The sequence below is a fragment of the Trichosurus vulpecula genome, chromosome 6, assembly GCF_011100635.1.
Source record: "Trichosurus vulpecula isolate mTriVul1 chromosome 6, mTriVul1.pri, whole genome shotgun sequence".
NCBI classification, from domain to species: domain Eukaryota; kingdom Metazoa; phylum Chordata; class Mammalia; order Diprotodontia; family Phalangeridae; genus Trichosurus; species Trichosurus vulpecula.
In genome coordinates, this window is record NC_050578.1 from 282,691,862 (window position 1) to 282,756,226 (window position 64,365).

Below are 64,365 nucleotides of genomic sequence, written 5' to 3' on the forward strand. Positions count from 1 at the left end.
CTCCCCGCCAGAGCCAGGACCTCCTCCCTACCCCCATGAGCTGAGCCAGACAGTGCCCAAGGCCTCTGCCCAAACCCAGCCCCCAGAGGCCAACTTTCTTCTCCTGCCTTAGGAGCTCTAGGGGCGTCTGAGATAATAAGGAGTGCCCCACCTCGCCAAACCCTTTCAGGTGGGCAGGGGGCTTCCCTTGAACACCCTGGTAAAGACAGAGCATCCATGAATTGTTCTGTCCATTGAGGAAACTGAGAGAGAGAAGGGATGCACCACCTCCGGGAGTCTGACGGTATCAGACCCTGGAGCTGGGAGGCCTGGGGGCTCAGGCTGGCCCAGGCAGGCCACACATACCAGACTCCAGGAGGCTTTCTGGTTCTGGAGGACATTTATCAAATCACTGACATCTTAGTGGCATGGGAGGGACACCCAGGGCTCATGAGTCCAAAGCCCAGGCAGTTCTAAACCGTGCCCCCCACCTTCCAGGGCTGAGCCCAGGCTGGGCCGATCACGAAGGCTGGTGCTTTGTGACAAAAGGGACATAAATAGGAAGAGAAGGGGAGAGGGAGGGGAGAGAGAGACAGAGACAGAGAGATAGAGATAGAGAGAGAGAAGGGGAGAGACAGAGAGAGAGAGAAGAGAGGAGACAGAGACAGAGAAGAGAGGAGAGAGAGAGACAGAGACAGAGAGACAGAGAGAGAGGAGAGGAGACAGAGACAGACAGAGACAGAGAGACAGAGAGAGAGAGACAGAGACAGACAGAGACAGAGAGAGACAGAGAGAAAGAGACAGAGAGACAGAGACAGAGACAGAGATACAGAGAAACAGAGACAGAGAGACAGAGACAAAGAGACAGAGAGAGACACACACAGAGACAGAGAAACAGAGAGAGACAGAAAGACAGAGAGACAGACAAACAGAGACAGACAGAGAGACAGAGACAAAGAGACAGAGAGAGACACACACAGAGAGACAGAGAGAGATAGAGAGACACAGGGAGAACGTCAGAGAGACAGAGACAGAGAGAGACACACACAGAGACAGAGAGAGAGGACAGTGAGTGACCCCCTTGTTCTCTGCTAACGGGCCAGTAGGACATCCTCCTGTGCCTCAGTGGGAGAGTACCCAGGGTCCTCTTCCTCCCATGAGGCATTCACAAGAATAGTTTACCGCTGGCCTCCAGCCCAGGCACTGGCCCCTCTGGAGGCCAGCCCTAAGGCTGCTTTCTACAATTGGAAGGAAGGAGAACGGGGTGAGTGGGGGGCTAGTCAGCCCCGTGCTGACAGGCCTGATTGAAGAACACTGGAATCCTAGGGATCTCTGGATCCTGGAGGCCATTCTCCCGCCTCTAGGCCAGAGCAGAGAAGAGAGCATTCAGCTTGAGCAGTCAGCTCCATAGTCCTTTATCCCAAATGGGGAGGTGTGCGAAAGCCATCACCAGGACCATGTGAGCACAGACATCTTGAAGGAGGCTAGATGGCGTCTGGCTTTTTGCTGCCTGATCCGGGCTGTTCCCCCAGCTGGACACTCGGGGCTGGGGCAGGTTTGGAGATCAGAGCCCCCAGCAGCTCTGAAAGGCTGCTTGGGGTGGGGGAGGGGAGGCTGGGCAAACGATGACAAAGATTGAAAAAAGCATTTCTCCAGCTTAGTGTGAATGTGGAGCACACCTCCCCCTCCCCCACAACCAAGCCGAGGATGGGTGCCATCCTCCTTAGCGCCCCCCTCAGATGGCCAGACCACACACTTGCCCATTCATTCGGGCAGCAAGGAACAAAGACGGGCAGGGTGGAGGGGCCAACCCACCTGCCTGGCTAATAGGTTTGGAGGCTTGTCTAGGGGGTCAGGGCTTTCTACACTGACTCCTCCATCTAGGTTGTCTCAAACCAAAAAGAGTTCGGGAGCTGATTTCAGGGTCCAGGGAAAGGCAACTCCCTCCCTCCCAAGAGACTCAGGGGAGCAGCAGGATGCCAGTGGCCATGAGGGGGCCTTTCCTGGGAAGAGGCTCCCTCAGCAGGGGTGGCCCTTGGAGCATCATGACCAGTGCTCCTCCAGAGGGGTGGAAATAGAACTGGCTGGAAGATGGGCTGGGGAGGGGGAACTCCTTCCTCCCATCCCCTCCTGAAGCCCTGCTCTCTCATCCCAAGGCCACCGTGTGTGGAGGAGAGGGGCCTTGGTCTTGGGTTCCTTCAGTCATAACATCAAGGCTGTAGCATGTGCAGAGACTGGAGCCAATCAAAGCCAGATGTAGGAGCAACCCCAAAATGCTGATTATTTGTCTAGGAAAAGTCCTATTTACAAAGAAATATTAAGGCAGGGGAGAGGTTTGGGGGGAACGAGCTCAGATGGAAGGACCCTAGCCCAAATCCGAAGCCAGTCATTCCCCCACCCCCACACCCTGTCCATGTTCCAGAGAGAAGAAGCTGTGTAGAGCAGGCTGGAGCCCTGTCCTCTGCCAGGATTAGGGTTCTCCCCAAGAGGAGCTGCTACTAGGGAGAGAGAGAGCCAGGAGCAGAGGGCAGGCAGGACTTCACACACACACTCTACCTGTGTGGCCCTTGAGGGCCCTTCCAGCCCCAAATCTGCCATTCCTGCTCCCCCAGATGGACAACTCCCTTCAGGGTCAAGGTTCTCTCCTAGGGCCTACACTAAATTCCTTCTTCCACTGCCCCAACCCAGTATCACTCGCATACAGAAAGATACTGGGTAGCCGTTCCTCTGAGGAGGGAATGAGGCCAAGAACTCTGACTCTCTCTGGTTTGGGTGCTTATCTGACCACTGTGGTCAGGGTTGGTCACTCATTCTCCCCCCCTCTCCCCACTGCCTTTGTCCAGTGTGTGCCCAGCAACCAAGCCCCCCAAGGAGGAGGAGGGGAAGGAGGGGGAGGAGGATGAGGAGGAGAAGGAGGAAGAAGAGGAGGAGTGGGAGGAGGGGGGAAGGGGAAGAGGAGGAGGGGGAGGAAGAGTAGGAGGAGGGGGGAGGAGGGGGAGAAGGATGAGGAGGAGGAGGAAGAGGAGGAGGAGAGGAGGAGGGAGAGGGGGAGGAGGAGGGGGGAGGAGAAGGGGGAAGAGAAGGAGGAGGGGAGGAGCAGGAGGAGGAGGAGGAAGAGGAAGATCAAACAGATGAAGAGATTCTCAGGCTATAACATAACTGGGGAGACAAGCCATCCAAACTTGCCCAGGGAAACAATTAGAAGCACTCAGAACAGTGTCCTAATGACTAATTAGAGAAGCAGAGACAGAATACTTGAGGCCTGGGGGTTCTTGGAGCCAGGGAATGGACTGGGGAAGAGAGAGGACAAAGCCCTGATTCAGTCCTCCATCTCCTGCTGCCTCCTGAGGGACCCTCTCTGGGCCTCGGTTTCCCCATCTGTCAGATGCAGAGGAGGGGAGGGGCCCCTGCTCCCGGAGGGGCAGAGGGAGCACATTGCTTTGTATACAGTAACCAGGTTGGCGATCTGATCCAGAAATGGAGTTTAGTGGGAGAAGGGGCCCTGTGGAGTTGCTCCTTGGGAGGAGGGGCTAGGGCTCTTGGCTTTCCTTGTCTCCCTCCCAGGGCTTAGAGAGGTACCAGGCACACAGGAGCCTCTTCTTAAATACTGGTTGATTCGGCCTGACCTGCATGCCAGCCATGGGGATGTGGGATGGGGAGTGGATTTGTTCTGGTGGGATTTCCCCGAAATCTAGGGAGTAAGTGGCAGAAGCTCTCTCCAGAGGACAGACGCTGGGGAAACGTGTCAGGAGAGTCTGGGACCACGGTTCCACCAAGCTGTATCAGATCTTCTTAGTTCCTGTAATCTAACCCAAACCAGCTCCTCCTGGCCCCAACCTCAACACACATAAAAAGCTTCTGGCCCCCCCAGTCCCCCTGACTGGCAGCCCCATGCCCTGGAGGCATCCTGCAAGGGTGCCCAGGGAGAGCCTGTGTTTGTCATCTTCCCAGCTGAAGGTGCCAGTGGCACTAACCTCAGACTGGAGTCTGCACTTGGTATTTCTTGGGTTGGTTTACTTAATGGATGCCAATAACTAGCCCAGATCATTGGGGGAGAAAACAATGTGTCTTGCCACAAAAGTGGACAGTGTGGGTTCCCCATTCCCACCTGGGGGCTGGCTTCCTGGCCGAGAGAGACAAGGGCTGCCCCTTTGCTCGTTCTTGGCCAGGGAGGGTCTGTGGGCACTGCTGGAGAGTGAGGAAATGGTGCATCTCTCCAGGCCTCCCTCCTGTCCCTGACTTTACTGGTGCTCAGCAGCTAGCCTGGGAAGCTCAAGTCTTCCCAAGGAAGGCGAGGCATGAGCTCCCGTGAAATGCAGCCGTTCACCCAGCTCTGCCAGGCTTAGTGGGGGCAGGGGATGGAAAGCAGGAGACTTTCCACTTCTGTTGAATTGTCAGGGGTCTGGATGGCTGAAACAAGGCTCTCTTTGTCTCTCCTTCCTCCTCCTTGGAGAAGGGAGACAGAAGAATGCCCAGGAAGTGAGAGTCAAAGATGGCCAGAGGACTTTCACCAGCATGGCTGAGGGAGGGTGGATAGTGATGTCCCAGTGTGGGCTGGGGTTAGGGGAACAGAGCAGGGAAGGGGAGAAGAGGGGGAGGAGGAGAGCAGGGCCTGTTGGTGAGACCCCCGCCCCAACCCAGGCATCCAGGATGGGAAGGGAACAGAGAAGACAAAGGAAAGGGGGTGGGGAAGGGGCTGAAGGTGACTGGCAGCAGGATCAGGGGAGCCCTGAGAGGAGTAGGGACAGACCAGGTGCTCCCAGAGGGCAGAATGTGTCTGGGTGCTGCCCTTTCTCTTTCCCTGCAGGCCAAGTGGGCTGGGGCAAGGCTTGGGATATGGAGGCTGGGGGCTGGGGGACTGCCCCTGGCAGAGGGACCTTGGGAAGGAGTGGGGCACGACTGCCTGGTGGAGCTCCCAGGCTAGGTGGGGACCAGTGTCTCTGCCCACACATGCTGGGTATCTGGGGCTGCTTTTGGGGACTCATTCACTGCCTTGCTCCCACAGTCACCCATTCACTTGAAGGGCCTGGCTAAGCAAGCCTGCCCAGACAGCTTTAACTCATCTCAAGGAAATTCAAGCTCCGGGCCCTGGGCTGAGGGGCTCCAACCCCTGAGTGAACTGCTGAAGGCCTTGGGAAGCTGCTGACTCGTCTCCTGCCCCTTGTCCCAAAGGTCTCCTGGCCCCCTGCAAAGGAAGCAGGGCTTCTGCCCAGGACAAGTGATGAGCAAACAAGTCGGGGGAGAGAGGCTGGTGCTTGGCCAGTAGACTCTGGCCCTGTTCTCTCTTCTCCACTTTAGTTTTCATCAAGAAAGCTGGCTGGGTTCTAGGCTGGGCCTCCCCCACCCCCAGCTACTCAGGGAAAGGTGGCCCCCCAGGGCTCCTGGACCTTACCCTGTGGCAGCCCCCCGCCAGGTCCTGGCTCTCACTACCTGACTGTACTAGAGAGAGGCCAGAGGGCTGTTCTCCTTTGTCCCAGCTCTGTGCAGCCCCCCACCCCCACCCCCTGTCATTCTTGGTGATGTCCAGGCAAAAGGGAGATGTGGTTCTAATCAACCTTCTGCTATTTATCTTTCAATCAACTGTTCCCGGTGTAGGAATAAACAGGATGTTTGGAGGCCCCGGTAAGTGTGGCCAGCCTTCCCCAGCTGTTCAAGGAGGCTTCTCTGGGAATGCCATTGAGCCTGGGGGCAGTGGGGGGGGGGAACTCAAGGTGAGGAGGGGCTGACTCTCCCTTGGGGACTATCCCCTGTTCCAGCAATGACATGGTCTGGATATGTTCACAGAGGCAGAAACAGATTTGGAAAGAGGATAAGAGACCCCAGTTGGCTGATGCTTGTAGCCTTGACAACAGGTGGTGTTTTCCCCTGCCCTGTGACCACCCAATCACTCGGGGGCCAGACCCCTGGGCACTGTGTGGGCACCTCAGTCCCTGAGGAGGTGAGGAGGGTAGAGGGAAGTGTGGACAGGTTAGATCTAATACCTGGACGGCTCTTTGTCTGAGAGAGGGAAATGCTGGGACCCTGAGAGCTGCCCCAGCTGGAGAGGGCACACAGGACCCTGGCTTTGGCCATGGCCTCACCTGCTCTGGAGCTGCCAGCAGAAATGCCCTCTGCCTGTCTGCTGGGCACCCTCTCTCCCCACTGCTCAAATCCCTTTTTGGTTCTCTCTGGGGGTAGCTCCCGATCACAGAAGGGGCTGGCCAGTTCATTCTTTGTCTCCCCAGGCCAGGGGCCAACTTGGGGAGAAGCCTGGTCTCTGCTCCTGGGAGAGCGTGAATTGGACTACTTGCTGTCCAGGTGTGAGTGCAGGGGAGCAGGTCCCCTCCCCACTTTGTGTCCAGTCACCCTCATCCTGCCTGGTTTGACAGGTTGGCCAGAGGTGAAGAGGAGGAGGGAGAGGAAGGAGCCCCATCTGGGAGCCCTGTAGCTTTAGGAAAAGCCCAGAGATGTCCAAGCACAGGCGCCAGCCTGGGCCTCAAGGACAAGGCGCTTCCCAACACACACAAACCAGGACAAGCCTCCTGAAGACACAGGTTGTTGTCTGACCCCTCCCCAACCTGATCTCTCACCTTACTATTGCTGGTAATAAATCCTTGCCCTAAGGGTTCCATTCTTTGTGGCCCACAAGGGGTCCTCTGCCAAGGGCTTACATCTCTCTTGCTTTTGACGTCATCCCGGGAAACATTTGTAGCCTGCTTCCACCAGAGAGCTGCCACGGGGCCAGGGATGGGGTTGGGGAGCTGGCCCAGAGTGGGGCAGGAGAACTTGGGGGGTTGTTGTTTTACAAAGTAAGCCATGAGTCATGGAGGCAGGTGACTGGGGAGCTCTATGGCCAAGCCTCTGCCCCCCTTCTTTATTGAATGTCCAGTAAGAGGAGCAGCCCCTGTGGCTGGAACGAGAGGATACAGCATAGTCACTGGCCTCAGCGAGCTCCCCGTGCAGCCATGGGAGAAAGCTGAATTAAGCAGAGCAAGGGGTACAGTGGGGTGGGGGTGGACAGAGAATGGGAAGCACAGGAGGAAGGAAAACGGCTTTTTTCCATTTGGGGGAGGTCCCATGAAGAGTGCGGTCCTTCTCCGGGCCTGGGTCTGCTTTGAGCAGTCCTTGATGGCATTCCCATTCCACAGAACTCCCCAAGCCCGGAGATGATGAGGTGTGAGATTCCTTTCTCTGCTGTGAATTAGAGGCCCCGTCACTCCCAAGGCCCCTGAAGTGTTTCCTTCAGAAGGTACAGTTGAACTCATTCTGGTTGTGTTTTCTGTCCTTTACCGGGCTTTGGAACCACAGGGTAAGATGTGCCCTGACCCTGGCAAACTTCTTCCCCGTCCCCTCCCAGAGCAGGGCTTGGAGCCTCCGAGAGAGAGGCTGGGAGAGAAGCTGACAGAGCCTGAGCCCAGCTCCACTCGCTGTGACTCAGTTTCTCCTCCTGGAAAGCGGGGCCAATTGATTGTTGAACCATATTCTCTGACACTACCCCCAGAGCCGGGGCCCTGGAGGGAACCCCAATCCAACCCAGCTCAGTAATATGTGAAATCCCAACCCAAGGTCTTCGTGGGAAGCCTGATGATCCTAAGCCCTAAAGACTCACAGCTGCCCCTGTGGAATATTCTTTGGGAGGGCATAGCAGGGAAAGGAGGAGGAGGTGGGCTGTAGCCCAGAGAAGCAGCCAGGACGACTGAGCCAAAGCTGAGGGCCCAGGACCTTTCCCTTTCCAGCCCAGGAGCCCCCAGTACACAGAGGCCCACTGGGCCCGGTGGCAGCCCAGGCAGGGGGCTGGCAGCCAGAGGGCAGGCCAGACTCCGCTCTTTCTGACGCTGCCCCAAGGAACAAGGAACGTTCCTTGCGAGTGGTTTTCGCCAAAGTCCTCGAAAGCGCCAAACTTGGCCTTCTTGCTTCTCCTGCCTCTTGCCTCCCCAGGCAGGAGGTGGGTCTCCCGTGGGCCCGAACACCTCAGCCCTCGGGCTGCTGCCCACCCTGCCTCAGAGAGAGCCAAGGAAGGAGCCGGAGCCGCTGCTCCCACAGGAGGGGAAAATGGTTTTAATAAACAGATATTCTAATATCCACACTCAATGCTTCCAGCTCATTCTTTTAATTTGGGGACTTTAAAGAACTCCACAATAGGCTGCCTTGTCACAATAGGCTTGTGTGTGAATCCGTGTGCTTTTCATTCAAACATGAAAAGAGTCCATTTGATTCATGGTCCTGGGGAACAAGACGAATGTGGGCAACTGGAATCCACAAATTGGCCCCAAACCTCATTCTAATCCACCATTTCAAGTCTGAGCCTTTTGTATCAGTGCCGCTAATGGGCCGATGAGAGGGGAGGGGGCGGGATGGGCCCCAGGGTGGGGCGGGGAGGGGGCCCTCCTGTCCGCTGGTCCAGCTCACCCTCGGAAGGCGCTCCTGACGTAGCCAAAAAGGGGAGAAAGGCACTGTCCAGTTACTGTTGGAAACGTCTTTTTTGTGTGAGGGGGGTGGTGTGCTCTTAGGTTCTTCCACATCTTGACTGGGAGTCAGGAAGCCTGGGTTCTAATCCCAGCTGAAGTGCCCACGGCCTTCCGTTCCCCATTGCGGCAATCCAGAAGAACAGTACTTTCTCCTGGGCAGTGAAGGATTAGCTAACGTCTGTGAAACCCTCCATGCTCCTCCGTAAACTAGTGTTCAAATGTCTTCCGACTCCAGGAGCCAGAAGGCTGCTCCAGGCTGTGGGTGGTTTTGTCAAATGGGCAGTCCAGAGCCTCTCCAATCTCATTGAAATGAAAATGTGGGTCCGCTTGCCAAGAACACAAGGAGAGGAAAGTGCGGGGGGCAGGGGTGGGGTGGGGGTGAAGAAAAGGCAGGCTTCATGGCGCTCACCTTCTCACAGGCCGGGGATTAGGAAGGCAGCTGGCAGGGAGAGGTCTCCTGGCCAGAGGGGTTCAGCCTCTGGCTTCCAGGGTGGAACGGCTTTGAAGAAAAGGGAAATGGAACTCGCTGGTGCTGAGCAGAGATCGAGGTGTCCTAAGTGCTTGCTCCAGAGACCAACACCCCATGTCATCAGAAACAATCGCAAAGCCCAGGGAAGGGTTTCCTTGAGTCTTCCATGTTCATCAACAGGGGGTGCCCGAGTACCTGGGAGTCCCTGCCCTGGGCCCACTGAGGCATGTACAAGCCATCTCAGAAAAAGAGGTTGAGCTCCCCGTATTCAAGGAGCTTACACAGAGGCCTGGGTCCCACATGCCAAGGGAGAGCCAGGTGTTCCAGGTAGACCCAGAACTGGGGCAGGACCACCTGGCTCTCCCAGTCTGGGGATGGCGGAGCAGGGAGGGCCCAGGCTTTCTTTCTCCTCAACTGAACACTCAGCAGGGGAAATCCAACCCGTAGGGACAAGCAGAGCACAATAAAGGTCCACCTACCCGCACCAAAATGAAGAGGTAGAAAGGAAGTGTGAGAGGGCCCTTCGGAGAAGGGATTAGCTTTCTCTGCTTGGCCCCAGAGGGCAGAACAGCAGAGATGAATGGCTGTTAAGGGAGGCAGGTTGGGGCTTGACGTCAATCAGAGTTTCCTGACATACAAGGGGCTGCCTCTGGAGGCCAAGGGGGTGGGGGATCCTTGTTCAGAGACAGGCCCTGTGCTCCCTCCCAGCTCTGGGATTTCATGGGAGAGGGCATTCACAGCCTGGCAAAAAGGGGCAAGAATCCCGGTTTCTGACCCACTCCCTGCCCTGTCTGCCGGCCTCTGGGGGGAGGAAGCCAGGAAGGCCCCCCACCCGAGGGTGACTCTGCCCCTTGGTTCCAGCTGGTACTGTTTTGACCCAGAAGGGCAGAGAGAGAGACAAGAATGGAAGCCAGCTTGAGCAGCCTCTGCCCTCTGCCACATCAATGACCAATGCTCTGTTAGCAGTTTCCGAGTAGTGCCATCCTCCCACTCTGGCTTCCTTTGGGGCGCACCCACAACACGGTCCCCCTCTGATTGGGAATCAGGATGATGAAGTGACCCGAGGGAGCCTGCTGGGAAAGGAGGCTCCCGGCTGCAGGGAGCTGCCGGGTTTGGGCACAAGCAAGAGTGCTCCAGAGGAAGGCTGGAGCAGGCCAGGGCCTCATAAGCGTCCAGTAGGACTGGGAAGCCTCGCCCGGGCACCTGCCAGACAGTCCCACAAGGCCCTGAGGCAGCCTGGGCCCCTGGAACGAGGAAGAAGGGACCGCCAGCAGCCCCACTGGCCTTGGCCACTGGGACGGGTGCCTGGGCAGGAGCTCCAGCATACATGCTGGTCTGCAGGCCTTCTCCCCATCCTTTGTTCCAACGCAAAGCTACCAAAGGAGAGTTAATGGCAGAGCAACCCAGCTCCCCTCACTCAGAATGGGGGCTTGTGAAAAGGTGAAAGAAGGCGGAGCCCCTGGTCCCTGGGGCCATGGGTCTGGGCCTTTTGATTGCCTGTGCCTCCCTGTCCTTCCTCATTTTACCGAGCTGCCTGCAGGGAAGGCAGGCTGGTAAACAGTTGGTACTTATTTACAAGGTTGGGTTAGAAACCCCACACAGCTAGTCAGGAGTGGGGCCTCCCTTCCAAGGGCTGCCCGGTACCGTATCCGGGGCCTGAGCCCTTCACCTGGGCACAACTAACAACAAACCTCCCAGTGCCCCTTCCTGGCCTGGCCCTGCTCAGGCTCTGCCTGGAGGTCCAGACTTTGGGGTACGAGACCTTGGTTCAGCTCTGCTCCTCCCTGGTTATGGGACCCTGCTCGCAACAACGTTCGAGAGGCAGTGGGCAACACTGGCCCGAGAGAGACTGCTAGGGCCAATGCTTTGCAGCTAAGGAGAGATGGGATTTTAAAACGAGTTCAGGAACAGACAGGCACCCAAGCAGAGGCTAAGGGGAAATGTGATGTTAGAATAGGGTCCAAGCAAAGTTTTAAAAACAGATGTTAAAAAAAAAGTTTTTGCATGCAACTAAAAAATAAGATACACAGGCAATGGGGCCTAGAAATTTATCTTGCCCTACAGGAAAGGAAGGGAAAAGGGGATGAGAGGGGAGGGGGGTGATAGAGGGGAGGGCTGACTGGGGAACAGGGCAACCAGAATATACGCCATCTTGGAGTGGGGGGGAGGGTAGAAATGGGGAGAAAATTTGTAATTCAAACTCTTGTGAAAATCAATGTTGAAAACCAAATATGTTAAATAAATAAATTTAAATTAAAAAAAAAGAATAGGGTCCAAGCACAAGCACCCCATCACTGTGACTGGTCGGGGCCCCCTCCCCCCTCCCGCGGCCAGCCCCCAGCCTCTGCCTAGTGACATCCCCTCTACTTCCTGGTTTCCCTGGTCCAGCCTCTCAGCCCTAGAAACCAGACTACAGGCTACAGCTACCACGCCCGAGACGCAGTTCACTCCTTTGGTCAGAACACAATTGCTCTCCGCTGCCCCTTCACACTCCTCTGGCCTCCTCCTTCCTGCTTCCTTGGCAGAGCAGGCTCGGCTTCCCCACCTTCCCGTCCTCCCCGAGGCTGTGGTGGCCAGGCCCCTGCTGGCCAGCCTTTCGCCCTCCACGGGCAAACCCGGTCTCCCTTCCATGACTGGCTCGGGAGCCCTGGTCTAGACCTCTGCCCAGGACGCCTCAGGCTCTCCCTCGCCCGGGGTCTCTGCGGGTGGAGGCACCCATCTCTATACAATCCCCTAGGCATCCTGGGGCCAAGACTTCTTGCATACGAGCCTCTAAAGGGCGGCTCTGCCAGGCGGTGGGGCAGGGGGAGCACAAGCGCAGCGCAGGGGCTGGGGCATCTTTCTGTAGGAAGGAAGGAAGAAGCAGCCTAGTCCCACCTAGCCCAAGTATGCTGCTGCCGCCGCCGCCCCTACGCCGGAGACCTCCAGTTTACACAAGGAAAAAAATGGAAAACAAGGAGACCATTTTCCTTTTCCATAAAGCAAAACTTTAATTCTGCCTTGTTAGAAGTGTTCTTCCCGCGGGCAGTGCGCGGGGCCCTCCGGAATGGTCCGGGCAGCCCCGTCACAAGCCGAACCAGTCGGGGACCCCCCCGCGCCGGGGGTCGCCCTTCTGCCTCTGCCTTTCATCCTCCATAAACTGATTTTGGAGATCATCAACGGAGCCAGCTTCAGGGCTCGGTTCTTTCTCGGGAAACAGATCTGGGAACTTGAAGGTCTGCCCGTGAGCCTGGGGAGAAACAGCAAATACTCCCAGCCCAACAAAAGCCGAGGCAGAGAACGGCCCGCGGGGGTCCGGCCCGGCATTCCCCCCTCCCCTCCATCTCTGCGCGGCCACCTAGTAATGAGGCGGGCAGACCCCATTCAATCAGACGAAATGATTAATAGTCCCCCCCTTCCCTGCTGCTTGGCATGATGGCCACGACGGACACCACAGTCCCGGCAGGCGGAGCGTGTCCGGGGCCTCAGCCTCCGCTTTCATCTAGCAGCAGGAAACCATCACTCTGGGACACCGATCTTTTCCCTGACATTATCTCTCCACTGCGCCGCATTTGTCCCGCTTGTGGCCTCATTAACGGCGCTCATTCCCCGGAGGGGGGAGCCCTCCAGACCTTCACCCCTCCTCCTGGCACAGGGCTCGGCAAAGAGCGGCCGAGAAATACGGCCGTCCGCAGCGCTCTATAAATCAAGAAAGGCTTTGCAAATTAACTGGTCTTAGGTCTCTCGCTCGAACTCTCAGCATAGATCAGTATCAGCAAAGGCCAGCGCCCCAAGCCGCTGCCTCCAGCCCGGCCTGGGGGTGATTCCCGGGCCAGGGCGAGCAGGAGCGGGGCAACGAGACTCCCAACTCGTGGAGCTGGTGCTCCAGTAATATCACTGTATTAAATATTAAAACCACACAATTGTTTCCTATTTCAAAAACAGCACTGATTGAATTTTCAGTAAGATTGCTGATACTAAATACAGAACTGCTTTGACATTTAAGATAGGTCAAGGGACACAAAGAGCGTCTGCGTCTGGAACGGTCTAATAATTAAAAGGAGGTGAGGGCCGGCGCTTTGTCCATGAGTTTGGGTTTGGGCTGGCCGCCAGCCCGGGGCACCCTGAGCACTGAAGGCTGCTAAGTTCTGATCGGATTGGGGGGAGTGAGGAAAAGCAGGGATGGAGCATGCTTCGTGGCTGGCTTCGGGAGGGTTAGCTTACACATCTCCAAACTTTTTTTTTCTTTTTTAAAATACCAAAGGGCAGTAGTTTACACACAGGGCTGATTGCCCAGAACAGGGGGATTTATGGTGGATCTATGGAGGTGATTCGGCCGCTTTTCTAAAGAGGAGGGGGATGCCAAACGACATTTTCAAATGTAAATACAAAGTTTGCAATTTATAATAGTTCAGAAAAGCCAGGGAAGGTTCGGGCTGAAAGAGGGGCTCGCTTCCTACTGGAGACAAAGGTCGCGCGGAAATCTAGGGTTCCTTGGGGAAGGAACTCTTCTCCTATCTAGAGAATTTTCACTATCTAGAGACCTTTCACTTAAAAAAAAGAAAAGAAAGACACCCCATTCCTTCCAAAGAGAAAGGAAAAGCTGACCAGTGGAAAAGAACCCGGGAGAGAAAAAACCCAAGCCAACCCCAAAGCCCCAGGACAAAGAGAAGGGAAGGTGCCCCCAGCCCCAGCCTTTTCAGGGACTGTGTGCTCCATTAACCCCTTCTCTGCCGGCAGAGCTGAGCTGCTCGGTCTGCCAGGCCCGTCAGGGAAGTCAAGGCATTTTGGGGGGGCTATTTGGGTTACTGAGGCATCAGGGCAAAAGCAAGGGTTGATAGGTTAGACGCCCACAACAGAGAATAGGGTTCTAACCGGGTCTTTGTTTCCCATCGCCCCACCACACCATTCACAGTAAGATCTAGTGGTGAAAGACCAAGCAAAGAGTCAAAAGGAACAGCAACCAAAATAAAGATGATTGCCCAGGCCCCTTCAAGTGACCCCCCCAGGCTGTTCCCATCACTCGGGCTCCCACTCCCCGCCCCCCCCTTCCAGGCTGGCCCAGTCCTGCAGGAGACAGCCCCGTCCCCCAGGCTGGGGGGTCGGCCGTTACAAATTAGGATCAAGGAGCCCTCCCGAGCGGTGCCATTAGACACACACACACGGTTCCCCTGCTAAGTCTCAGGAAAAAGGAGAGCCCGAGGCAGCTGCTGATATGAGATCTCCGTGGCACAGTTCAATTTTCACGACTGGGGGGTGGGGGACCCGAGGGGACGGAGAGGCTCAGATGACTCAAAAGCCTCCCCTGAAGGGGCTGGGGGGGCCCCCAGCCGCAACCAGGCTCAGCCCAGCCCCACAACAGCGGCCTTTTTGCGGAGGGGCTTTCTCTGGCCGTGGGCTGGGCCGCCACACACCCATGGCTCCCAGCCCAAACACATATGTGGGCTCCCTGGGCAGGAGAAAGAAGGCAGTTGTTGTCTGGAAGGAGGCGAGCCTAACCCCAACTCCCCACAAAGGCGCCCCAAGCCCATGCCAGCCCTGGCCTGCCCAAGAGCACTACTGCCATCTGGAGGGCCAGGGAGTACTGGCCAGTCTGGGGCAGGACCCCGGAGCTCCCGCCAGACCAGGCTGGCTCTCTCCTGTTTAAACTGAAATTGGAGAGAGCACAGCTAGGAACAAATGGTGGGGTTCCCAGGCCCGTCGCTGGCCCCGATGCAGCCCCTGCCCAAAGGCATGTGGAGGAGAGAGGGCAACCTCTGAGGCCCAAAGATGCCCAGGCAGGAAGGGGGCTTCAAAGATCGGTGTCTCTGGCCCCTTCTTATGCCCCCCCCACCAGAGCAACTTGGCCCAAGGCCAAAGGGCCAGAGGCCTCAGAGGGTGAGACCCTGGGGCACTGATGGGACCCCCCTCCCCAGGCAAACAGCCTGCTTCTTTGGGGCTTTTTATCTGATAGTTGAGCAATCTCAGCTATCTGCTGGCCAAGGGGAGGCACCAGGGGCCACAGAGACAAGGAAGACCCAGGCCCTGACCTGGGGAGCTAAAGCCAAGGGTCACCCAGCCTTACTCCATGTAAACTCAGGCCTCGGAGGGGAGGCAGAGAGCCTGGGCGGGTGTCAGGGACATTCCAGGGGAAGCCACATGGCCAGGATTTCGACAGAGATCTGGGAAGGGCCACATTTCTGGGTGGAGGGAGCAGCAAAGGTCAGAGGCCCCCACACCACTTTGGGCTCAGACCTTGGGCAGCCCCGGGACTGAACTTCTGGCTGGACCCCAGGGGCAGCCTGCGATGGGGAGAGGACAGGCCTGAGGAGCTCAGCCAGGGAAGGCAAGACGTCCCTGCGCCATGCTAACTGACGGTGCACAGAGATGACACTGTGGCCTAACTGCTAGTGGGGGCCAGCTGCCCTTCCCAGGCTTCAATCACTCACACCCACACTCACACCCACACACCCACACCCCAATGGCTCCACTCGGGCTTTAATCACACACACACACCCACAACGGCCCTACTCTGGAGGTTTCTGAAGCTTCCTTCACCCAATACCCACAACCTGGGAGTCCAGGGCAACCTGCTGACCCACTGCCTTCAGCCACAAGGGAGAGGCCCAGAGCCCTTCCAAGGCAGGAGGAGCCCACTCTCCCTCTTGGGGCCCCTCACTGGACACTGGGTGGGGGGGTTGTGGGGAAAATGCTTCATCCACTTTTTCCCTAGAGCCAGGCCCTGAGGTAGCCCCTGCCCTGACTCACCAGCTGGACATAAGCGACCTTGTAATCGGGCTGCTTTATGCGCACGTTCCTGTGGTCCCTCTTCTTGTTGGAACCTGTTGGAACAGAGACCTCCCTTTGCCTTGAGCTCCTGATTTCAGATCCAATTACCCCAGAAATCAACAGTGAGCCCAGGCCCAGAAGCTGCGGCCGCTCCTAGCTGGCCCCGGCACCCCCATTCACCCTGTCATTTACCAATTGTGGGCTAACGGTTCAATGCACCAAGGAGTGTCCCTCTGTCTATGAGCCAAAGGATGTCCCTCTTTGGGGGGTTCCTCTTGAGCAGGCTTTGAACCTGGGAACACTGGGGAGTGTGGTGGAGCGGAGACTCCAAGGGGCTGGGGGCACTGCCCCCCACCCCCAGCACAGCCGCGAGGCTTGGAACAAAGGCAGGGAGGGGAGAGAGCCCGTCAAGCGCCAAGGCTGCATAAGGCTGCATGAGGCTGCACGGGTACCTCTTCTGATCCTGAAGCGCCACCACCTGGTCACTGGCGGCAGAGCTGCAGAGAACAAAGACAAAGGAGGTGGCCCCACTCACCATGCTGGATCCTGGTTCTCACGGCAGCCACAGGCACATTGTAGATGCTCTGCAGATAATTCTTGAGGTCAATTCTGGTCATTCTGCACTCCAGACAAGAGAGAGAAGGCGCTTTGACACCAAAGACTGAGCAAGGATTCTGGCCCAAAGCCCAGCCACGGTGGCTGTGTCCCCGGAGGCCGCCTGTGGACACAGCCCACCTGAGTGGGGCCTCTCTGACCTAGAGAAGTCCACACAGGCCCTGGGGATCTGCCTCCCTAGGCGGCTCACCACTGTGGCACACTGACCAGGCTGGCCGGACCCCAGAGCCCAAACCTGCCCCCCACCCCCACAGCACCAAATCTAGCTTCCTAGGTCAGCCAGGCCAGGGGAGGCCTGCAGCAGACAAAGGCTGCTTTGTACCTGGCAGGCAGGAGCCCTCCAGAATGTCCACCCTGCCTGCCCAGGCCCCCACCCAGGGAGGTCACCCAGCCGTAGAGAAGCCCTGAACCTGAATTTCCAGGGGGACACCCACATTCCCCCTGTCCACACAGAACCTTTAACCTTCCTCAGTAGATGAGGCCAAGGAATTCCATCGGGCTTCAGACAGAAAAACCAGCCCTTGGGGATTTCTTGGCTCAGTTACGATTTGATCTGTGATGATCTTGTCCTGATGCCAAGGGGCTAAGCTTGAGGGTACCTGGCCCAGGGAGGCCTCTCAGGTCCTGACTGTCTAGGGGCTCTGAGTAGCCAGGAGAAATAACTAGACCTGGATCTCTCCCGAGCCCAGGAGTCTGCCCAATGAGAGGTCCATGGTGAAGGGGGTAATGATGACCTTCCCCGGGGGAAGCACTCAAGGCCCCACATGTCTCCACCCCAGAACCTTCCCTGAGGTTGCTCTCAGACATTTCCATAGCCCAAGGAATGAGTCCAAACTCCAGAGCTGTGCCCCGCCAGGGCCCCCCAACCCTTACAAGGACTTACTCCATTGGGATTCGGAATTGCACAGTGTCCTCTGGCTGTGCGGTCCCAGGCCTCACCAGCCGGATGAAGAAGTTGGTCCGGAAGATGCGCAGCTGGGGGTTTCCTGCCTGGTATAGGGGGTACCTGCCAGAAAGACCCCAAGTCGGTTATCTTGGTGGTCAGAATCTGAAGGCCTGGGCAGCGGCAGACAGATGCCCCTTTGCCCAGCTGTCCAGGGCGCTCCGAGCCTACACCTTGATGCTGGCCTGCTCCCAGAATACTCAGCTCGCTTGGCTCCCTGCCCATCCACCCTCTATTAAGCACGCCCTGTATACAAAGTACTATGGCACAATTCACCAGGAGAAGGTGGGAAAGCATCCTGCCTTTTCTGGGCCCGTTTCCCTTTCTGAAGGTGTGTGGAGCCTCAGGATGACCTGTCCCAGCTCCAATATTCACCACCCCATGAAGGCTCACTCCTACCCTTCTAAGGACAACCACTCCGGTTCAGCCAGGGCAGGCTAAGCAACAGAGAGACCTCTGCCGGTGTCTCTGAGGGCGCAAAGGCATCAGCTGGACTCTGCTTGCCCAAGGCCCTCCAGTGGCCATTCGTGTTGGTGCGAGAAGGTGGCCAGTGGCCTCCCATGTTCCCCCTGGTGGCCAATTCCCACAGTGCATGTCGGCTGGTTCAGGGGAGGGTGCACCTTAAGACCACCACGTTGGGGACACTCTGTGGTCTGCACCTAAGGAACCTTGGACCATGGCTCGTCAGCAACGAGTCTGCCTAACCCAGGCCGCCAAAAGTGAACGACTTTGGATCACGCCATGGAGTTGTGAAGAGGACCCAAAGGCATCTGGCCACAGAACAAAGAGGCCCAGCCTGCTTTGGGGCAAGAAAGAGGGTCTGGGAACAAGGAGGAGGAGAGCCCGGCGTCCCTCAGGGTCACTGAGGCTGGCCTTCCTGGGGAGGAAGAAGAAAGGCAGTCACTGCCCCACGGGCAAGGAGAGCGATTGGAGCCGATGAAGGGGACCCCAGCGGGGAGGGGGCGAGGGACGCCTGGCACAGGGCAGTGCCTCAGACCCGCTGCACGCCAGCTGGGCTCCTCCATCAGAGATACAGAGATACGGTGACCAAACATTTTACAATCGCGTTCCCAGAGCCCAAGCCCAGACCAGAGCGACTCCCAGGCTCCTTCCAGCTCAGACAATCTGCCAGGAAGGGACCCTCGGTGCAGCCAACATCAGGCACCTACCTGATGTCTCCTTTAGGATGACATCAAGGAAAAGGCCTGGCATCCATGTTCTGCGGCCCCTAGGACCTCTTGCCAGACCAGCGGCTGAAGCCTTCCCTAGGTGCTATCTCCCCACTGGACTGACCAATCTGTCTGGATGCTCAGGGCTTAGCCTTGGGTCTGCATCAATAGAGATTGGCAGATAGGCAGACAAACAGACAGAGATAGATAGGCGGACAGATACATAGATAGATTAGCAGGTAGATATAGATAGCCAGATCAGTAGACAGCCAGGGAGAAGAATGGATGGATAGACGGACGGACGGATGGACAGGCAGGCAGGCGGATGGGCAGACAGGGAGGTAGATCAGTGGATGGCCAGGTAGGTACATGGATGGATGGATGGACAGATGGACGGATGGATGGATGGATGGACAGACGGATAGATGGATGGATGGACGGACAGATGGACAGGCAGGCAGGCGGATGGGCAGACAGGGAGGTAGATCAGTGGATGGCCAGGTAGGTACATGGATGGATGGATGGATGGACAGATGGACGGATGGATGGATGGACGGATGAATGGACGGATGGATGGATGGACGGATGGATGGATGGATGGATGGACAGATAGATGGATGGATGGATGGATGGACAGACGGATAGATGGACGGATGGATGGACAGATGGACAGGCAGGCAGGCGGATGGGCAGACAGGGAGGTAGATCAGTGGATGGTCAGGTAGGTACATGGATGGATGGATGGACAGATGGACGGATGGATGGATGGACGGATGAATGGACGGATGGATGGATGGATGGATGGACAGATAGATGGATGGATGGATGGATGGACAGACGGATAGATGGACGGATGGATGGACAGATGGACAGGCAGGCAGGCGGATGGGCAGACAGGGAGGTAGATCAGTGGATGGTCAGGTAGGTACATGGATGGATGGATGGACAGATGGACGGATGGATGGATGGACGGATGAATGGACGGATGGATGGATGGATGGATGGACAGATAGATGGATGGATGGATGGATGGATGGACAGACGGATAGATGGACGGATGGATGGACAGATGGACAGGCAGGCAGGCGGATGGGCAGACAGGGAGGTAGATCAGTGGATGGTCAGGTAGGTACATGGATGGATGGATGGACAGATGGACGGATGGATGGATGGATGGACGGATGGACGGATGGATGGACGGACGGATGGACAGGCAGGCAGAAGGGCAGACAGGTAGGAGGATCAGTAGCCGGCCAGGTGGATGGATTTCTGAGGCACACCCTAAAACATGAAAGCACCAGGCTCCTTGCCTGGGATGGGGTGCCCTTCAGAGAAATCTCAGAGGGCACACGAGAAGCTGCTCAGTCCAGTGAAAGCCCACTGGGCAGGGTCCTGGGAATCTAACTGAAGGGGGTCCAAGTGGAGAACAGAAAGGAAGAGAGAACAATGTGCATCAGGATCTGCCTGGCGCAGGAAACGGGCGTCCAGCCGCCCGAGGAAGGTGGGCTTGGGCTTTCAGGGAACTGTCCTGGGCAGAAGAGAGCGATGAGATGGATGGAGAGTGTTTAAGAACTGAACCCAAATGGCTGGTGGGGGGCAGTACAGGAGCCCCGCTCCCTCTGAGAAGCCCCCAAGAGAAGGACCAGAAGAATCCAGAGGGGCAAAGACGTCATGGGCGACGGGTACTCGAGATGGACAGCAGGGCCCCCCCCCGCAGGGGTTACTCACATAGCCCGGGGGTGAACGAGTGAACGCAAGGGGGAGTGAGTGAGTCAGGCGGGCAGCAGGGAGGCCCTCGGGCTAGCCCTCGGCTCTGCAGGCGCAGGGATGCCTGGAGGGGGGGGGAGGGCCGTGGTTCTGGCCCCTGTGGACAGTCACTCAGCCAAAGCCCCGCCCCTCTCCTCAGGACCCGCCCTGCCAGCAGGGGGCGCTGCTGCCCGCCGAGTGGGCGGGGCCGTGGGCGGGGCCTGCGGGAGCCAGGGTGGGAGGGAGAGGAGGGCGGAGAGCGCGCCCCAGGAAAGGCGTGGGTCACGTGGGGGAGGGAACGCCGTGCACGACCACGCCGGGGGTGACTGGTGGCCAGTCCCCCTCCGGAGGCCGGGGTCACGTGGGCACGCCGGGCCTCAGTTTCCCCCCTCTCCGCCTTGTACTCACAGGACATTGCGGGCCATGACTCGCGTTTGCTCTGACAGCGGCTTCCGGAACTTCCTTGTTGGCGGCGGAAGTAGGGTAGAACGAGACGAGGCCTGGCTGCCGCGCCTGCGCCGTGACCGCTGCCTGCATCGCCGTCTGGCGGCCGGAGGCCGCAGCGCCCGTGCCCCGACCCGCTCGTGCCTTTCGTTCCCTTCCTCCACACCTTTGTCTCTGTTGCCCTCCCCCAAGCGGGCCGTTTCCGCACCTGGGACAGATACCAGGCCCTGACCGACTTCTAGAGGGACTAGTGAGGAAACTGAGTCCCAGGCCCCGGGGCCCTCAGCGCCTAGGAGGAGGGGATTTCCTGGGGGCTTTGTCCTGGCCTGGCGCAGTCTGGTGGAGAAGAGGGTGGAGGGTAAAGTGGGGGAGGCGGGGGACGCATGGGTGCTATCTGGCCACAGGATGGCTGAGGGCTCTCTGGGAGAGCTTCCTGGAGGATACATTGCAGGCAGAAAGAAGCGTCAACCACAGGAACAAAAGGGGAAACTGAGGCAGGTGGTCAGAAAAGGGCCCGGGACAGCCTCAGTTTTCTCATCTAGGAAATGCGCAGAGTGGTCCTCGACCTTCTGACTTCCCCTTGGTACTGTGAAAAGGGGGGCAGCCTAGCAGGTGAAGGGTACTCGCCACCCCAGCAGAGGCTGACCCCAGGGCCCAGTCCTTCCTGGGGGGGGAGACAGCCCCTCCCTCCTCAAAGCACCCCATCTCCCCAGGGCCTGCTTTTCATTGTGTCTCTGTGGTCCCAGATCCTAGCACTGTGCCTGGAATACCCAAGGTGCCTAATAAATGTTTAATGGTAGATTGGTGGCTCCCAGAAGCTGTTGTACGCAGTGGCCACACCCCATCCAGGCAGATGCGCTAAACCAGGCTGAGGGTACCCAATGTGGCTCATGGGGCATCTGCCCCGTGTTGGCGGAATGGGTGGAAGAAGGCACGAGGGGCTGAAGCAGATGCTGTGAATGTTCAGAGCTTGGTCCTGCATGGAACATGCCCTGCCCCGGCCTGTCACCCTGGCTGTTGTCCAGCCCTTGGACTCTGATGACTCAGGAAGAGAGACTTAGGCATGTCTGCCTCCCCTACACCCAGCGGATGCCCACGACTCCACTGTCCTCTTAGAAAACCAAGGGCCAACAACTACCATAGGCCTGGGTTGCCCTTCCTCTTGTAATTGGAGGGGTTCTCGACTGGGCCGAGAGAAGTTCCTCACACATGCTGGAAGGCCCCCATCTCTTCCTCCCCTGCCCCCCATGCCCAACAAGGGATGGGAGAAGGGAGAGTGGCAGGAGGGCCAAGGGAGCTGTTCCAGCCCACCTCCCAACTTCAATCTCAGCCCTACATGCCATTACCAGGCCTGATTTCTTATTTCTGCCCCCACCAGAGCTGTGCCTGCTGGCTGATACTTAGAATGTCCCCTTAGGCTCCCAGGAGCCTGGGCTGGCAGGGGCTTGGGCAGGAGCTTGAGGCAGGAGGCTGAAATTACCCAAGGACTCACTGGCCTTTATGTAGAGGGCCAGAGGGTGCTGTTTTCAGAGCAGTCTCAGTCATGCCCACTGTGTAGGGTGGAAGGCAGGGGCCCAGCACTGATAGAGAAGTGAAGGGAGGGGGATCCCCCCTGCCGTTTGGGCCCCCTTTGGGGGCCTTAGGTGCAGCCCACTCCTCCCTCCAAAGAGAACCCCTGCTAATCCATGGGGACATCACCCCCAAGCAGCAATCTTGAACTCTGCAGCCCTCAGAGTTCTCAACCTGGGGCTGGCTTTTGCTCCCTGGCTTCTTTTTCCCTCTTGGCTGGAAGAGTTCAGTCTTGTGTCCACCCCACTGGGCACCCCTGGCCACTACTCAGACAAGATGGGAAGAGCCTACCTCCTCCAGGCAGCCTGCCCCACCCCCCACATACACACAGACAGAGAACTCAGCAGAGAAGGGGGTCATTTGAGCTTTATTTACAAGCCCCACAGATTGGAGCCCAGAAGTCCCTGGAGGGGGCAGCTGGCAGAGGTGGTGGGGCTGGGAGAAGATGAGGGTCTGAGGACCAGGGGGACATTGTGTCTGTTCAGCCACTCCATGAGGTGCCTCCTTTCCCTCTTTGGGGAATCTCTGGGAACCCTTGAGGGAAGACAGCAGTGGGGAGCCAAACTGGGGGTGGGGGTGAAGGCAGGAGAAGTGAGAGTCAGTGGGGATGGTAGCATTAGGAGGAGGGGAAGTTTGCAGGGGGAAGACCGATCTCTGCTCTGGAGGTTCCCTCTTGGCTTTACTTCCAGCGCCCGCCGACCTTGCCCTTGGCGCCAGCCTTCTTGCTGCTACAGGTGGAGAAGGGGAAACCAGGTCAGCATGGGGGCTGTCGGGGAGCGGGCCAGGAAGGGAAATGGGGCTGCCCTGCCCGCAGCACCAGCCTGGGGGGAGCTCAGATTCCCCAGGGTTCTTAACCACCCATCTCTGACCACCTCATTTTCTCTTGCCAAGACTCATTTCCAAACCCCCAGACTTGGTCCAGTCTCGACCTTGAACCCCTGTCCCTGGTACTGAACCCCATTCCTGGCTCTGAGCCCTCTCCTCACTTCAAGAGACTCCAAGGGTAACTGGAAATTGCCTTTGACCAAGCCAGAGGTCTCAGAACAGCTTCTCACCCATGTTGGAAGGCCCACGTCTCTTCCCTCCCCCAGCCCACGCCCAACAAGTGATGGGCCTGAGGAGAGTGGGAGGGAGGCACAGCCCATCCTCCCACCTCCAGTCACAGCCCCACATGCCAAGCAGTCTCTACTTACCTGCACCCAGGCCAGACCTGGTCAGGGGTGAGTTTGTCCCTTGCCAAGCAGGTTAGTCTGAAGTTAGGGGGTCTGAGGAGGAGGCAGCTGGGAAGCAGAAGAGGGGGCCAGGCACTGCCCCCCATGCTTCCTGTTCTTCCTGCCTTCCTCAAAGGCACACAGCTCCTACCTCGGTTCACAGCACTTAGGAGACTCATTTCATGGAATTTTAGTCTCGAGGAGGACTTTCAAAGATCACCAAGTCCAATGCCCAGATTTTGCAGATGGGTACACTGAGGTCCAGAACAAGGAAGGATTCCTAGCCAGGTCTGCTGAGTCCTGCAATTCTCCCACTGCCCATTCTGCCTCCTGGGAAGGGAGGCCCCACTGCAGGAGCATGGAGGCAGCTCCCCCTCCCCCAGAAGAGCAGATGAGCCAAAGCCCAGCTCTCTTTGGCATTCGGAGAGACTGAGGCAGACTCAGTATCCTCCAGCAGAAAGTGAGGCTGGGTGCCTGCTGGGTAGGAGCAAGAGCTAGGGAGAGGCTAGGTCAGCCACAGGGGGCTGCCCTCCATGCTGCGATCTCTCATTGTGGCAAAGCCCAGTACAAGTCCTGGATTCACAGGGGTTGTCTCCCCAAGGGGCCTCAGGAGGAGCTGCTGACTCCAACACGTGGTCACACATACACACACAGGAACACAAACACACTGGTCACACCTTGCCAGCCAGTCGGCTCACTCTGAGCGTGGTCTATGCCGACCCCTGACCTTCTACATCAGAGACAGGGGCCTGAGCCCCACTTGGGCAGGAGTCTTGGACCCTGCATCTTTCCAAACCAGGAGCCTCAGCTCACCCCCAAACTTGTTTCCTCTCTGCCTAGTGGGCAGGGAGCTAGATGCAGGAACCCGACAAGTGGCCATGAGAAATGGGATTGAAGGCCATGGTGGGGTAGGAAGAGTCATGCTTGTTTCAGCCTGCATTGGTCTGAGACAGAAGGCTGGGCATCGATTTTAGGTGAAAGATGATAGGAATACCAAGGAGCATCTTCCCAAGCTTTCTGGTGCTCTCTGCTCCCTCTATGGCGATGGGAAGGAGAGGGTTTCTTGTGCCCATTTCATAGAGGGAGATACTGAGGTCCCCAAAAGGAAAAGGACTTGTCCAAGGTCATGTAACAAGCTGTTGGCAGAGCCATTCTTAGGAGATCACACTGTTGAAAAAGCTTGAGGGCCAAGGCTGGACAGGAGGCCAAGGACTTTGGGAAGACCCATTGTAGCCACTTGGCTAGCCCATACCTGGTACCTTCAGTCTTGAAGGCTTCCTTGGGCTCGGCTCAGACTGGCCATCACAGGACACCAGGGAGGGACCCTTCAGCTCCCAGGGCCTCTGATGGCAGCGAGAGCGTTAGGGGAAGCCAGCTGGGCCCCTGGGGGCTGAACTCTTGCCCAATGCCCCCAGATCCCCAGGGGCCTCTGGTCTCTGTACACATTGCAAGGGGCACAGGTCAGCCCCAGGGGAAGGTCGGGGGCCCTGCTCCCGCTGTCCCTGCCTCTCGCCCCCGCTGTCTTCCTCTTGGGCCACCCTTGTCTCTGATGCATCCGGCCAGGAACAGAAATGAAACGGTTAGTCACTAACTGCTCTTGGCACAGGGTTCCAGCCATCACTGATGCCTGGGGTCTGGGCCAGGGTCCAAGCTTTTCCAGACAGGAATGGATGCTGAGGCTAAGTGTCTGTGACTGAGCTGTGCAGGACCCTTCCTTGGAGCCAGGCTTACTCAGTGCACCTTCAGAGATGACCTGAATGCCTCCCCCTGTTCCCCTGGAGCCCCTTGGCTCACCCCTGTCCTCCCAGAGTTGGGGATGGGGGCAGTGATGGCTGGTCCCATGAGTTAGTCTCTGGCCTCCCTGCCCAGCCTGGCCCAGCCCAGGCTCTGGTTACTGGGTCAGAGCAGGGCTAGGCTACTCACTGCTTCTGGGCCTGGTCAATCCGGCTCCTGAGGGTGGTAATCTGTAAATAACACAGATGCTGGGCTGTCACAAAGATTTGGATAGTTGAAGGAGGGCCAGGGAGCCCAGGATCCTTCCATCCATCAGGGATGTTCGTCAAGGGTGGCCCAAGTCCCACAGGGTCTTCCAGGAACCAGACTAACCTTGGTTTGAGGCCTCTCTGAGTAGCTCAAGCTCTCCCCTGGAAACCATGGGGAGACTGAGACCCAGAGAGAAAATGTGACTTGTGCCAGGCTTCACAAAGGGAATGAGTGAGTGAGAGAGAGAGAGAGAGAGAGAGAGAGAGAGAGCCAGGTACCCTAAGCCCTGGCCAAGAGGCCACGTATAATACCACACTAGTCTCAGAGCAACATCAGCCGGACCTGAGTACAACTTCTCCTACCAGGGAGCCCGGAGGATGGGAAGGGGAGGCCCCAAGTGCCCTGGCCTAGCCTCCTGGGCTCAGCCAGCCCAGCTGGCTCTGTGGAGCTGTCCTGGGCTCTTTGGAGTAGGAACATTAAAGGTGGTACTGCCAGACACCCCAGAGACCTCCTCTTTCAATGATCCCTCTGAATCAAGGTGCCTGCAAGCCGCAGAGGCCTTTCCAGAGGCCTGGGCCTGCCATTGCTCCAGGACCAGGCAATCAATGCTCCAAAAATCCCCATCATGACATCCTCCAAGGAAGAGGAGGAGGAGGGAGGGAAACACCATGGAGGAGTGAGTTCCAGCTTTCCCCTTAGCTCATCTCTAGGTCACAGTTCCCCCATCTGTAAAGTGAGGAGGGATAGACAATGATTTCTAAGGTCCCTGATGGCTGTGCCAGTCAGTGGTCTGGGGCAACCCTGAAGGCCGGTGCTCACTCCACTAGGCTGGGAAAGGAACTCACACCCTTGGGAAGGGGAAGAGTTGCTGACTTAGTGACACGACTGCCCCTAGGACAATCTCGCTGTGGCTAGCCCAGCACAGAGAGGCCCTCCAGGGCCATCGACCACCTGCCTCCACAGAGCTGGGCAAAGGCCAGAGCAGAGTGACCTGAGGGACGTGAGGAAGGGCACCCTCCCTTCCAATTCCAAGTCTCCTATACTGTCCCACCACTCCCAGGCCAGTGATGGAAATTCCACTGTGGCCCCAGACAGTAGTCACAGGAGGCTCCACACATTTGAGAGGGGTTAGCTCGGCCAAGAAAGGTGCAATGGAGTGAAGGTGAACAGAGCCCAGAGACAGAGACCAGCTTAGAAACCTCCCCCCACCCTAGCTGGGGTTGGAAGCCAGCTCTGGCCAATGTCAGCTGTACCAGGCTGGGAAGTAAACTTGCAGACTCACTGGCATGACCTCTCCAGGTCACCCTTTACTTGGGCCCACTCAGGCCGCCCCCAGCCATCATCAGAGCAGATGATGGTGGTGAATCCCAGGGCTCTTTCCCTTCATGCTTGTGTTGGACCCCTAAAGCAGGCTCCCTACACTCTGACCCTGGAGGACAGGACAGGGTTCAGGCCACTGTTGGCTGAAGTGGCTCTTTTCGGCCTTCCCCTTCCCATCCAGGAACGGGGACTGCAGGACATAGAACTTCAGACCCAGCGGAGACCTCATTTTAATCCAACCGCCTCATTTTACAAGCGAGGAGACTGAGGCCCAGAAAGGGAGAGGACTTGGCTGATGTGCCACAGCTTACCAGTGGCACAGCTAAGGGGGTTACACTGAGGGGGCTGAGAAGATGCCTCCTTTCCCTGGAGCAGAGGGTGCTGGGGCATTCACTCTGCAGTCCCTACGTCTGCTCCCTCAGCCTTCCAAAGGAAAGGAAAAAGAATGGAGAAGAGGAGAGTTGGCTCCAGCAGAAGATGACCGAAGGTCTTTGGGAAGGTAGGAAATGACTGCCCACCTTGGAACCAACATCCCTTGCTGAGATACGACCAGCCAAGGGGAAACAGCCACTCTCCCCATAGATCCAACAGCATGGGGGGCAGAGGGAGGAGAGATGCCAACTGGTACAGCCCAAGGCATCATTCTGGGAGCACAGGGGGTTGGAGGGGCAGGCAGACAAGTCAAGACTGGGGGAGACCAAAGGGCCGATCCCCACCAAGCTCCTGCCTGGCCTGGGGGAGCTGGTCAGCAAAGCTGCTCTCTCCCTCCACCTTCTGGCTGAAAGAGCAGTGACGGCATGGGCAGAAGCAGAGGGGCCAGGACCCTTGGGTGCGGGGGGGGGGGGGGCCCAGGGTCAACTCCAGATTCAACAAACATTGAGTCAGCTCAGCTCCTGCACCTAGCACGTGGCCATTCCAGGAGCATGACACTTACCTCTTCCCGACTGGCATGAGGGGCCAGGGCCAGCAGGCTCTGGCCATGGTAGGAGGCTTAGGCCAATGCTGCTAAATCAGTCCTACAGCCTGGTCTGGACACTTGCCTTCCCTGTCCTCTCCCTGTCCTCTCTTCTGGCCCTGGCCCCCTCCCCCGTGCCCGCCGGACCCATTCACACACCTGGCAAGGTCAGGTGGCTGGGAGTCTCCCAGGCTGGGTACTCAGCCCTTTACCCAATGCAATTTTGGTGTAGGACTCTCATTTGGCAGCACTGTCCCAGCTCTGCCAGAATTCGGGAGGTGCCAGGGAGTACTGGACTGGGCAGAGGGTGAAGAGTGAGGAGGAGGGAGGCCCACAGTGGCCTCAGGGGTGCCTCCAGGCTCCCTCTTCACCTGCCTTGTGCCCATTGCTTGCCAGTGTCCGCAAGGACCCAGAATCTCACCATGCATGAAATGGCCAGCAGCCTAGCCCATGGCAGACTCTTGGTACTTACAACTTGGCCAACATCTCCACCCTGGCACGTACAGTCATGATCTAGAAAGATGGAGAGGGTTATGTTAGGGGGGCCCTTGGGCTGGGCTCTGCAGCACCCAGAGATGAGCTAAGACTTAATGGCTCTAGGGGCTTTTCCAGCTACTTTGACACTGACTTAGCAGGTGAGGGTGTGACCTCCTTGGATGGCAGAGAGAGGTTCTGGGGCCTGGGCAGAGGGGTCAGCAGAGGCTGGCCTCTAGCAGGTCCTAGCTGCCACCATTGGTGTACTAGCTAGCAATGGACCTCGGGCTCATCTGAGGACCAACTGAGCTCAGCATGGAGGGGCTCATCCCCAGGCCCACCACAGGCATGTGAAGCTTTGGTCAGATAGCAGCTCTCGAGGCTTTCTCCTGCCTTGGAGAGGATTGGAGGTCTGCATCTACAGAGAAAGGCTCCACCCCATGAGTGGAATCTCAAAGTATATTCTCAAAGTGATCGGGGTTTTGAGGAAGGGGTTCCATGCACAAGAGCAATTCTGGAGGAAAGGTTGTGTGCCCAGCCCAGGCCCCCGGGGAACTTCTGCCCTACTTCCACAGAAGTCAGCACAATGAGGGTAAGGGCCTTTGGCCCGTCTCAAAGCTGGAAGCATTTGCTGAGCAAATGAACATTGTAAATAAACCCGGCAGGCCAGTGGGCAATGGTTAACCTTCTGTTTACCAAGCTCGTTTGAGGAGATGTGCTGAGGGCAGCTGATTCTTATCTAGGGATCCAAACAAGGCCCTGGATGGAATTGCTTTCTTTTTTTTGATCTGGAATCCAGCCATTTTACTAGCTGAGACTGGCTTTTTCCCAAGGTCTTGAGTTGTGAGCTTTGTGGCACCTAAAACTGTGAGAGTGGCTGGGAGGGGGTCTTCATCAGCAGGGCTCCAGAGGCTAGAGCCAGGAACGATGAGAGGTGGGAAGTACTCTGAGGAGCTTAATCCAGCACAATTTCTTCCTAACAATTCTATGCATCTGACGCTGGAATGGACTGCTCCAGGAGGGAGCAGAGACTGAAGAAGCCCTTAGCAAGGAGAACCTAGCTGACCATGTCCATCCAGCCCCTCTTGGCTCCCTTTCCACTTGAACATTTTCAGTCAGTGTGTGTCTTAGCCTTGACAATCTCTGGGCAGGACAAGGAGGACATTGAAGCCGAGGCTTATGCCAACCCTGGCCATGGCGCAGACCTTGATGCCTGAGCTATAGCTCTTGTGGAGGGGAAGACACAGGCCAGCCTGGTAATGGCCCAGCTTTTTTGGGGGGAAGGGTTGGATGTATGTGAACAGGGTCTTCCTAGAGAGAAAAGCTTAGACACCCAGAGCTTAGCTCAGAGAGTGCCTCTACCCGAAGATTTCCACATAGCCTGAGGTCAAGTTTAGCAAAGTATAGCAAAGATATAGGCACAAAACAGCTCTAGGTACCAGGTGAGTGGCTTGGTAGATAGTTATGAGAGGACAAGCAGACGCCACCTCAGGCTCCCTCTATAGAGGCTGCACCATCTACATCTGGAGGCCCAGGCTCGCATTGGTGGCAGGGCATGCTGCATGGGAGAGAAACTGGAGAAGGTCCAAAGGCAGGGGCTGAGGGGGGCCAGGGCTTGGGAACAGTTCCAGAAAGAGGGTCTTTCAAAGGAGCCGGGAATGTTTGCACTAGAAGAGAGAAGACCTTGGGCAGGAGGGGGATCAACCCTGAGATGGCCAAATATTTGAAGGGCTATGACGTGGGCTAGGGATTAGGTATGTTTGGTGGGGCCCCAGAGTGGGGGGAGGGACATAGGCAGATTTCAGCTTGATACCAGAGAGAGCTTTCTACTGATGGAACCAAACGAGCTGGGAGGGAGGGAGGACCTTGTTACTGGAGCTTCCACCCAGGCTAGTGTCCTGGCAAGGCCTCTCGGGTTGGGAGGGTGGGTTTTGTGACCTCCATGGTTCCTTTCAACTTTGGGATTCTGTGAAGTGCAGGCAATTGTGGCCTCCTGGGAGGAGATGGAAAGGGATCTCTCTATCCAAGGTCATGCCAGGAGCCCAGGGAATGGGCCTGTTTGGAAGGCACAATGCAGGTCATGCCTGGAGAGCCAAGTTTCAGTGGCCAAGGGGAAGGCCGGGCAAGCGGCAGCACCTGGCAGAGGAGGCTGGCCAAGGTGGGCACCAGCTGCCCCTCAGGCAGCTGCCCACAGCCACTGTGCAATAGCCAAGGCCAGTCCTGAGCCACTCCTGGCTGAAGAGCCCACGGGGGCTGCCCGGAGGCCGGCATGGTCTCTCACCTCATACTTCTGCCTCTTCAGCTTCTCCCCAAACTCAAACTTGTCAGTCTCCAGCTGGTAGAGCGTATCCCACAGCTCCTTGGCCTTGTCCCTGGGAGGCATACACACACAAAGTCTCAGGGATAGCTGAGACACAGGTGTATGGCAGAGTTCCACACCTCCCCCCAACTTTGGCCAGGCCTGGGCCCTACCACAGCGGTCTGGGCCTGACTCTCCTCTACCTAATCAGAGGGGGTGGGGAGAGAAGCCTCAAGGATTGAGGGAAGGAGCAATCCTCTAGGAAGAAAGGGGAAAAACAAGCCTGGCCTCTGACCAGTCATAGACATACAAGATAGCAGAGTGGGGTGGGAGCTCATGGACTATCTGGCCCAGATAGCAGGAGGAGCTCAGGTGGGCATGGGCCAGGGCCAGGAGTCAAGCCTGTAGCTTTGTTGCTCCGGCCAGTCACCATTACCACATCTAGCACTGCCTTGGTCCCTGTGCCTAGCATTCAAGGCCTCTCCAATCCATCCCCACCCCTCCAGCTGGACCCTCTCATGTGCTTGAACTGCCCAGGCTCATTCCCACTCCCATGGCTTTGCTCAAGGAGCTGCCCCTGCCAGGAATGCCTTCTCTTCTCTTCTTCCCCAAGGAAGGCCTTACTATTTTCCAAGACCCAGCTACCATCAGGTGGCTGTCAGGTGACTTCTGGGCCCCAGTGGTGGCTCCTTTTTCTGAGGTCATTCCTACCCACAGCCCATACAGTCAGGACCATGAGGCGGGCAGTTCTGGATTGTTGAAGGGGCTAGAGGCAGTCGACTAGTATTTGCATCCCAGCTCTGCCATTGATTGACTGTGTGAGTGTGATCAAGACCCTCGTCCTCCCCGGGGACTCTGTTTACTCATCTACAAAAGGAAAAGTGGAGGACTGGACGAGATTGTCCTTCTGGCTCTAAATGCCATGGCCCTCTCTGGTGCTCTTCTCTGGCAGCTCCGGATGTGAGGGTCCCATAGAAACAGGAGTGCATGCGCTCACACACATGCGCACGCACACGTACACACACACACACACATACACACATGCACACACATGCACACGCACGCACACACACATACACACATGCACACACGCACATACGCATGCACACACATTCGCACGCACACGCACACGTACACACACATACACACATGCACACACGCATGCACGCACATACGCATGCACACATACACACCGCACACCTCAGCTTGTCGTCGCCCAAGTGATCAATGTTGAGCGGCTTGCGCCGCTCGGCCAGGACCTTCTTCTTCATCTCGCGGGCAGTCTGTTTCTTGCCTCTCTTCTGGTCAGCCTGGGGAGGAAAGAGGGAGTCTGGCCATTAGGGCCAGGCTCCTGGCAGCTCCCCGCCCCAAGGTTGTCCCTCGGTTTCCCGAGATCCCTAGCGCTCGCTTGCCTTTGCTAGGTAGCTGCTGTAGGAGGCCCCCATGGATGAGAGAGCTTTCTTCTTTTTTAGGTCGTCCTCTGCCCTCCTTTTGGCTTCTTCTTCCTCTCGCCTGGCCTTCTCCTCCTACAGGGAAGTTCAGTGAGCAGGGATGGGACCCCTTGATCAGGACCATGGACAGCGCCAGCCAAGCTCCGCTGTTCCAGTGCCTTGTCGTGCCTGCCAGCCTCCTGCACCAAAGACCCGCATCCGCTCTGGACTCAGAGAGCCAGGAGGCGAATTCTTGCCCTGCCACCCACTGCCTGTATGGCCTTTCTCCGCCTCTGGGCCTCAGTTTCCTCTTCTCTCAAATGAGAAGGTTGGAGGAGGTGACCTCTAAAGGGCTTTCTAGCTCTCCCACTCTTAAGATCCCTCTCCCAGAGTGAGAGGCTCCTTCCCTGCTAGAATAGTGCCCCCCTCCACAGCCACCAATACAAACATGTCTGACCCCCTAGAGTCTTACAGGCTGTTGAGGATCAGTGGATCAGTGGCAAGTGGCACAAATAAAAAAGTATAAGAAAACAGCCACGAGCAGGGATTCTGGCGCCTCGGTTAGGTCAGATCAGGTCAGGTGGGGTGGGGAGGGGTGGGCACAGAGATCCCAGGGACTCCCTCTGTGAGCCAGATGTCCTCTGTGAAAGCTTTGACTTGCCTGGGGGCAGCTGTATTGGCACAAGGGGAAGACAAGCCCCAGGAATGTCCAGTCTCACCCCACGACCACAGCCCAACAGTAACTGATTGCAGAGGTGAGGAAAGCTCTGGGTACTGAGGGTGGCAGTGGTTCTGGCAGTGGGGGAGGGGAGCTCCACAGACACAGGAACCGGTGAGCAGCAGCAGCCTGGGGCTGGCTGTGCAGTGTTGTGTGTACTCTATGGAGCTGGCAGATGCCGTGGGGCTCAGGTGGCTCCTGGGAAGGATGCGTAGCCCTTGGGGCTAGGTGCCTCACCTTAGTTCTGGCTATAGGGAGGGTACTGAGGGACAGAAGGGTGAGGTGGAAGGAGGCCAGGGCTGGGGAGAGGGTAGCCCAGGGAGGGCACAGGGACTCACGGCCAGTCTGTTCTGCCGCTCTCGCTCCTTCTCGGCCCGGATTCTCTGCTGATCGGCCCTCTCGGCTCGGCGCTTCTCCTGTCAGGAGGGTGGACAGACAGACATGTTGCTTCAGTTCTGGGCCCTGAGTCCTTCATCACTGCCCAGCCACAGGGCCCTGTCTGCCCCACCCAGAGCCCAGACTCACTATCCTCTCCTTAAGAGCGATCAGCTCCTCCTCCTCCTTCTTCCGGGCTTCAAAGTGACTGTCGATTAGGGCTTGAAGCTCAATTAGGTCTTTATTCTGTCGCTTCTTCTGGATGTCCTGGGGAGCCACGACAAGAAGCCAGAGGTCAGTCAGACCCTCCTCACCTGCCTGCCTACCCCCTTTTTAGGCCTTGTCCTTCTAGCAAGACAGATGAGGCCAGGAACCCTGAGCACACCACACACACACACACACACACACACACACACACACACCTCTCCTCCACGAAGCCCTCCATGACTACTCCCACTCAGAATAGGTTCAAACAACACAATATTTGGGAGGTGCCCAAGTGCCTCCCCTCCCCTGGCACCCCAGGGCAGACTCTCTGGTATAGATCTCCTTTGAGGGCAGCTCACTGCCTCCTCACTGACTGGGGGATAGCCCTGATTGCTAGAAATCTACTTCCTCCCAGGAGAATGTAAACTTGAAAGCAGTGCCTGGGCTGGTCTGGCTTTGCCTTTTTAAGCCTGGCACTTCCCCAGTGGTGCCACATTAACCATAACTTCTAACCTGCAGCTCATACAGCCTCCACCCCCTGGGACCAAGCAGAATCCATCAAATCTCTCCTCCACCTGACAGCCCTCAGCTACTTGGAGGTGCCCTGATGTCCCTGATGTTCCTTTCTCCAGGATGCTCATGGCTAGCTCTTCCAACCATCTCCCAAGGATGCAGAGGGCCTGGAGGCCTTTGCTAGCAAGGCTGCCCTTCTCAGGCTGGTACCAGCTGTGCTTTCTGGCTGCTCTCCAAAGCATTTGTAGTCTAAGATTCTTTTCTCCAGGTCAGTCTTTGTCTTATCTAATCTCCCCTTCCCTGTGCCCAGAAATGCCTTCTCCCTGTCAGAGCCAGCACCAGTGACCAGAGAGCCCAGACCCAGGCTTCAGTTCTGGGGCCTTCTGTCACACACATGTACACACCCCAAGGAACAGCCTTAGGATTGCAGGGGTCTTCTTTGCTGCAAGAGGATGGGCTACTGAGTAGTTAGGACTAATAAAGATCAAAGATGGAAGAAAAAAGGAAAGGAGGAAGGAAGGAAGGAAGGAAGGAAGGAAGGAAGGAAAGGAGGGAGGAGGAAGGGAGGGAGGGAGGAAGGGGAGGGGGAGGAAAAAAGAATGGGGACTTGAGGGGAATAAACCAAGAGAGACAGAGAGAGGAAGGCTCAAAATATGAAAGCCAAAGGGAGGATCAGAAGATGGTGGTGGAGAGGGAGAGAAGGAAGAAGATTCCAGATTTCCCAATGGAAATTCACATTAAAGGCTGGGTAAGAATTTAAGAAGAAATAGCTCAAAAGTCAAACTAAAACAAAGCTCCAGTGGACATCCTGCTCCTGGGCCCGGGGACATCCAGATGGGATCTCAGGGAGAACATCAGGGTGAATTTCCCTGGCCTCAGCTGCCCACTGCAGAAGGGCCCCAGAGTGCTGCCCAGCCCAGATGGCAGAGGGGCCATGCAGGCACTGACAATAGCCAGAAAAACTTACATCAAAATCGACTTTCTCTCCTTCCGGGATCTTAGGAGCAGTGAGTCTGTGGGGAAGAGGAGAGCAAGGGTGACCTCTCATCATCTTCGCAGCTTCGGTCAGTTTCTTTCCAATCCTCATTTTCCTCACTTGCCCAAGGAGGGTCCTAGCTCCCACCCCCCTCTAATTGTCTCCCTCTGCACCTCTGACCATGTCCAGTAGAGGGCACAAGAGACAGCAACAACCCATGCCCATCCCAAAGGTCTCGTTTAGAATCACAGAATGTTAGTTGGAATGTCAGTACTTGGGGGAAGGAGTGGGAGCTTAGAACACAGAACCTAGAACATCAGGCCTGGGAGGGGTCTTCAAACTTAAAGAGCATCAGAGCTGGGAGGCAGCTCAGAGATGGCTTGGCTCAGCCCCTTGTTTGAAAAAGTGGGTCCAGTCAGGGCAAGTCCAAGGCTGTCTGCGCAACCTCCCATGCTGCCCATCACGCCACCTGATCTCTTCTTTTTCTGTCTCTGAGCCTCACCCACCCAGGTGTGAACTCAAAGAAGCCCAGACTGGGAAGGGACCTGAACAGCCTCCCATCCAATTAGTAAGTAAGTAAGCAGGAATCCCCGACAAGGCTTAAGAACTGCCAGCCCAGAACTTCTGGCACTTGATCATGGACAGGGCTCTGCATTATGAAGCTTTTTTCTGACTACAAGCCTTAATCACCCTCTTTGTGCCTTTCCATCCTGGCCCCAGACCTTGAGGGGAACGCGCCTGCTTTGCAAATGCTTCTAGAGAGGCTTCGTGCCATCCCCACCTGCCAGTCACTCTCTGGTCTTCTCTCCCCCAGGCCAAACATTCTCCTTCTGATCCTTACAGGGCCTGGACTCCTGGACCTTTCCATCCTCAGTCCCCTCCTGGGGGGTTTCTGCAGTTCACTAGAGTCCTGCATATGCCAGGAGGCCAGGACTGAGCCTAGGGCACCGATGGGGTGTGACCCCCACAGCCATGGCCAGAGGGATTCTAACATCCTTCATCCTGACCCCCACTTGCCAACACCACCCACACATGTCCTCCTTCCATAGCTGGGAGTTCTGAAATTCCTCCAGCTGCCCACAGCCCCTCTCATCCTGTGCCTGCCTGGACCTCCTTTCCCTAAGCTTGCTCCTCTCTATCCACTCCATACCATCTGCTCCCTGGTATTCTCTCCTCGGTTGTCTCCTCTGCTCAGGTTTTCTTTCCTCCCTCTTTTGGTCTTGATGCCTCAGCCAGTTCAGCATCACACTGTCAAACCCCTTGTCCCATTGCCAACCCCCAAGCCAAGATCATGCCCACCCTGAAGCCCCTCTGATCCTGTGCCTGCCCTGCTAGGCTCCTGGGGGTTTCCATACTCCCCAAGGCCAACCTCTCTACACACACCTCTCTGAGGAAGGGATCGCTGTCTACACACACCTGTGACCCTCCCATCCATGCCATCTGGCTGTCTGTCCCCTCTTGCATCCCCCACTCTCTTGAATCCTCCTCCTCTCCCCCTTGGCAGGCTACCAATGCCAATCTCCCCAACCATCATGGGCATGATGACCATTTCCATGTGGGTGATGCCCAGGTCTGTCCATCCAGACCCATCTCTCCTCTGGCCTCGAGGCCCACATCCTTCACTGCGCACTGGACATTTGGCCTGGATAGGCCCCTCCAAGCCAACGAGTCCCAGCCAGAAGCCATCATCTTTTCCCTAGAAAGCCACTGTCCTAGGTACATCCTCTCTAACAAGGCATCCTCCCAGTCCCCTAGTCCCCCACCTTGGCATCCTACTGGACTCTTCCCTCTCCCTCAGCCTCCATGGCCAAGCTCTTCCCAAGCCTCATCCATCCCCTCTCCTGACTCCTCCCGGTGCCCACCGAGCATCGCCCTGGCTGCGCTCCATCACCACCATCTCTGTCTCTACTTTGCAATCCGTCATCACAGCTGCCAGGGGGCTCTTCCTAAAGCTCAGGTCTACCAGGCTCCTCTCTTCCTCAATAAGCCCCAGGGGCTCCCTGTTCCTTTAAGGAGCGGGCTCTGTGACATTCCAGGTCCTTGGTGGCATGGCTCCAGCCTCCTTTTCCAGGCCTCAGTAGGTGCCCTCGTCCAGCCACATGGACCTTTGTGCCATCCCTCACATTTAACAAGCCATTTCCTGCCTCTGTGACCCCCGGATGGTGGGCCACCTGCCCCCACAGCGCATGCACGTAGGGACTGTTCGGGGCTGAGAAGCTGGCCTCAGAGGCCAGCCCTTCATCCCTGAGTGCTCTGGGGTGCCCTCTGTGGTGGCAAGGGGCCAAGCAGGTGCCCGCCTGCCTTGGGAGAGGGATTTCTTCACCATGGGTTCCCTTTGTCCCTGAAGGAACGGGCCAGCTCCTATCCCTATCTGCAGCCCTTGGTGCAGTGCCTGGCACACCGTAAACCCTTAATGAATGCTGATTAATGTTACAGAAGCAGCTGATGACTCAGTTGGCAGAGCACTGGGCCCGGAGTCAGGAAGACCCGAGTTTAAATGTGACCTCAGACACTTCCTAGCGGGGTGACCCTGGGCCAGTCACTTCACCCTGCTGGCCTCAGTTTCCTCATCTGCAAAACGAGCTGGAAAAGGAAACGGCCACTGCAGCGTCTCTGCCGAGAAAACCCCGATGGGTCACGAAGAGTCGGATACAACTGAAAGGACCGAACGACGACTATCATCATCGCTCAGTAGCCTCAGAGGCCTTCAGCTTCCGGGGGGGCGGGGGAGGATTCAAGAGTGGGTCAACCGGCCAGATGGCATGGGGAGAGGCGGTCACAGGTGTGTGTAGACGGGTTGTCTTATCACACTGTTGGCTTCTACTAAGCTTGTGGCCCACTGAAATCCCCAGATCCTTTTTAGACAAATTCTAATTTATCCACAACTTCCTCTACTTAGACCGTTGATTTTTTGAATTCAAATATAAAACTTGACTTTTCTTCAGCCAAACGTACGATTTCACTGATCTAGAGCAGCCCCTCCCCCTATATCAGGACAGCGCCCATGTGGTGCTCTGGCATCTGCTAGCCTCGGAGTCCAAGGATGAAATGCACATTTATTCCTGTAACTGGTCTTTGGGGGTCTGGCGCTGTTGTCTTGCCCATCCAGACCACTGGGCTACACCTTTGCTCTCCTTCCCAGCCCAGCATCACCTGGACAGCAGCTCATATCTGCCTTTGTCGCACTTGATACTGGACCCAGACCTCCTGCCCTTAGTTAGCCTCTCTGAGCCTCACTGTTCTCATCTTCAAAATGGCACTGGAGGATGGGGCAGCTTCAAGCCCTGGGGCTGTTGGAAGCTTGGTGAGAAACTCTGTTGATCATCCTTCCTCCTCTGGGGGAATCTGGCAACAGCCCTCTCTCCCCTCCTCCTGCCCCCACCCCCAGCAGGCCCCCACAAGGAGACTCCACTCACTTTGGCCGAGGCTTCTCCTCTTCTCCCAGAACACCACCAAGCCACCAGCACAAGAGCAAGGAGAGAGAGAGAGAGGGAGAGAGAGAGAGAGAGAGAAAGAGAGAGAGTGAGTCTTGGAACAGGACCTGGGGAGAGATCGGGGACCAAAAAGAAGCAGCTTGGAGATGGGACCCCCCACCATCAAGCTGACAATGCAGCCTGCCCTCTCCCCCGATGTCCAGGAGGCAGCCCCGACCCACAGGGACTACACTCATCTATCTTGGGCTCAGTTACCACTCCCAGGGAGTCTTCCCAGATTCAAACCCTGCCCACCACACACTGCAATCACTTTCTTCTTCTGGACTCCACACTCATCTGCCCATCGGTGGGAGTCTCCACGCCATTCCTCCTCCCTGGGAAAGGGCCTGGCTTTGCTGCTGCTGCTACCTTTCTGTCTCTCTGGCTTCTCTCCTCTGGTGCCCCATCCCATCCCTATAGTGGCACCAACAGAGGGCACCGTTTCCAGGGCTGCCCATCAATAGGCTCCATTCCTTAACAGCTGCTGGCTGCAGGCACTCAGAGCTTGGGGGCCAAGGAGAGAGGCCGCTCCTGAGTGAAATGAGGCATGATGGGGAGGGAGGATCTCTGAAGGCCAGCAGGCAGGGCCCTCTCTGCAAGGCTGCATCATCTGAGTCTGGGCCACAGCCCAGCTCCTACTCCCAGCCAGTTCCCCAACGCTGCCTCACTCTGCAGCTCAGTAACAGGGCCAGCTCCATCACTAAGGCAGAGATGCCAAGGTGGCCCTCTGGGAAGGCCCACCTTGAGGAGGACTAGCTAGGGACAGGGAGGGCAGGTGAGGCCACTATTGATCAACAAGCTGCCCCAGATTGGAGGGAAAGGGGCCAGCAAGTAAAAAAAAGTCCCCATGGCCTCTACTAAAGATCCAGTCAGCCGAGTCAGAGGGGACTGGCCCTATCACTTCCTGCACAGGCCCATGGTCCCCTGGCCTCAGAGACTATAGCCATGCCCTCTCTCTTTCTTTCTATCACCCTCAGCCCAGAGCTAAGGAACTCACCAAGCCCTGCCCCTCTTCCTCCCTCACACGCATGTACACAAATGCACCACACACTCACACATACATAGGGAAGGGTTCACGAGCAAGAGGAAGGTATCAAGATGGTGGGACCCAGCTCCAGAAGGAGCTGAGGAGGAAGGAAGTAAGAACAGGGGCTTGGAAAGAGGCTGGTCCACCTCTGAGATCCAGAAACATCCAGCACAGAATCCCCTCCTTCTTCCTCTGCACATTGGAGGGGGAAAGGTGGGATAAGGTGCAGAGCAGGAAGGAAAGTAGGAAGGAATGAGGAAAGAAAGGAAGGAAGGAAGGAAAGAAGGAAGGAAGGAAAGAAGGAAAGGGGAAGGAAAGGAAGGCAGGAAGAAAGAAGGAGAAAGGAAGGGAGGAAAGAAGGCAGAAAAAGAAGGAAGGAAAGAAGAAAGGAAGGAAGGAAAAAGGAAGGAAGGGGGAAGGAAGGAAGAAAGGAAGAAAAGAAGAAAGAAGAAAAGAAAGGAAGTAAGGCAGGAAAGAAGGAAAGAAGGAAGGAAAGGAGGAAGGAAAGGAGGAAAGGGGAAGGAAAGAAAGAAAGGTAGGAAGGAAGAAGGAGGAAGGAAGGGAGGAAAGGAAGGCAGGAAATGAAGGAAGGAAAGAAAAAGGAAGAAGGAAGAAAGAAGGATGAAGGAAACAGGGAAGGAAAGAAGGAAGGAAGGAAGGAAGGAAGGAAGGAAGGAAGGAAGGAAGGAAGGAAGGAAAGAAAGAAGCCAGGCCCTGGTCCCCATCCTTGCACAGCTTCTAAGGTCACTGCCACTCTCTGGGGTTCCAGGACCTTCTCTATGTGGCTACCAGCCCCAGCCCTCCATCCTGCTCTCTTCCTAAAGTCTCCCCTCCCTGTGTAGTGCATCTCTCACCTGGCGCTAGTAAGCTCACTGCCTGCTCAGCAAGGAAGCTAGGCGGATGCTGGCCACAGGCTCTCAGTGAGGGCAGAAGACAGCTCAAGTCCTGCCCAGCTGGCCAGACAAGGGACGTGGCAGCAAGAAGCTGCGAGGCTTCAGGGGCTTCCATGGCCCAAGTCCCCAGAAGACCCAAGGGTACAGAAAGAGGGGTAAGGAGAGATTAACAGAGGAAAGACAGACACCAGGCCTCAGAGAGCCAGACAGACAGAGGAAGGAAGGAAGGAAGGAAGGAAGGAAGGAAGGAAGGAAGGAAGGAAGGAAGGAAGGAAGAGAGGGAGGGAGAGAAGGAGGAAGGGAGGGAGGAAGGGAGGAAGGAAGGACGGAAGGAAAAATAAAGACAGAGTCCAGGCCAGGGGACAAAGGAAGAGAAGGAGGTACACACATCTCTGTTTCAGGACCCTGAGAAAGTAAGGCGAGAGAGACAGAAAAGGGGCAGGAGGAAAGGGGACACAGGGAAACATAGAGCCAGCTCTGCTGAAGGCCTCCACACCTAGAGAGAAGATGATGAGCAGGTGAAAGGGATCAACAGAGACATGGACAGGACAAGAAACAGAGTGGGCAGGGGTGGGGAAAGCCTAAGGCTGGATGAGCTGGAGAAAGAAAGGAGGGATGGGGAAAAGAAAGAGAAAGAAAAACAGAAAAAGTGAGAAGAGAGAAAGGGAGAGAAAGAGGGGAAGGAAAGAGAAAGAGAGAGGGATGATGAGAAAGAAAGGAAAAAGAGACAGAGAAAGATAAAAAGAGATGAGAGAAAAAAAGACAAAGGAGAGTGAGGGATAGAGGAGTGGGTAGAGGAAAGGAGGAGGAAGGGGAGAAAGACGAGGAGGAGGAGGACAAGGAGGAGGAGGAAGATGAGGAGGAGGAGAAAGACAAGGAAGAGGAGGAGAAGAAGGACAAGGAGGAGGAGGAAGATGAGGTGAGGACAAGGACAAGGAAGAAGAAGAGGAGGAGGAGGAAGAGGAGGAGGAGGAGAAAGACGAGGAGGAGGAGGACAAGGAGGAGGAGGAAGAGGAGGAGGAGGAGGAGGACAAGGACAAGGAGGAGGAGGAGGGAGGAAGCCCAGCAGGGCTCATGCCAGATTTGGGCATGCTCCTGGATGGCAGGGCCCACTGTGTACTCCATGATGGCAGTCTGTCAGCGGCCCAGGCTCTCTCTAGCCTACTGAACATAACTGAAAAGGCAGCGGGAGGTCGCCAGGCTGGGCAGAGAAGGGGCAGCCGGCTAACAGCGGCGTGGGCCGAGGGCCCTCCCGCATAAGCGCCCTTACCTTCCTCGTAATCCTCTTGCTCATCCTCGGCGACATCTTCAGAAAGGCAAGCACATGCAAGAAAAGAGCGAGTGCCCGAAGCACAAGAGCCGTTAGACAGGCAGAGTGTGGGCACCACAGGGCATGGGCATACACAATGGGGGCACTGTGGGCAGTGGGCTGCGGCCGGGAGCCTGGCTGAGGGCAGCATTGTGTCCACCCCAGGGGTCCCCAGGCTCCATCCTGCACGTAGACCGGTTCCCTCAGTGTCCCCCTTTCTTCCATAGCACCTTCTAACCCACTGGAGTGAGGAGCCCTCAATCCTTGGGACTTCAGGAATGTGGAAGAAGGAAAATCCCGCTACCCAACTGGCTCCCAGCCCAGCCACAACCTTCTTTGGAGGCTCACTTACTGATGGGGCCAGGTGGATGATAGGACATTGTGATTCTGAAGGCTTCCTATTCCACAGACCTGGCTGACTTGGCGTGGGAGCCAGGCTTTCTGACCCTTTGAAAATGCCAGGCTGTCCAAATTCCTAAAACCCAAGCCCTCCCATTGTCCGGCTCACTGCTAGGAAAGGATGAATGCCTCACACATGCAGGTGTGGCTAGCCTTCGGGCTCTGGCCTCCATCACCTTCTACCCTTTCTGCCACAGACTGAAGGGCATCCTTCAGAAGGGTTCAGACAAGCCCAGAGACACCCAGCTCAGGCCCCTGGATGCCAGACTGTCCATGAACAAAGGAAGTGAGGACCCAGGACCAGCAGGGACCTTGGAGGTGGGCCACCCAGCCCCTACCCTGCTCATGTGAGCCAGGGACCTACCCAAACTCAGCCAGAGCCAAGACTAGAAGCCGGGTCCCCTGACTCCAGGGTCCCTCCTCTGCCCACCTCATAAGGAAACATTGAGGACTTTTGTCTGCTTGGCCGCATTGGGGCTGTATAGACTTGAGAAAAGTGTCTGCAGATGGACCCCCTTGTTCTAAGGATCCTGGACAGATCCAGCCCATAGCAGCCAGGTGTCAAGGCTCCCCTGACACCTAGGCATGGATGGGGAGGTAGACGTGTATATGGACAGGTATGTGTCATATACAGCGTGGAACACATATGCAGTGCTGTAGGGGAATACATCGCATGTGGGCTGCCCTGGTCCTCCAGGCCAGTTTGCCCTTTGACCTCCCTCATTTCTCATCTGACTCTGCAGGCTGACCTCACTTTTTGTAACATGTGGGTAAACCTGGGCAAGTCAACTAAATCTTTGGGCACAGAGAGCCTTTGCCCACGTGTCCAGAGGATGGCCATTTCCTAGGGTCATTGATTCAGAATCTAACCCCACTCGTTTTAGGTTTAAAACCCCGGCACAAGGAAGTGAAAGGTGTAGCAAGCCACAGTTCTAACCGGGGTGCCCCGACTGTTAGGACAATGCTCTTTCCACAGTCCCAGAGGCAGTGGCCTCCTGGGTTGAAGTCGAGACTCTAACTGACAGTAGCTGATTTTCCTGGTCCTACGAACCCATGCGGCCAATTGAAGAAAGCAGAAACTGGAACTTTTCCCTATAATGAGCTAACTTGAAGTGAAGCCTACCTGTCCCTTGTCCCAAAGGAGAAAGAGAACCTTGGGGTGGGGGTGAGGAAAGGCCAGAGGGGAAGAAGGAGCAGGGAGACCTGGCAAACTCTACAAACTACCCTTGGGACTGGGTGTGCTTGGAGGAGGCAGGGAGAGAGGCCCTCCATCCTCAGAGATTAGGGAGCACCAGTGGGCAGGGCCAACCCCCCAGTGATTGACAGGATGGGTCCATCAGGGCACGCCTTCCCACATCCAGGCTGGAGCTGGAGGAACAAGGCCTGGGGAGTGTGTGCTCAGCCTCATTCCCAAAGCCCCCAGGTGTTCCCCTACAGGCTTCTCAGCACACAAGCTTGGGGAGGATTAGGGAGGAGGAATAGGGGAGCCCTGAGTCCTTTGGGGGAAGGGAAGTGGATGCGGTAGGTCAAGGCCCTGGCAGGGCAGCTGGAGCAGCCTTGCCCCATGATGCCTCTCCACACCATGCATGGCAAGCGTGTCTCAGCCAGGTCTGGCCCAGGGCGGCATCAAGGCAACCGAGTACGCAAAGGTGTAGCATGTCCAGCGAGCGCTCAAGGCCTCCACCCTGCCATCCTCAGCCTACGACTAAGCCTTGGGAAAGCTCGTCTCCAGGAGGCCAGCTCCTGGGCAGCTTCTCTGTCCAAGCAGGCTTTCTTGCCGCACCCCCACCCACCACCACGAACCCCGCCCTCCGGCCATTCATCCTTCTCAAGGACACACCAGCCTTTGCTGGACTCTCCAAAAATGTCTCAGCCAGAAAGGGCCTTAAAAAAAGCCTTCTGTGGCCCTCTCTTCTAGAACGGGAGGGGAGAATGAGCCTTCTTTCAAAGCCATGCCTCAGATGGATGGAGCCAGGATTTGAATGCAGGCTCCACACATCCAGGCTGGTGCTGTTCCCCCAAGCCCTAATTGCCGAGTCCAAAAACCCAGTGAGGAGTAGTCTATTTGTCAGAGGCGGCACCAGGACAGGCTTCAGCAGGTGAGTGGAGCAGACAGGCAGAGCCAGGGGCTTGGAGCAGCTGGGGACTGTGTTCTCTCTGCCTCCACAAGGTGCCTGTGCCAGCCCCAGCTGGCACTGTGGTGCTGAGCCCAGGGCCATGGAGGCACAGGACCTTCGGATTACCCAAAGGCAGAAGAAGTGGGATAGTCAAAAACCAAATACCCAAACTTCACTTTGGGAGGAAGGCATTCCCATGCTCATGTGCCCACGAGCATTACCCTAGATCCAGTGTCCCCTGCTAAAGAATTGAGGTGCTGCCTGTATACCTGGGCCTCCTCTCCTGGCTCCCTAGCTCCTTTCCCTTGCCCTGAGGCTGGAACTCTGCTTTGGGGAGCCTGTCTCCCTCTCCTTTCTCTGCTTCTCCCTTCTTTAGAGTGCTCCCTCAGGCCTGCCAGACCACTCCAGGCAGAGTGAGTCTATTTCTCCTCCTTTTTCTTTCTGGTCCCTCCCCCAGGCATCCTGCCTCAAGCTCCTTCAGCATGGGTCCCACAAAAACATCCACTGGAAGAACCTAGGAACGGACATGGTCCTTTCTCATCTTCTTGTCAAGAAGCCCCCCAAGACAAGCCCTTGTGGAAAAAAGGGAGGGACCAAAATCAGGGGAAGGCATTGGCCAACACATACCTTCTTGGACTTCCTCTGTGGAAGGTGCATCACGGAGACAGGCCAAGCAGAGGGAAAGAAAGAGCAGAGTGGTGAAAATCCCAGGAGAGTAAGAAAGAAAGAAAGAAAGAAAGAAAGAAAGAGAGAAAGAGAGAAAGAAAGAAAGAAAGAAAGAAAGAAAGAAAGAAAGAAAGGAAGGAAGGAAGAAAGAGAGAGAGAGAAAGAAAGAGAGAAAGCAAGAAAGAGATAAAGAAAGAAAGAGAGAGAAAAGAAAGACAGAGACAGACAGAGACAATCAAAGACTGACAGACACAGACAGAGACAGTCAGAGAAAGACAGAGAGACAAAGACAGAGAGTCAAAGAGAGAAAGGCAGAAAGATAAAGAGAGTCAGAGAGAGACAGAGACAAAATCAGAGAGATAGACAGAGACAGAGACAGAGGGAGAGAGACCCAGAGAGAGGCAGAAGGGAAGAAGGAGAGAAGGGGGGAGGGGAGGCTGCTGAGAAGAGCGCCAAGACCCACAGGAGGCATGGCAAGCCTTTAGTCCTTGTCACCACGCCCTCTTGTTCCTTCTCTTGGGTCACCCAGAGCTCCTCGTACCCGCTCGCTCACACAGACCCACACACACCCACACAGGTCGTGGGAGACTGAAGTCATGTCGCATACCTGGTTCATGGACTTCATGGGTGAGAAGAGTCACAGAACAAGAGGAGACACCCACCGCCAGGGGGGAGGGAGGGATGGAAGGAGGGAAGGGAGGAAGAGGAAGGGAGGAAGGATGGGCGGAGAGGAGGGGTTCAAATGAGAAAAAGGCTGGTTAATGGAAAAGGGTAACTGAGTCACGCTTGTCAAGGGGATCACATGCGGCCTCCCAGAGAGGCAGAGGCAGCAGGAAGCCTCCAAGCATAGGAGGTGCCCACAGGGCCTCCCCTCACCCCCTCGCCATGCACAGGACCTGGCACATGGAGGTTGGGGCCCTACCCAATCTCCTCTTCCCCCAGGCTTTGGAAAGCTGCTGCCCATTTTAAGGCAGGGTTCGGAAACTACTGACTCTGTGGTCAGGGAGCCTGGTAGGCAGCCTCAAAATTAAACCCTTCCCAACAAAAGAACATCATGGACCATGAGCAAATGGACCACGGGTACCTTAGACAGTGGGCCAGTGCTCACATCAGGCCTTGTCCCGAGAGCTACAGAACAAAGGCCAGAGAAGGTTGGCCCTGGACAGCCCAAAGTCCTGGTCCCCTGGGGTAGAGTCCATGCTAGGCCAAAACCCTCTTATTCCATATGGAAAGATAAGGCCCAGACAGTCCCATCTAGCAGGGTTTGGATTCTTTGCCCAGGGCATCAGTATATGAAGTGGCTGAGGGGGTGGGGAGGCCCCTCTAGTCTGTCCCCCCAAGTCCAAGTTACATGGTTAGTCCATCGGCACTTGCACGCAGGACTGGTAGGGGGTGGGGGTAGGGGGCACTGGGATTTGGGCTCCTGTTCCTCCCCTTCACCCCACTCAGAATTCCTGCTGCTCTGAGGCTTTGACCAGCCAAGATGGAATTCTTCTGTCATGACTTCCCACGTACCTGGCTCATGAACTTCTCAGGGTGGGAAGGACCATGCAACAGGAGACCAAAACCCCGGAGAGGCCAGGGTCCCAGTAGGGTCCCGCACATTCCGGATGGAGGTGCCGGGCCATGGGTGGCAGCAGGAAGCACCCCAGCATGGGCACACAAGAAGGTAGGGAGGTCAGGATGGTGAGGAGAGACAGTCAGAGAAGCCAGTGAGAATCTAGCCAGTTTGCCCATCATATCCCTGCCTCTCCTACAGCTAACTTCACTGCTCCCCCCAAACCCATTGTGACAGCCCGGGCTCCTCAGGCTGTTCTGCTGGGCTCTGGGGAAGGCAGGCAGGGGCCTGGCACAGGACACCCTTAGTTTTGTTGGGCAGGATTGAGCAGGATTTCTGGGCTGAGATGACCAGGGAGCCCTCCTCCCATCCAACCTGTCAGGTCAGTGGGGAGATGCTTATCAGCCTCATTTTTACCAATGAGGAAACAGCCTGGGGTGGGGTGGGGGTGTCCCACAGCAGAACCAGGACAACCATCCATGGGCCCTTATCCTTCCTTAAAAAATGTCACCTGTGGGATGTCCCCATGGGCAACAGAATATGCCTCAGCCGTTGAAATCAACAGAAGATGAGACAGCCAGACTTGTCAACTCCTCAATGGCCATTGAGGCCTGAGGCTTCTGCTGGAAGGAACCTTGGTGATTACTGAGTCGAGCTCCTGCCTTTTACAGATGGAGAAGCTGAAGCTCCTAGATGGGAAATTACTTGGCCAAGGTCATACCACCAGTGGATGGCATATTTCTTAGAACCGTCTTTACTCCTCATCCCCCAAACTAGATTAAATGGCTTTTCTGTGCCAAAGGGATCATCTCCCTGCCCCAGCCTTCCTTCAGAGTGCGTGGATAACTGAGCACTGTCCATATTCAGGAAAGCCCGGGGTCCGTAACAGCATTTTCTCCCCCTGCCCTGACTTCCCTGTGGCCATGCAGCGGCTGTTATGGGTGGCTGGTCATTAGTTATTTATTCGGGGGACCACATGTCATTGACACTGTCCATGTGGTTCCTGCTTGGCTTGTGGGGAGGCCTGGCCTCCCCTGGCCCTGGCCCTGCTCCCACCTTGGAATTCCCAGACATGCTTGGGGCCCCACACTTGGGATTCCAAAGTCATGGGTCCATACCTTCCTCATGGACTTCTGCAGGTGGGAGGCACCAGGGAACCAGGCAGGGCAGCAATGAGGAGAAAGGAGAAGGTTAGTGTGAGGAATAGAGCTGAAGTCATTGGCATCAAAGGGCAGTGGGGAGGGAGAGAAGCAAGGAGAGGTTGGGTCGGAGTGGGAGCCGAGGTTGGGGGAGATGGACAGGGTGCCTGGGAGGCAGGAGGCAAGGGCAGAGGAGAGGAGCCCACCAAGCCCAGTCTGTCTCCTCCTTTTCGGCCCAAGGGCTGGGGATGCCCTACATGGGCCACTTACCTTCTTCCTGGGCTTCTGAGAGTAGGAAGGAAGCCAGAGCAGGTGACCACCATGGGAAGCAAGAAAGGGGAAACATTAGAACTGTCCACTCCTTGGGCACTTGGGGCTTGGGGGAGTCATTGAGCAGTTAGAAGGAAAGGACATTTAGATGACTGGGTGAATGGAAAAGAAACCCCAAGCCAAGAGCAGGAAAGGAGGCCATTTCTGGCTGGCCCCATCCATACGTCTGATTGAGGAAGCCACACACTGAGCTGGGCTGGGTGTTGGGAGAACCAGCTAGGTCACTCGTTGGCCTGTTTTCTCCTTTGTAAAACCCTCTCTGCACTGGCCCCCAGAGAGTGTTGGACTTGACGTTCCCTCAGGGCCCCTGTCACTGGGAGAGAGGAGGTTCTGTGTCTGCTCCCACTTGGCCTCTCACCTCTGGGCACCCAGTGGTCAGTTGGTTGTCCCCAGGGTTCTGGACAGGGAGATCCCCTCCCATCCCCTGCAGGGAGACTGGCACTCAGGCAGAAGCTATTTCTAAGGTCTACAAGCTCCCAGGCAGGTCTCCCTGGGACAGAAGGAAGCTAGAGACCCCATTCCCAGCTAGGAAAGCCTCAGGCCCTCAGACTGAGTCAAAGGCACACTCCCCAGAGGGCCCAAGGCCCAGAGGAGGGAGCAGCAGCAGAACATCCCTGCCGTTTATAATAGGCTTTAAGAAAGGTGGGGATGGTGGGCATTCCAGACTCACAAGAACCCTCTGAGTGATGTAGGATATCACAGGAATGATTATCTCCATTTTAAGATGAAGAATTGAGGCCAGCGTCATGTATTTAGCACTAGAGGGGCCTTAGAATCTGGTGAGGAGACTGAGGCACACAGAAGCTAAGATGTCTTGGCCACAGTCACAAGATCCTAGAGTCACAGATTTAGAACTGGAACTTACAGGCCATGGAGTCTAACCATTTTGCAGACCAGCAAATGGAGGCCCAGAGGGATGCATGACTTGTCTAAGGTCACACAGCTAATGAGTGTCAGGCAGCACTAGAGTCCATGTGGCTCCTGGACTCAACATCCTGCCTTTCTCTGTTGTCTTGAACACTAAATGGGTCTGCATAATTATGAGGTGGCTGACTTGATGCCATGAAGGAGGCGCAGCAGGAGGAGGTGGACAGTGGGTGACTCAGGAGGACCTGCTCCTCGAGTGGAGAACAGACCTGGAACTGGAACCCAGAGTTCCTCACTCCTGGTTCAACGTTCCTTCCATTGCCAGAGACTGCGGGGGGGACTTGGCCAAGCCCGGCTTGCTTCCACAAGTGGGAGCTTCAGAGAGAAGGAAGCTGAGAATGGATCTGGGGAAGGGTCTGGGGAGTGGGCAGGGAGTCCAAGGCTCCAGTGACCCAGTGGCCACAGCCACATTATTAGAAACTGCTTAATTAGTAGAGACCAAGGGACTTCGAAGCTGAGAAGCTCCTCCACCAAGGCAGCATCTCCAGCTCAAACATGCTCCTTGACCCTTTTGTATAGGGGAGGGAAAAGGACGTTCCTTTGGGGCTTTGAAAATATTTCTAAGACATTTTAGAGGTTTTGTTGTTGGGAGCCCCCCTCCCCCCACTGCAGGCACCATGTAAAGACTGGAGAGGGAAGGTACAGCGGAGCCTTGAAGACACTCCAGTAACCCTCAATGCGCTTCGTGTCAGTCCATGTATACGCAGCCCGAGGGGCGCCCAAGCGCGCCAAGGAATGCATCGACAAAGGAAGGTTCATGTGGAGACGCCGAACGTTCGAGTCTTGCTCAGGGAAAGCAGAGGAACGGCCCTGAGTGTGTGTTAATTTGTTAGGGTGAGACTCCAAGGCACGGACATTAATCACGATGACGGTTTCATTAATGGGTATTAATTGCGGTGATGAAGGTTTAATTACGAGACGCTAATGAAGATTAGGCATTCATTAACTAACATTAATTACAATGTGGCGAGATTAATCGGGGGAGGCAGGAGGGGTTAGCGGTGAGAAGGAAACCTCTATTTCATCATAAGGATGATGAAATATTCATTGCGGAAGAGGAGGACGAAGAGGAGGGGATGAAGAACTGCAGGCAGGAGGAAAAGAGGGTGAAGAAAGGAAGACCCGAGAACCCAGACGGGGCTGGGCTTCCCAATTACCTTCCTCTTCATACTCTTCTGCATTGGGATAAAAACAAGAGAAGGGCCAGGTTAGCTGGTGAGAGGTCTGGCCTGCCCCAGGGAGGGAGGGCTGGAGCCATTGGCCACTGACAGTTGGGAGGAAGGTTGGGAAGAAGAGATGGGACTCCCAGGGCCTGGATGGGGCAGGGGTGGGGGGCACAAGGCCTGAGACCCTCTGAAGAGAGGACTGACCCAAAGGAGAAGCAGACCCACCCTCAAGCCTGCCTTCCTTGATTCTAAAGGGTGGAGCAAGGAACACGGTAGACAGTGGTGGTAGAGACACTGGGGCAGGACTTAGCAGCTTCAGCAAACTCACTCTGTCTATAGGAATCCAGGCTTACCAAACACATCAACTGGGGACACCTCAGAGGATTTATGTATGTAGTGAGCTTCCTGCGGGTGTTGGGTGCAACCCCCCATGTCTGTGGCCCTAAGTGCCCCCACCACCACCCACGTGCCCATTGATGCCCCTGGAAGATGGGGGCCTGGGCACAAAGTGATGGAACTTTGCCCAAAACTAAACCATAAGTCACAGTTCAAGGGACCAGCACTGCCCTGCCCCCCCGGCCCTTGCAGCTGAATATCCCACCCCAGAAAGGCAAAGAAAAGGCAGATTGGAGACTTACCCTCACCACCCTGTTCACTGTCAGGGAAAAGAAACAAGGAGAGGCTGGTCAGTGGGGAAGTTCCGAGTCTGTCCATATGATCATCAGCCACAGACAAGATCTCAGCCCCGCTCCCCCTCCAAGTTCCCCTCCCTCCACTGGCTTGGCTTCCATCAAAGCTCCACTTATTTGTTGCTCTCTTCATTTAAAACGACTAAGTTCCCTGGGAAGATTTTTGTCTGACAGGTAAAAATAAGCTGCAGGTCCTAGCGTCCCCCAGTCCAGGGCTAGGGATTGAACAGGTGGGGTTTCATACTCACACTTCCTCGTCAGACATGGTGGCGGTAGCGGGTTTCTGGAGAGAGAGAGATAGAAAGGAGAGGAGAGGGAGAGAAAGAAGGAAGAGAAACAGAAGGGACAGAGGAGAAAGGAGAGCACACAGAGTGGTCAGTCACAGGCTGCACCTGAGCATCCCTCCCGTGGGTGGACATTTCAGAAGGTGCAGGGGAGGGCTGTTACCAGATGGGCACATGGGCTCTCCCCAGTCTGGTCGAGCCTGCTGCTCCCCCACTTCAGCCCTCCCTAGACACCCAGCGAGGGTACCCTGTGCAACCTGGCCCCTGGACCTCAATCATTGCTCCTTGGAAGGTCCCCGGGCATTCTCCATGCCACTTGTCTCTCAACATTCACGAGTGCCCAGTGGCGCCCCCTCCTGAATGTCCTGCTGCTCACTCAGTGAGTACAAGCTCATTGGCTGTCTAACTGGGAAAGCCAGAAAAGTATTCACTCCTCCCCACTGTCCCACCCCCACCCATGCATAGCTTGTGCTGAGAAGGGGCCAGGGGATACCTTGACTTTGGGGAGCTCTCAGGAAGACACACAGACAACGGCACCGTGAGGGTGGGAAGCACCTCATGGGTCATCAGGTGCACACCATGCCAAGAAAGAATGAGGACCAGGAGAAACCACTGAACATGGAGCCCCAGGGCCTGAGTTGGAATCCTAGCTGGAGGACTTAGTCCTGTGTGGTACTAGGGGGATCACTCAGTCTCTTAGGACCCCAGTCTCCTCTTTCAATGTGAGGGGATTGGACAAGAGGGGCTCCTATGAGACCCCCCCAGCTCTCCAGCTATGATCTCAGACTCTACTTGAAGACCCCCCAAGGAGAGGGAGCCCACCTGGTCTGGGGGCAGCTCCCTCCACTTTGAGTGGGGCCCAGAGCTTGCTGGGTAGAACCTCCATTTCCTCATCTGTGCAGTGGGGTTTTACTAATTTCTCTGAAGGCTGGTGGTGAGACTAAAGTTTCCTGGTTGATCGGGGTAAATTCTATTTGAGAAGTGGACTCTCAGTGACTGGAGCAGCACTGGGTTGTCTAGACCCATTTTCTGAACTCAAATTCCTTCCTTGAGGTGCATCCTCAGTGCAAATACTCCAAGGGGAGGGGGAAAGACTGGCCCATGGGCCAGGAGGGTTGGATAGAGGAGTCTCGATCTGGTGAGGGTGGTAAGCACCTTCAAGCTGAGAGACCATTCTGGGATTCTGAGGGGATGCTTCTTTCTTCCTAAATTGTTTTTCCTCTTTTTCTTTTTTTCCTTTAAAAATTATTTGTGACCAAACAGGAAAATAAAAATGCTAGAGAAGATGTAGGAAAATTGGAAACTAATGCATTGTTGGTGGAGTTGTAAACTGATCCAGCCATTCTGGAAAGCAATTTGGAACTATGCCCAAAGGGCTATTAAAATGTGCATACCCTTTGACCCTGCAATACCACTTCTAGGGTTGTATCCCAAAGAGAACACACAAAATATTTACAAAAATATTTATAGCAGCTCTTTTTGTGGTGGCAAAGAATTGGAACTCAAGGGGATGCCCATCAATTGGGCAATGGCTAAACAAATTATGGTATATGAATATGATGGAATACTGTTGTGCTAACAGAAATGGGGAACAGACAGACTTCATTATTAACCTGAAAAGACTTATATGAACTGATGCTGAGTGAGGGGAGCAGAACCAGGAGATCACTATACATGATTACAGACACACGGTCTCTGTAAGGACTAACTTTGATAGGCCTGGCCCTTCTCAGCAATACAAGGTTCAAAGAGAGCTCCAAAAGATACGTGATGGAAAAAGCTCTGCACACCCAGAGAAAGAACTAGAGTCTGAATGCAGATGGAGACAAACTTTTTGCTCTCTCTCTCTTTTTTTTGTTTCTGTTTTGTTTCTTCTTTCTTGTGGTTCATTCCATTGGTTATAATTCTGCTTTACAACTTGACTACTGTGAAAATATGTTTAGTGTGAAGGTATATGTAGAACCTATATTGGATTGCATGCCATCTTGGGTGGGGAGTGGGGAGGAGGAGAGGGAGCAAATTTGAAACTCAAAAACTTGTGGAACTGAATGTTGTAAACTAAAAACAAATAAATTTAAAAGAAAAAAAATAATTCAGATCACAAAAAATGAAAATTGTTTGTGACATGGGATGGTCCTCGAGGAGAGGGGAAGGAGGAAATTAACAAAAGATATCAATGAAGATGTAACAAAAAAGACTACTGCTACTTTTCCCCACTGATGTTTCCGGGGTCCTATGATCTCTGACTGCCAGGATCCTGCGGCCTTCCACATAGACATAGCTCTGACAGTATAGAAGAAATACGTATTCCATCTTTCTAGAAACAATATTAAGTGCCTACTGTATGTGGAGCCCTGTGCTAATCCCTGAGGATTGGCAAAGTTTAGGTCAAAAGTGCTCCCACCTTGGCAAGGGAATAGGGTATAGGTATAGACAACTGTAATATACAATCAGAGAATAATAGTGGACAGCCACTGACCAGGGACCAAAGTCAGGGCTGGCTTTGGCAGAGGCTAGGCCTTTCTGCCGTGCCTCAGTGGGTCCATCGTGACCCAAGGGGCAGTTCTCAAGGAGGTCAGCTGGCCTGCCCTCACTCAGTCAGGAGCTAGCTGCCCAACCCCAGCAGCTTCGCTGATGGCTATTTATAAGGGGTTCCTGCAGGGGTTAAGGAGCCCCCAACCTTTCTTGAAGATTATGACAGCCTCCAAAATTAGCCAAGGAAGCTTCTCGGCCTGAAATTCAAGAAGTCCAAGTGTGTCCTTCCTTGGGCAGCTGGGGAGAGGGCTCCAGAAGGGTCAGCCTCTTGTCCCTGTTGCTAAGAATAATCCCTCTGGCTCTGGCCATACCCTATAAGGGCCTAAACTCCACTGCCAGGCTCTGGGCCTGAGAAGGCAGCATGTATGGGTTTCTGACACCCTGCCTGGAGGGCTCCCTGGAAGCAGAGGCCTGGAGGGCTGGCTTGAGCAGGCCTTGAAGGCAGAACTAACATCCAAACTGTGCTCCTGCAGGCCTTGGAAGCCACAGTCAGCGAGGTAGCCCAGGGAAATCTGGGGGAACAAGAGTCCATCTGTCACCTCCCATTCTGTTCCTCAGTATCCAGGAGAGGAGAAAGCCCAGAACCACAAGGCCTTTCCTAACCTTGGGCTCAGCACCTTGACAGTCTGAGCTAGAGCAAGTTCCTCCCTCCTGTGGGCCTCAATTTCCTCTCCTATAAAATGGGGAGGTTAGACTAGATGGCCTTTAAGCTTGCATGCCTAGACTCCAGGTTCCAGGTTCTAAGCTTCTTCCTGCCCAGTGCCAATGCTCCGTCTGGGGAGTCAGGCCAGTAGAAATTGTCTGCTGCTTACTATCTGTGGGACCTCAGGCAAGTCACCCCAGCTCTTCAATGAAAATGTTTGGTCCAGATGAGCTCTGAGCTCCTTCCAGCCTGGAATCTTCTGGTCTATACTTAAGTGAGAAGACAAAGGCAGCCAGATGGCTGATGTACCCCCTCTGGTAGGAGAATTTAAAAGGAGGCCATTGGTTCCTTGGCAAAGGCCAACAAACAGTCTGTTCCCCACTGCCTCCTTGGGGGCAAGGCTGTTTGTTGACTGACTGACCATGTGCCTAAGATCTGGGTGGGGGAAGGGAGGTGGGAGGGGCATATCCTCAGAAGAAGCACCCATGACTGCCCACAACAGATCCTTCCTTCAGTCATAGAATCAGAAACTTGGAGGGTACCTTAGGTGTCAGCTGGTTCAATCGTCCACCCAAGGCAGGAATTACTAACCTACAGAATTAAACTGAATTGAATAGAGAATCCCTGAAAAGTGGTCATTCCCCTCTGCTTGAATACTTGCATTGATGAGGAGCTCACTACTTATAGGGGCAAGCCATTCCATTTATGGGCTATTCAGAAACTCCTTATATCGAGTCTGAGAATAACATCGATGGAAGGGGGTTTGGAGATCACGTTTGCAGCGCCCCCTCATCCTGCCTTGGGCCAACTCCCATAGATGAGGAAAACCAGAAACCCTCCAACCCCGCAGAGCCTCTCCAAGGGTGATCTAGTTGGCCTTTCTCTGACCCAGGTGGAGCCTGTCTCCGCCAAGGCCTGTGAGCTTTCTCCTGTCTCTCCCAGCCTCCGTGCAGAGCTGAGCCGAGCTTGAGGGTGGGACAGGGACCAAGGAAGGGCTCCCCAGGCCACTTCCTCTAGTAGGTGCTCACTGAAAAGACCCTTCCCTTTCTTTGCCTACCCCTGTTAGGCAGGAGACTCAGGGCCCATAGTCCAGATGGGGAAACTGAGTCTCAGAGATGGCACACTGGATGTGGAACTCTCACTGCCCAATGCCAAGTTTGTTTCTAGCTCCTTCCTTTTCTCTGGTAAGTTCCCTTAAGCTTACCATCCTGCTCTTTGTCTCTCTGTTTCCATGTCTCCCTCTCCCTCTGTCTCACTGTCTCTGTCTATCTCTCTGACTGTCTTTATCTCTGTCTCTCTGCTTCTGTCTCTGTCTCTCTCTGTCTCTGTCTTTCTCTGTGTTTATCTCTATCTCTGTCTCTCTGTCTCTATCTGTCTCTCTCTCCCTTTTCCTCTCTCTGTCTCTCTCTCTGTCTTTGTCTCTGTCTTTGTCTCTGCCTTTCCCTCTGTCTCTCTGTGTCTCTCTATTTCTGTCTATCTCTGTCTGTCTTTGTCTTTATCTCTGTCTCTCTCTGCCTCTGTCTTTCTCTATCTGTCTTTGTCTCTGTCTCTTCTTCTCCCTCTGCCTCGGTCTCTCTGTCTCTCTCTGTCTCTCTTTCTCTCCCTCTCCCTCTCTCGGTCTCTGTCTTTTTCTCTCTCCTCAGCCTGTCTCACTCATCAATCTCTGTCCCAGGTCTTAAAATCATCCCATTTTACAGATACTGGGGAGCTTGAGGCCCACGGGTCCCACAATTAAAGGGTGAGGGGTAGAGCTGAGTCTAGAACCCCAGTTCTCTGGGCTGCTTCCTTTCCGAGGCACCACCTCCCATCCTGGGCATCTACCGTTGACCTCTTTGCTTGCATGCCCCCCGGCCCCGCCCCCATCAGTCACATGTCCTGGGGGGAGGGGAAGCAGAGAAATGGGCACCATCCTTGCCTCAGATATCTTAACAGCTGAGAATGCCACCAGCTGCCCCCCACGGAGGGAGAGATCAGTCTGGGAATGGAAACGCTCCCCCCATCTGCTGAGACAGATGCTGCCTTCCTTACATGGGGCCCAAGGTGAAAAGAGGGGAGGGAGGGCAGGGAGAAAAGCCAGGGCCCTCCCCTCCAGGAGGCTCCTGAGGAGGGAGGCAGAAGGTCCAGGTTCTCACCCTCCCTCTGCTGCTAACTCTGTGGCCTGAGCTCTGCAAGGCGTTCAATGCTTTGGGCCTCCATATCCCCATCTAAAGCCCTTGCCTTGCCTCCAGCCCTAAGGAGAGCTGACATGCTGCCACAGAGGGGTTTATTGGGGTCTCCCATGCCCCTACGGGGCTTGGCAGCAGTGGTCCAGGGGTGGCACCAGGAGATGAACAGGAGGAACTGACTTGGGACTGCACCCAGCTCCTGCCTCATTGCCCAAGCAGGGCTCTGGAGAAGAGGCCCGCTGAGCTTGGGAAGGGGATGGGTACAGGAGGCTGAAGACTTGGGAGGAGCCCCAATCACTGCCTTCACTTGGCTAAGGTGGGTGGGGCCATGCCTAGAAACCCAGCTCTCTGCCAGCTGCCCCTGCCTGTCAGGCCCTACCCTCTGGAATGAGCCCCCAGTGTCTTCAGAGCTTCCTTCTTAGGTGGGAGTGAGGGGAGGACCTAGGGCCAAGCGGAGGACTGGACAAATGGAGTGGATCTGGACTCATTCCTTCTGCAATGGGCCTGGCTGGAACTCCGACCTTCACTCCAGGTCTGTACAGCAGGTGCCCTTCCCCCTGACCTTGGGCCCAGCCCCTCCCCCTTCACCCTCAGCACAGACCCAGCAGCCCTTAGCTCTCCCCTGTGATTCTCACCCTTTCTGTCTCTCCCAAGCCTGAAGGGAATGGGAATCTAGGATGGAGAAAGAGGGATTAGCTGGGCCATCCCAGCCTGCCTTGTGCCCCTCCTTTCTCCCTGAGGTCGTGGAGCCTACAGGTCCACAGGGAGCAGGTACATCTCAGGATCACAGAATGTTAGGAGCAGAAAGGCCCTGGGAAGCTGGCCCCTTGGCCCTCCCTGGGAGACTGAGCTCCAAACCCCTTCCCCTCTCTGCTTTGGAGCCCTATCCCCCACTCCCTGCCTTAGGTTCAGGGACCACGGCCAGGCAGCCCTAGCCTCCCTGACCTCCTGGCCCAACTCAAGGTGGCCAGATGAAAAGCTGGGCTCAGGCAGGGTCTTTTCCAAGGCTCCAGTTCATCAGCCTGAGAGTCCCCATCCTACACCCCATCATCCCACTGACCTGGAGGTAAGCCTTCAGAGAAGGGAAGCCCGAAGGAGCAAGACCACTTGTTGGCACTGTCACCACCCCGAGCCCTCCTGCCCCTAGTTATAGTGACATCTGATCTTGCCCCAAAGCCTATTGGGTAGCCAAGGAGCAAGGCGAGGGAGGCAAGGGCCCTCCCAGTCTTGGGGGCCATACCAAGTATAGACGCAGCTGTCTCCAGAGGCTGAGAAGGAAGGGACATGTTTGGAGAAGAGAGGACCCCTGTCCTTGCCCCCATCCCCAGCCAGGAAAGGATATGTTTCTAAATTTACCCCCCAATCAGGGCAGCAGAATCTCAAGGGATAGGCTGAGGTAGAGGAGAGAGCTGAGAGGACATTGTGTCCCCAGGGACCCTGCTGGGGTGTCCTGTTCTCCCCTTCAGCTATTTCCACGTACCAGGGAACCCCCACCACGTCCTTCTTGTCACCTGCCCCAAGCATTCAACACAGAGGTGGGCGGCAGCAGGCAGAGTCAGAGCCAACGTCCAAATTGGCCAGCTCTCCTTCCCTCTGTCCCCCACCATGGTGTCCACTCTGGAGAAGTGCTCTCAATCCCTTTGGGACCAAGTCCAAGTGAGATCTGTCCTAAATCTGGACTCTAGGTGGTGCTATTCCTCTGATGTTTGCACCACCAGCTTGAACCTCTCCAGTAAAGTGAAGAAAAAGCTGATCCCATGCTGTGTCACCACAAGCATGTCACAACCTCTCTGAACTTCAGTTTGGGGGCATGGACTCAATGATTTCTAGGATTCCATCCAGCTTAAGGGACCACAACCACCCACAACCCTATGATTAGCTGACCCATGACTGGGGGAGGGAGGGGAAGGAGATAGAGGTGACATGGTAAAGAAATGTCACAGGCAGGAAGAGGAAATCCCCCACAATTTAGCTTCAGGATTCAGTTTCCCCATCTGTAAGATGAGGTTGATGTTCATGCTGTCCAAGATCTCTCCCAGCTTCAATCTTCAAGGAATCCTAATAGCTAAGAGCATACAGGGACCCCAATGGCCATCTAGTCTGAGCAATAGCTGAAGGCAAACCACCTCTCCTACATCCTCCCCATGGCCCCACGCCTCTCATCCAATGTTGGGATGGCTCAGACTGTCTGGAAGATCCTCCTGGTGTCAGGCCCAAGGCAGCCTCTCTGCCCCTGGCTTCATTCTAGCTCTGACCCCTGGGGACAGACAGAACAAAGACTATCCATACTTCATCCACTTCAAGTGAGGATGACAGGTCCCAGGCCCTCCTGAGTCCTCTGTTCCACAACTGAGCATTCTCAGTTCCTTCAGTCCAGCTTCATTTGGCATGGCTGGTGGCCCTTCCATACTCCAATTGTCAATGTCCCTCCCTAAAGTGCAGCCCCCAGAGCTGGTCCTCCAGAGGCTGTCAGCCACCATATCCTACTGGTGACCCCGAGTCAACCAAAGCCCCAGGGTTTTCCCTCACACACTACCAACCTGCCAACTCTCTCGTCCTGTCCTTGGGAGGCTGGTGTTTTGAACCCAAGTGTAAGTCTTGACATTTATGCCTGAGAAATGTTACTTTGTTGAATTTGGTACAACCTCCAGGCTGCCTCCCCACTTCATGTGTCCGATGACTGGCCCCTGTCCTTTTCTACCTCTCATTCCCCAAGGACATCCCCTAGGACATTCTTTGTATGACAATCATCATTTGAAACACATGGGGCTTTGACACCCCCTCTGGTCTCCTAATGGCTCTTTAGGTCACGGCCATGGCCACTTCCTGGAGGTGGGAGGGTACTCTCCTGAGATCCACAGGCCTCCAGCAGCATGTTGGGAATATTGGTACTGAAATGATGGGGTTTTGTCCAGGTCAGATCTGCAGGCATGATCTCCCAAGGATGACTCAGTCAGTCTTGTCCATCTTTAGGGTCTGTCCCAGATCTACAGACTGAGTTTGTGCCAGATAGATGAACCGATGGACTGGTGAGCAAATGTGCCAGCCCACCAAATGTGTGACATAGGCTGGACCGGAGGCCTTCTTCATCCACTTGGCTTTCCCTCTGTGCATGGGTGTGCCCTCTGTAGCCTCTGTCATTGACACTGAAGAGACCTTGCATCAACATTCACAAATTGGAGTGTCCGGAGGACCCAGAGTCAAATTGCTTTCATTTGAACCCTGGGCTATACAGCCTCCAAGATGGATGCAATCCCCTTTGGTAAACAGGCATCATCTCTACTTCATACCTCAATGGACAGAAATATTGGGTTGATGAACAGAATCCTGTAAGTGGTGTCATCAATTAATCAATAAAAGCATTGATTAAGCCCCTACTACATGCTAGGCACTGTACTGAGGATACAAAGAAAGACAAAAATTAGTTCCTGCCTTCAAGAAGTTCCTAGTCTAGAGAAGGTGGCCTAGCCATACCACATATCAAACTGTACCATAAAGCAGCAGTCATCAAAACTACCTGGCACTGGCTAAGAAACAGAGTGGTGGATTAGTGGAACAGGATAGGTACACAAGATGGAGAAGTCAATGACTGTAGCAATCTACTCTTTGATGAACCCAAAGAATCCAGCTTCTGGGCTAAGAATTCACTATTTCACAAAAACTGCTGGAAAAATTGGAAAATGGTAGGGCAGAAACTGGGCATAGACCAATATCTTACACCATATACCAAAATAAAGTCAAAATGGGTTCATGATTTAGGAATAAAGGCTGATACTATAAGCAATTTGGGAGAGCAAGGAATAGTTTACTTATCAGATTTATGGAAAAGAAAAGAATTCATGACCCAACAAGAGATAGAGAGCATTACAAAATACAAAATGGATAATTTTGGTTATGTCAAATTGAAATGTTTTTGTACAAAAAAAAACCAATGCAACAAAAATTAGGAAGGAAGCAGAAAATTGGGAGAAAATCTTTACAACTAGTATCACTGATAAAGGCCTCATTTCTAAAATATACAGGGAACTGAGCCAAATATATAGGAATACAAGCCATTCCCCAATTGAGAAATGGTCAAAGGATATGAACAGGCAGTTTTCAGAGGAAGAAATTAAAGCTATCTATAGGCATATGAAAAAATGCTCTGGATCACTACTGATTAGAGAAATGCAAATCAAAACAACTCTTAGATACCACATCTATCCTGTCAGATTGGCTAAAATAACAAAACATAACAAAAATTGGAACATTGTTACATTGCTGGTAGAGTTGTGAACTGATCCAGCCATTTTGGAGAGCAATTTGGAACTATGCCCAAAGGGCTATAAAAATGTTCATACCCTTTGACCCAGCAATACCACTTCTAGGGTTGTATCCCAAAGACATCACATAAGCGGGAAAGGGACCTATATGTACAAAAATATTTATAGCAGCTCTTTTTGTGGTAGCCAAGAATTGGAAATCAAAGGGATGCCCATCAATTGGGGAATGACTGAGCAAGCTGTGGTATATGAAGGTGATGGAATACTATTGTGCCATAAGAAATGGGGATGATACGGACTTCGTAACAACCTGGAGAAACCTACACAACATAATGCTGAGTGAGCGGAGCAGAGCCAGGAGAGCATTGTACACAACCACAGATATATGGATTCCATGAGGACCAACCCTGACATACTGCGCTCTTCTCAGCAACACAAGGTGCAGGCACAACTCCAGGGGACTCACGATGGCGAATGCTATCTACATCCAGAGAAAGAACTGTGAAGTTTGAATACAGATTGAGGCACACCTCATGCTCGTCTTTTTCTCCCCCTTTTTTTTCTTCTCTTTTGTTTTTGTTTTTGGGTTGTTTTTTTTTTTTTTTTTGGTTCTGTTTCTTCTTTCTCACGATTCATTCCATTGGTCATAATTCTTGTCCCCAACTTGACTAGTGTGTAAATTAATTCCATGTGAAGTTATACATGGAAGTTATATGGGATTCCATGCAGTCTTGGGGAGGGAGGAGGGGAGGGAGGAGAGAAAATCCGGAACTCAAAATTATGTAGAACCAAGTGTTGTAAACTAAAAATAAAAAAAAAAGAAAATTCTACACACTTTTAAATTGAAAAGAGTGCATGTATACAGCTATTTTGATACCTATCAGAGCTTGGGCTTGGTGCTTCATGAGCATTTGTGCCAGAATTGTAAACTAAATTTCTTATCTTGTATTTCTCAGAAACAAAAAATAAACGGGGAATGAGGTTTACAAAAAAAAAAAAGTTCCTAGTCTAATGGGGGAGAATAGGCTATGTACCAATAAACTCTCGCTCCCTCTCTCTCTCTCTCTCTCTCTCTCTCTCTCTCTCTCTCTCTCTCTCTCTCCCTCCCTGTCTCCCTTTTTTCTCTTCCCTCCTCTCTTCCCTCTTTCCCTCCCTCTGTCTCCCTATCTCACCTTCTTTCTTCTTTCTTTCTTCCCTCCTCTCTTCCCTCTTTCCCCCCCTCTCTCTCCCTCCCTCCCTGTGTCTCCCTTTTTTCTCTTTCTCTCCTCTCTCTCTCTCTCTCTGTATATATGTATGTACATACACACACACAGAGGGTGCATACATAGTGGATACAAGGCAATCTCGCAAGGTAAGGCACTACGACCTGGGGCACCTCTATTTGAGCAGAGTAGGAATGAGAAGGGGCGGCATTCCACACAGGAGACAGATAGTCCCACTCCCTTATTCTATAGAGGTAGAAACTGAGGCCCAGAGAGGGTCTCCATGGCCCCCATGCAAGGTAGCCTGAGGAAAGAAGCTCACTAACTGGGGGGTCTGGGGGGCTCTATGGAGCGAGGGGCGCCTGATCTGAGCCCACCAAAGGCCAAGGACTCAGACATGGGTGTGAGGGAGGGCGAGAGCACCAGATGTGTGAGGCAGCCTGCAGGGGCCAAGTCCTCCACTCATAGTCTGGCGAGGTTGATGGAGCCTGTGGGGCGAGGGCTTCAGATGCCAGGTGGGCGACAGGCTGGCTTCATCCCAAAAACAATGTGGGCACCTGAAGCTTCTTGAGTAGGGGTCACAGGATCAGACCGGGGCTTCAAGAACTAATTTGGTAGCTGTGTGGAGGATGACTTGGGGAGGGAAGAAGCCAGAGGCAGGGAGGCTGGTGGGAGACTGTTACAGCAGTCCAGGAGGTGATGAGCTGGGGTGGAGGCTGTGGAGCAGGAAGGGGAGGATGTGAGATGCTGTGGTGGTCAAACAACAAAATGGGGCACCTGGTTGGTTCTAGGACTTGAGGGGAGGGAGGCAAAGATGGCTGGAATCTGAGAGCAGAGCAGGATAGTGGGGGCCTGGGAGTGGAGCTGGTGGGAGGGGGAAGCTTCATTTTGGACGCGCTGAGTCCAAGATGCCTCCTGGACATCCAGCAGAGGAGGCTGGGAGGCAATAGAAGGCAGGGCTTTTGGTGAACATCGGCCCCAGGGACACTCTTTCAGACACAGGGAGCCTCTGGCATGTGCTGGGCACTTCATATTTATTTGATGCAACTGGAATATCAGGGTTGGCTCTTTAGGTTTGAGAGTCAGCTCCACAAGGAGGGTCACTGGACCTATGGAAGCTGATGGGCGAGTAGTGAGCTGAGAGCCTTGGTGGGCACCTCTGGAAGTCCAGGAGACAGCGTCCAGCAAGGGCGGGGCCGCTTGGATACCGTCAGTGTCCCTGCAAGGCTGGGCCAGACCGGACACTGCCTCGCCCCATCCCAGAGGCTAAGGCTCAAGGCGGCTCCGGCTTGTTATCAGACTCTATGACCTCATCTGCGGTTTTCTTGGCAGAGATCCTGGAGGGCTTTGCCACTTCCTTCTCCAGATCATTTTACAGATGAGGCACACAGGTGATGTGACTTGTCCAGGGTCACATAGCTAGGAAGTATCTCAGGCCATATTTGACCTCAGGTCCTCCTGACTGTCCTAGCTGTGGCTTAGGAGCTGCTTAATAATCTTGTCAATACTTTGGCCCAAGCTGGGAGGATGAGGGAAGGCCCTGAAGGAAGGGCCTGGGCAAGACAGAACAACAAGCAGAAGCCCAAAGGAGGAAACGCAACAACACAGGACTCCAGGAAGCCCAGAGGCCTCTAGGTCTGAAGCCCTCTGGCAGGAAGTTGGCTGGACGCTCAACACCTTGTGCTCACATTGGGCCTCTTTTTGTGGCTGTGCAGCCTTCCTGAAGACTCCCACCTCCAGACCTTTCTAATGACCACAGACAGCTCTCAGGCAGGACCTGGCCCTTGGCGGAGGCTGGGGAAGATTATGTCCAGATATTTGCAGAATCTAATAATGAGAACCCGTCACCTCCTCCAAGGCGTTAAGGTTTGCTGAGCTCTGGCCTCCCCATGCCCATGAGGTGAAGTGAAGGTGCCCAGTTCCTCCCAGTGGGCAAGGGCTCCCAAATCTGAAGAGCCCATTCTAGGGAGAAACTGGTAGCCTCAAGATCCTTTGGTGTGAACAGAATAACCCCCAGTGTGCATGATCCAAGCTCCCAAAAGGCCATCCTCACCCAGGCCCTGCTGCCAAGCCCTCTGGGGTTCCCTGCCCAAGCAAGGCCTGTTCTTTAGGACAGAGAGGGGCTGTGTGGACTCTGGGGAACTAGGCATCAGCAGTGGCCCTGGCTGGCCAGCAGAGGAGGCTAGCTCTCCACTCAGGCTGGTCCCGGTGGCAGGTGTACCCCTGAAACCTAGCCCAGGGCCCTGGGAAGGCACTGAGCCAAAGCCAGCTAGAGCTGAGGTCAGAAGGGATGGAGGGAAGTTTTATTTTGGGCATCGACAACCTTAGACGTGGGCACTCGGGGAGAGTGAGCAGGGAAGGACAGAGCTGGGAGGGACTGGACTCAGTCCTTGGTCACACCCGCATAGCCAGGTAACCAAGACTGTGCACCTTTGGGGATGTGGGCTGATCCTGAGGGGGCTGGCCAGGGCTCAGGGGGTCGGGTTCCTTCTCTGCTGGTGCCTAGAGGTGGAAGAGGTCCTGCCTTGTGGAGCGGCAAGTGCTGACTTTGACTCCTTGGGGAGGGCAAGGAGACTCACACTCAACTGGAGACAGTTAACCTCGTCCATGGAGTGGTAGGGTTGGAAGAGAGCAGTCTTGGTCGGAGTGCTGGGCCAGGCTTCCCTAAGGAGGCCAGAGGCAGGAGTGGGGGGTCAGGGGGGTGGCTTCCAGGAAGAGCCTCTTGTTCGGGCTAAAGCTGCTTGGTTGGGAGCCAGGCTTGACACAGGACCCTGTGGGTACTTGTTTCTTCCAGAGACTAACCTCTTGCTGGCAGAGGGGTCGGGTCCCTTGTCCCTCCATCCCTTCCCTATGCCAGGGCCCCTAAGGCATGCTGCAGGCCCCCCTGGGCCTCAGAGGCCCTTACAGTAGAGCTGACCTGGGCCGGGGAAAGACGACTAAGTTCTGAGAGGCTGACTCAGCTCGAGGCCTGGCCCTGCCAGGATCCTCTGCC

General features: G+C 55.2%; 2 protein-coding genes across 3 annotated transcripts; both read right to left on the reverse strand.

Moving 5' to 3' along the window:
• Nucleotides 1-11,859: 11,859 nt before the first annotated feature.
• Nucleotides 11,860-20,589, reverse strand: MRPL23 (mitochondrial ribosomal protein L23). Of its 2 annotated transcripts, none has more exons than XM_036763813.1 (5): nt 20,524-20,589; nt 17,141-17,263; nt 16,178-16,260; nt 15,622-15,695; nt 11,860-12,124 (listed from the first exon to the last, which is right to left on the reverse strand). In XM_036763813.1, the coding sequence occupies exons 1-5, from the start codon at nt 20,538-20,540 to the stop codon at nt 11,960-11,962; spliced, it is 462 nt and encodes a 153-aa protein (XP_036619708.1). In that variant the 5' UTR covers nt 20,541-20,589; the 3' UTR covers nt 11,860-11,959. The 2 variants fall into 2 exon arrangements, with proteins under 2 accessions (XP_036619708.1, XP_036619707.1); XM_036763812.1 differs by lacking the exon at nt 11,860-12,124 and adding an exon at nt 12,139-12,573.
• A 2,218-nt stretch (nt 20,590-22,807) lies between these two features.
• TNNT3 (troponin T3, fast skeletal type) lies at nt 22,808-46,078 on the reverse strand. The gene is made up of 12 exons (XM_036765325.1): nt 45,989-46,078; nt 44,435-44,486; nt 41,253-41,288; nt 38,006-38,024; nt 34,581-34,626; nt 33,044-33,160; nt 32,857-32,934; nt 31,783-31,896; nt 31,571-31,680; nt 30,353-30,443; nt 28,070-28,110; nt 22,808-22,856 (listed from the first exon to the last, which is right to left on the reverse strand). Exons 1-12 carry the CDS (start codon nt 46,076-46,078, stop codon nt 22,808-22,810), a joined length of 843 nt encoding a protein of 280 aa, XP_036621220.1.
• Between the last annotated feature and the right edge of the window lie 18,287 nt (nt 46,079-64,365).

Coding starts and splice junctions, on each gene's coding strand:
- MRPL23 (XM_036763812.1), bottom strand. Junction 16,261..17,140: donor CAATTCCGAATCCCAATGGA/GTAAGTCCTTGT, acceptor TCTGGAGTGCAG/AATGACCAGAATTGACCTCA. Junction 15,696..16,177: donor GAGAACCAGGATCCAGCATG/GTGAGTGGGGCC, acceptor CTGTTCCAACAG/GTTCCAACAAGAAGAGGGAC.
- TNNT3 (XM_036765325.1), bottom strand. CDS start 46,078: ATGTGCGGGACCCTACTGGGACCCTGGCCTCTCCGGGGTTTTGGTCTC. Junction 31,897..32,856: donor AGCGGCAGAACAGACTGGCC/GTGAGTCCCTGT, acceptor ACTTCCCTGTAG/GAGGAGAAGGCCAGGCGAGA. Junction 30,444..31,570: donor TTGGGCGACGACAAGCTGAG/GTGTGCGGTGTG, acceptor TATGCCTCCCAG/GGACAAGGCCAAGGAGCTGT.